General features: G+C 41.7%; 1 protein-coding gene across 4 annotated transcripts; it reads right to left on the minus strand.

Moving 5' to 3' along the window:
• Positions 1-24,760: 24,760 nt before the first annotated feature.
• On the minus strand, positions 24,761-34,993 carry FBL17 (RNI-like superfamily protein). Of its 4 annotated transcripts, none has more exons than XR_015691624.1 (12): positions 33,829-34,992; positions 33,185-33,457; positions 32,948-33,049; positions 32,712-32,856; positions 26,925-27,142; positions 26,710-26,814; positions 26,509-26,606; positions 26,205-26,422; positions 25,983-26,049; positions 25,661-25,746; positions 25,254-25,574; positions 24,762-25,130 (listed from the first exon to the last, which is right to left on the minus strand). XR_015691624.1 is itself a non-coding variant. In XM_087683058.1 (12 exons), exons 2-12 carry the CDS (start codon positions 34,491-34,493, stop codon positions 25,467-25,469), a joined length of 2,085 nt encoding a protein of 694 aa, XP_087539184.1. In that variant the 5' UTR covers positions 34,494-34,634; positions 34,719-34,992; the 3' UTR covers positions 24,762-25,466. The 4 variants fall into 4 exon arrangements, 2 of the variants coding, with proteins under 2 accessions (XP_087539185.1, XP_087539184.1); XR_015691625.1 differs by having other exon boundaries at positions 25,249-25,574; XM_087683058.1 differs by having other exon boundaries at positions 24,762-25,574; positions 33,829-34,634; positions 34,719-34,992.
• Between the last annotated feature and the right edge of the window lie 37,096 nt (positions 34,994-72,089).

The following is a 72,089-nucleotide window of genomic DNA, read 5'->3' on the forward strand; positions in this document are numbered from 1 at the left end:
GAGATAAGCATCAAACAAGTTGCCATGCCTCTACTTCTACTACCAGGCCAACATCCAATGTGCTCACTGTAAGACCATCCACAATGAGCACTTCTCATTGCATAAGATTTCTGATCCTCCAAGCTAAACGAGCCAGCTTGGAGGACAGACATTGCACCAAATATCATGGCCAACATTTGTCCACACCCAACTATTAGATCGAGAAGCTTTTGAGGACCAATGAGCATTGATTAAGGCAAAGGTCAACTAGTAGACAACCACACGTGCTGTTGCAACCCTAAAACATTTCTTCTTTGGCATAGCCGCTATCCTCCCTGCCTTTGAATAAACTTCATATTGACACTTTGCCTTTGAATAAACATTATTCACGAGGATGCTCACAAGATTGGAAGAGGAGGAATGATAACCCCCAAATTTGTGCAAATTTAGACACACAAGTATAAACTTCATTGGCAAATCTTATGTAGTTCGATAATTTAACATTGTAACTTCATTGCAAAATCTCAAGACAAGCATTGTAAAAGGCATGACTAACAATTATAAAGTCATGGCCTTGAAATGTGTGTGTATGTCACTTTCTCAATTTGAAAGGTTGAGAGGTTGTTTTATTTTCAATAATCAATCCTTCTTGTTCTAAGGTTTCAAGAAAAAAAAAACATGTAAGACAAATATTCCATAGAAATATAAAAAAGAAAGTGGGAATGAGGAGTCGTGTGATTTGGGGGAAAAGTGGTTGAGAGAGGTGGTTGCAACCTCCTTCTCTCTCTTCTTTATCTTCTACTTGCACGTATCTTCTCTTGTCTTTGGCATTGGCACAAATCTTGCTCCCTTGCCTCTCTTGTTCTTTTCTTGTTTCTTTCAACTATGGAAGAGGGAGAGAGTGAGGATGAAGATGAAGATGATATATTTTATGTGCCTCATTCTTGTTGAGTGGAAGGCTCATTTTCTAGTTGAAGAGAGCATTTCTTGCAGGTTTGGAGGCCATGCAAGTGTACTTACAACCTCTCTTGCATGAGATATGGCAGATTTTCTATGCTTGGAAGGGTTTTATCCACTTCTTCATGTTCACATTTGGATAATATGTAAAGTGACTTGTACACTGGTCTTGAATAAGGCTCCAAATCTATAGCCTGATCAATTGCTCTCTTAAAAGATGAGGCTATAAACACTTGGAATATATCTTTATACTCCTTTAAAAGAGCTTTTAATGCTAAATTATTTTATGATTCCTTGGATTGATCTATTACCTCTTTTTTTAGGTGCAAAATAAATATTTGAGAGCGCTTTTCAAAGTTCTTTTTGAGCTATTTAGTTGTAATGAGCTGAAAATCTAAATTGTCATGGATTCCCTACAAATGAATAAGTTGTCCCTGAGTGAGAAACTCCATATGGAGGTGGGAAAAATCAATAGTAATCCTTCCCAACTTCATTAGTTAATCACAACCCAATAGTAACTCTAAAGCAATTGAGTCCACTTGTATCTCATAATTTTCATCCAATTGTAGAAAGTTTTTAGGTCACATTTGGATGTTGACCTCCTCATCACTATTGGCTACGTGATCCTTTATGGCTACTATAATTTAACAAAAAAACACCTCAACTGGTCTATGATTGATTTATTTATGAAACTCTGATTACTACCGCTATCCACCAAAATGAAAATATTTTTTCCCATAGATGCTGCCCTAAATTCAAAGTGTATTGTTTAGGCTCCTCAAACATGTCCATGCATCCATTGAAATAGGACAAAATGAAGTAGTAGCATGTGACTCAACCCCATTCAGATCGAAAGTACACACCACCTACGTGATCCTTTATGGCTACTATAATTTAACGAAAAAACACCTCAACCGGTCTATGATTGATTTATTTATGAAACTCTGATTACTACCACTATCCACCAAAATGAAAATATTTTTTCCCATAGATGCTGCCCTAAATTCAAAGTGTACTGTTTAGGCTCCTCAAACATGTCCATGCATCCATTGAAATAGGACAAAATGAAGTAGTAGCATGTGACTCAACCCCATTCAGATCGAAAGTACACACCACCTAGGTCAAAAGGAAAGCCATTTCATGGATCATAAACATATTATTGATTGTAGTCCTCATCGTAATCCTCATTTTTAGCATGCATCATAACATTTAGATCCTCATTCTCATTCTCCAAATCTTCAAGAATAATCATATTGTAACTCTTAACATTGGCATTCTTGTGGACATTTTTAGAAGCACAATTAGTTGAATACTTTTCCTTACATTTAAAGCATAATTCTTTTTCAAATCCATGATGATAAATTTTTGTGCACCTTGGGATGAAGTACTCTTTGACTCGTTTTCAAACTTGCTTATTTTTAACTTTTGGGACGATTGCTATCTTAAAATTTCCTCGTTGTTAAGTTGCCACTCTAGGACTTCTATTTGACATGTTACTTCTACCATAAGTCCCTCCAAATTGTCCTTACTTCAAGAGAAAGATGGTTGAAGTGATGGCTCTCTTTGATACTCCTGGAATACCTCTCTTCTAGCTCAATAGTCTTGAATAAAGTTGTAGGGGATTGTGCCATTACATCAATGGATAAATTTAGATCTAACACATACATGTCTATGATAATGTTAAGAAATTGGTTAGTATACTCCCTTATAGTAAGTCCATGTTGTTCTAAGCTATATCACCTTTGAGCAAGCTTGTTTTTCAACTAGGGAGGTGAAGACTTGTGCCAAAAGTTCCTTGAACTCATCCCAACTGTCGAGGAAGAGTCTTTATGGACTTAAGTAGGAAACTAGGGAATAGTATTGCAAGTTTATGCCTTTACACATTCACAAGGTTATTCCCCGATTATATGGATCGATATCCTTAAATTCTGTATGGATCCGCAATGGGTAGTTTGATAAATGCCATGATAGCCACTAGACCTAACATAGCAATTATAGTGGGAGTTATGGCAACACCTAGTAGTTGACATTTGGATGCTATGAAGGGTATTGTGAGATAGCTTAAGAGCATTACACACTTGTGCCTTTGCTATGGTAGCCGAGACACTGGATTCATGGGCTACACAAACTTTGATTATGCAAGACATGCAAATACTAGAAAGTCCACCTCTTGCTATGTCTTCACCTTTGCTAGAGGTACTATTTCTTGGATGTCTAGAGAGTGCACAAATGCACTACCTTGTCTATCACCGATATTGAGTACATTGCAGTCCACTAAGGCTTACAAGGAGGCCCTATGTTTAGACCGCTTTGCAAACCTTAGTATCATAGATATAACTCCTACATTGCATTCGGACTTTGCATGCCATCCAATTGGTATATAATCCAAACTTTCATGCAAATACCATGCATATTGTTGGGGTTTAAAGCCAACATGTGCCTGGATGCTTATATTTACTTCTATATAGACCTACACATTTGTACATTGTAGGTGGTGGGCACCCATCAATGTTACTTTATTCTTTATTCTTTTAGTGTCAATAGAATAAGGGAAGGCAAATCACACTTTGTGACTTTCGAAGTTCCCACACACTAGTCTCTCTCTTCTTGCTTGAATCTCTATAACTCTTACTTTCTTCTTGCTTTCGCTCGTGCTTCCACCTTCTGCCCACCCTTTCAACTAGTATCAGAATAGATATTCAAGAAGCTTCACCACCATTCACTTTAGTCCTTAAAGAAAGCTTCATTCATAGCTTCCATGGTAGCCCCTCACATTGAGGTATGAATTAGTCGCATTGCTTTCCCAATCACTTCTATTATTTTTAGCATTGTTCAATGCCTTTCTCCAAAACTTTTAAGCTTTGCCAAGTGAGCATTGAGCTCAGTAGAGCAACAGACAATTGGCAACCATCAGCATGATTTGCATCTGATTTGTCACTTGCTATTCTTGACATATTTACCTCTTCTAGCTCTTGTTGTTCACTATGTGCAAGACAAACCAGTAATTTAGATGTGCTATTCAGTCTATGCAAGACATACCTACTATTTACTTTATGCAAGATAGACTTTTCATTCACTTCTATTTTAGGACAAACCTACTATATATATTAACACAAGTAGTTGACTGGTTAAATGCTCTATTGATGCTTATGGGTCATGTTTATTATGCTAAGATGATGTATTGATGCTCAAAAAAGGATTTTGGATCAATTAGAGCATGTTTAGCTCAATATTTGAAAGGTGTTTTGTTGTTGTACATTGTGGACAGTAAGCTCATAGATGGAAAGCTTATGTATTGCATGCCTACATGCACTTTGTGGATGCTATATGAATGTATTGTTGCTTATATTGAATAATATGCCTCGATATACTAATACTGAGCACTAAGCCTTGGCTTTGAGCTCCATTGGAAATATACTTGTAGTGGCTATTTTCTTTCTTGGTTTCCCATTTACAAGTTTGAAAGATTATTATGGGTATATGCTCTTGGGTATATTGATTCATGTCATTAGGTACTATGATGTTATGAGCATTGTGTATTAAGCTTTGCTTGTTCACATTACATTTTGGATTTGCTTCTATTGGGAGACATTTGTATTTACTTAGCAAAGCTTGGTTCTTTGAGACACTAAAACTCTCTTAATTTAGGTCTATACTCTCATGTATGATACTTGATACATATACTTCCACTTGTGGCCTAACTTTATTCCATATTCTTTGGACACCAGCACTTACCCTTGTTAGCAATTTGTTAGTGATATATATGTTTATGGGATGTATTGTCTACTAACACTTTGAGTTTGTTACAATCTTTGGTATTGATGGTCTATACCTATTCACTGCTAGTTGCATTCTTTATATTCATGTTGCTACCTTCTTTATTTTCCCATAGTTGGATTGATATACATTGTTGCATTGATAACATCAGTGTGGTAATTACTCTTTTGAGCGTTCTTTTGGATAGTTGATAGTTTGATTTGATACTCTTTTGATTATAATTGTGAATAGTTGTACCCTCAATTGTTCCCACCCTTTTGTCTACCTTTTTGGATCAATTTTGGAGCTATTTTGCTACAATTATGTCAATACGTACTCTTGTTCTTTATAGTCATTTCCATTCATTATGGCATGTACTTCTTATGCATCACTTGACAATGTTATTTTCAACATTAAAAAGGTTGATGTCAATGACTTCAAATACTAAAAGACACAAATGCATCAAGTCTTGGTGCAAAAGAAGCAAGTTAAGCCATTGAAGTTAGAGGGCATAAAGCTAGAGCTTTATGATGCAGAGGATTGGGAAGAACTTGATAATCTATGCAAGTCTACTAATATTTTGTTGTTATCAAAGCAAGTGTACTTCAATGTCATTGACACTAAGGGTGGCAATGATGCATTGTGGAAAAAGATTTGTGATTATTATGATAAGTAGAGCCTTGTATCTTAGTTGTATTATTTGAAGAAGCTTGTGGATCTTTGCATGAAGGACGGTGTGCCTGTGTCTACTCATTTGAATGAGTTCAACTCTATTTTCAACGAGCTTGTTTCACAGGACATCGAGTTTGAGGATAACATAAAGTCTTTGTTATTGCTTGTCACAATGCCTGAATCATGGGATATTTTTTGTACTGCTATGAGTGCTAATCCCCCTAAGGGTGGTTTTGAATGCAATGATGTAGAGAGTGCTCTACTAACAAAATAAGTAAACAAGAAGAATACCGATGTAGCCCCCACTTCTCATGCTTTGATTGTTAGAGGTAAAAACCATGGAAATGGTAATGAAAATCGTGGTAGAGACTCACAGCCCAATAGCAGTAAGTCTTAGTTTCATGGGCAATCTCATAAGTCCTAAGGATGTAACTCCTCTTTAGCATGTCATTATTGTGGGCAACGGGGTCATATTAGGCTATAGTGCTATAGAATGTGCAATGATAGATGCAATGAGAAAGGCAAGGGAAAAGTACAGAAAAATGCAATGTCCTCATAGATTGTACCTAAGTATAATATGAAGATTGAGGAGATGAATGCATTAGAGTAGAGTTTTGATGACTACATTCTTGTAGCTTCATCTCTTGGTGCTACTCATAGTCTGCTTACTCTTAGTATTGGCTTCTAGACTTGGGGGATCTATTCATGTTACCCCACATCGCCATTAGTGTCATAGCTACTGTAATATTACGAGTTTAGTTAGACTAGGAGATAACACTACATGGAATATCATTGGTATAGGTGATGTTCATGGTACTAGTGCTCTATTTGTATTTCATGATATATGTCATGTGTGATGAGAATGGGTACCATGTATCCTTTGGTGATTCTTTATCAAAGTTCACCCGTGGCAATCTTATTTTTGCTAAAGGTGCTAAGGTTGGCAACCTCTACCCTTTCCTTGTTTGTGGGCATGTTGACCATGAATTAGCTATGACCAATCTTCTGAATGTATCTTTATGGCATTCTTGCCTTAGTGATATGTCTTTGAAAGGAATAAAATTATTGACCCCTTTACACTAGCTCTTGCCCTTGGATTACTCTTGCTTTGAATCATGTGATCATTATCTTTATGATAGCAAACTCACAATTCACATAAGAAGTCTAGCTCTACACATGTGGGTGAGCCTTTGGCTCTTGTGCATTCTGATGTTTATCGCTCCATGCCATGTCAGTCCTTGGGTAGCACAAAGTATTTTTTCATGTTCATAGATGATTTTTGCATAAGGTTTGGGTCTATCTCATTAAGTAGAAATCGGATGTTTTGCCTAGTATGCTTCAATGCTCTCTTGCCATGGTTTGAGAACCAATATAGATATAGGTTGAAATGCCTATAGTTTGATAACGGGGCTGAATATGTCTCAATGGCTTTTGAGAAACTATGTGATAAGAAGGATAATAAGTGTTAGTCGATGACCCGATACACCCCACCCCCAAATGGTATTGTAGAGTGCGTGAACAAAACTATTCAAGAAATACCTCATAGTATTCTTAGTTAGGCATACTTACCACAATACTTCTAGGCTAAGGTAGTTACTATTATTATGCATCTCATTAATAGATTCCCATGCATTGCTCTTAGTGGTAGAGTTGTAGAGACTAGGAAACCCCTCACGTATGCGCACTTGTGAGTCTTTGAATGTGAGGCTTATTTCCATATTCCCAAAGACAAGCATAATAAGTTGGATTCAAAGTCTGTCAAATGCATATTTCTTGGATATGGGGATGCAAGTGTGATGGGCTATCATCTTTGGGATTTGTAGGTTGCTCGGAAGGTTATCCACATCCATAATATTATATTTTGTGAATATAAAATGAATATGAAACTAGAGCAAGTGATTGAGATCTGCAAGGTGATGATGTTGGGCAAAGAGGATAATCCATAAATGCCCCACCACCAATTTTAATACACTCTACTAGAGGTTTACATCCTCCTAATCATTATAAGCCCTCGATGGATTATGTCATGGTGACAGACTCTACTAATACACTTACATATGAGGAGAGGGCTATGCAATTTGAGGTTGATTTGTTATTGAAGAATCGTATATGGGACTTAGTTTCCTGATCCGATGGAAAGCATGCATTGCCATGTAAGTGGGTATACAAGTTGAAGAGTATCCTTGGTTACCCTAAGCTAGTATACAAGGTCAGATTGGTTTCTAAGGGTTTTAACCAAGAAAAGAGAGTTGATTTGATGAGATCTTCTCTCATGTGATCAAGATGACTACCCTACACTTAGTCTTGGCCTTGGTTCCTTAGTTGGATTTGGATCTTTATTAGATAGATATTAAGATGACTTTCTTACATAGGAGCCTATATCATGACAATTATATGTAGCAGCCTAAGGGCTTTGTACAAAAAGGCAAGAAACACCTAGTGTGAAAATTGAGGAAGAGTATTTATGGACTTAAGCAGGCACTTAAAGAGTGGTATCATAAGTTTGATGCTTTCATGCATTTACAAGGGTATTCCCACAATGATATGGATCCATGTCTATACAAAAGATGGCCCATGATGGTAGCCTTATTATCTTGGTGTTTTATGTTGATGGTATGCTTATAAACAGGAGTCCCTCACATATACTTGGTATGTGCATTACACGTAATCACTCTAAGTGACTTCTCTAGTTGTCCCAGAAGGGGTATATACATAGAGTACTTGAGCAATTCTATATTTAGGATGGTAAGCCTATTGGTTTTACATTCTCATATGAAGGTTAGTTAGGCTAATTGTCCACACTCAAATCATGAGAGAGCTAAGATGGCCAAGGTTTAGTATGTATCTACAATGGGAAGTTTGATGTATGCCATGATAGCCACTCATTCTAATATAGCATTTGTATTGGGAGTTGTGGTATATTATATGGCTACACTTGGCATCATGCGACATTGAGATGTCATCAGGGATATCATGAAATATCTCAAAGTCATTGGAGATACATAAATTTGGAGGATACATGAGTCATGGGTTACACTAACTTAAATTACATAGGACATGCAGATAGTAGGAAGTTCATCTCTAGGTATGTATTTACCTATGCTGGAGGTGCTATCTCTTGGATGTCTAGGATATAGAAAAACATGGCCTTGTCTACTACCAAGACTGAGTACATTGTAGCCACTAAGGGTTACAAGGAGGCCCTATGACTAGGCCATCGAGTTGTTATAGATGTTGATATGACTATTCCTACATTGCATTCAAATTTGATGAGTACCATTCACTTGGCCCATAATTTGGTCTTCCATGCAAAGACAAAGAATATTGAGATACACCATCACTTCATCAAAGGGGTGATAGAGGACAAGTCCATTAAGCTTTTCAAGATCTTCATGGGTATGGATCCTACAAATTTTCTTAGTGAAAGTCTCTTGGTAAAATGTTATGCCTTCCTTAAGAAGATGATGGGCATAGAATGAGACAACATCTCTCTCTCATCCTATTTTACACTATGTACATGTTATACTTTTCTATTTTTTATTTTACTTCTCACTCAAGCACATTTTTCTTTAGGTGGGAGGTTGTTAGGGGTTAAAGGCCACATTTGCATAGTAGCCACCTATATTTAATTGTATATAAATCCACACACTTGTACACTACAAGTGGCAAGTGCCCATCATTGCCACTTTATTCTTTATTCTTTTAATGGCAATAGAATAAGGAAAGGTAGGTCACACATTGTGGCTATTGGAGTTCTCACACACCGGTCTCTCTCTTCTTACTTGAACCTCCATAGCTCTTACTCTCTTCTTGCTTCTGTTCATGCTTCCACCTTTCACTCACCCTTTCAATGTTGAGGTTTGTTACCATTTTATCAGAGAGATGGTTGAGGACAAGCTGATAGAGCTTGTCAAGATCTCTATAGGTAAGTATCCTACAAATCTACTCACCCAAAAGTCTTCCAGTGGAACATTATACCTTTCTTAGGAAGGTGATTGGCATAGGATAAGCTGACATCTATTCCTCATCCTATTGCATTTATATGTACACATTATACATTGTCGCATTTTTTCTTGTTTTCTCCTCACTTAGGAACATTGACCTTTAAGTGGGCATAGGATGAGCTAATGTCTATTTCTCGTCCCATTGTATTTATATGTACACATTGTACTTTGTCACCTTTTTTCTTGTTTTCTCCTCACTCAAAAACATTCACCTTTAAGTGGGAGGTTGTTGAGGATTAAAGGCCTCTTGTGCCTAGCCACCCACATTTTTGCCATACTCAATGCCTACATACATGTACTTTGGGGTGGCTCTGTCACTTTGTTATTTGTTCTTACTATAACAATAGAACAAAAAAGGGATATCACACACATTGTGTCTATTAGAGTTCCCACATACAGTCTTGCTCTCTCTTCTTACTCCAACTTTTGTAGCTCTACTTGCTTCTTCCACTTATGCTCTCATTCTTGTTCAACCCTTCCACCTTTTAGGATATATTCTGAAAAGTGATCACTATACTTGCACATTTATCACTAGGGTAACTAAAAATATTTTATATATATACATATATACATACATACATACATACATACATACATACATACATATGGTGATTGTTATTTGGTTGCATAGTTTGTACCACATCTACCAACCGAGCTACCAATTGATTTTTCCTTTCAAGTGGGTGATCGATCCTTTCAAACTAGTAGTCCCTTTGCAATTTTAGTATCTAAAGCGCCTGAGGTCATTGCAATTGTAGCATTTTATTTTTGGGCATTCTACATTTAAGTGGCCCACTACATCACAAGTGTAGCATTGGTGATTCCCTTCAATTTCTACGACAATGTAAACATGACCATCTTGTGAGGTAGAACTTGGACCACAATAATTTGCATTCCCTCTTAGAATGCAAGTGTTCCCACTACGATCTTTATTAATCTCTTTGACTAATGGCTTAGCTTGCACTAGGGCATCTTCTAAAGTTATCGGCCTTGTTGATTTCAAGACATGATTTTAAGAGGAAAATTCAAGCCTTGGCAAAACCTTACAATTTGTTGGATCATGGATCTTTCTGAGGCATAAATTTGAAGGGCAACAATCTTTGAATAATAGTGCTCTAGGGTTAAATCAAGTTGTTGTAGGCCAAATAATTCATTCATCTTCAATGTTTCAAAAGAGGGCAAAAGATATGATCTGCTTACTATAGCTTTTATCTCATCCATAGTCCTTGATCCCTTGAACACTACATTATCAAGGATCCATTGTTTCCACCAAAAATTAGCTTCATCAATAAGGTGTAAATGTGCTACCATAGATCTATTTGCTTCATTATTGTGACAGTGAAAAAATAGTCATCCATACTATCAATCCAAACTTTTGTATCCATCTCGATTTTATTACCATTACCATTGACGTCTAACACTTTTATCTACTTGAGAAGAAATTTCTTCTCTTGGAGTTTAGCTATGGTTATGACTTGACACTCCTGAGGTTACAGAATATTTTATCCTAAACTTTAAAGACAATATGCTATTAAGTTGAATAATTGATTCAATCACCCATAAGCACTCTCAATTCTAGCACTTGGATTCACTTTGCCAACTCATTTTTAAGTAGTATGTCCCTTTTCTTCCCTGAATTTAGGAAATCCCTTTCTCATGAGAAGTCTCATCAATTTCACTATCTCAATCAAACCCTCTTGGAAATGACCTAGACTACATTTTCCTAAGCAATATGAATGGATATTTAATTACTTTAATAAGTAAATAATAAAATAATTACCTCTTATGTTCTCAAGATTTTATTTTTGTAAAACCCTACACTTTGATAAAGATTTTCTTTGATACCACATGTGATGTACTCACCTCTTACAAGTAGGCTAGAGAAGGTGACATTTAGTAGTCACTCAGATACCTCTCCATGAGTAGCATAGGATACATGGACTTAGTTGGATAGCCTTTGAGTCTATCTCACAATGAAATTGTTTACTGCAAAGCAAAGAAAGCAAAAAAAGTGGCATCAAGATGAAAAGCGCAAGGTGGAAAAAAGGAAAATGTGCCTCACAAGAGAACAGCCCGAAAAAAATATAAAAGCATGGGAACAATCGCCAAGAGTCCAAGGCACAACTATGGAAGCTGCAAAAAAGCCAAGAGCAAGAAGGCGTACCTTTAAATATAAAGGTGCAGCCAAAATCTTTGTAAAAGAGCACCAAGCTCCCTTCTATGCAATTTGTAACCATGGACAGGCGGTAGGACTAAGCTAGGAAGTTAGGGAAAAGGAAAAAAGGGCCTAAGCCACGGTCGGCCATGTAAAAAAGGAGATAAGGGGATGACCACCCAAAAGGGATTTAGGGTCTTGTATATAAAGTTGAAAAGTAAAGGGAAAGCTCATTCTTGGCGTGTAGCAAAAAGCTTCTTCTCTTCTCTTGTCTTCTTGCTCGTGCTTGAGTGAGAGTGTAAGGGAGTGTGAGAGAGTGAGGGAGTGAGTGTGTGAAAGTGAGAGATCAAAGGAGAAGAAGCTCCCCATCTCCTCTCTTCATCTTCTTCTCTTCTCTTCTCTTCTCTTCTCTTGTCTCGTGCGGCTATAGAGGATGGAGCTTTACGAAGAGGGATTGAGGTTGCTTGAGCTTGCTTCAAGGATCATGGAGCTATTGGTGTGCAAGAAAGAGGTGGTACTCGATCGAGCATCAAGGTAAGCTCACTACACCCCATAGGTAAGGATAGTGCATTGGCTATGTGAGAGGTAGCCATTGTTGCTCGGCTTAAAACGCTTGACCAATAAGCAGTCCGTAGGTCTCGGGAGTTGAGCTAGAGAGCTCCCTTCATTTTGGTTCCATTGCCGGGACTAATGGATTTGAGCCTTGAGCGCCGCGCGCTTTGAATTGAGCATGGACGTAGGGTTTCATCCCCGAACCGATGCTTGAGGTAGATAGGAGATTTAGGTAGTTTAATGTCACTAAATTGATTGCTTATTATGAATTCTCTATTTAATGAATTTATGTCAATAAATTAATGACTCACTTTTCTTTAAGTGTTGATGATGATCTAGCATGGCCATGAGACCATTTAGAGACCAATATTCCTAGTGCATCACTTAATGGGGTGATCAGAGCACTGTGATGGGGATATCTGGTACATGCAGTACAAGTTATGAAGGGGAAAAGAAGTGTCTACCAAGTGTAAGAGTGTACACAAGAACCAAGAAGTTACACATAAATGAAGATGGATTAAGTTCTAAGAAGAGGAAGTGCGTTAGCATTGTGTATATGTATTTATATGTGCATTTGGGGTCGCCTGGGAACATTTACTTGTGTGTAATGAGCATTGCATTCATTTGGGGTCATCCTCTCCCTTACAAGTCAAGGTTTAAGGTATTTTCTTTCATTAAGAAAGACAAGAGAGGTAATTCTCTCACTAAGAAAGACGAGAGACCTGATTATCTGGAAGTGAGGAGAGAAGTGATTTTCTCTTTCTAAGGTCTAAAAAGACACAAGCTTTTGTGTGGAAGTCAATCTTAAGGTTGAGTCCCAAGGCAATTTAATGAACTCTCCTTAAGGTGGTTGCATGGACCACAAGTTAAGAGTACAGTTTGAGAAGCTGTTATTTTCAAAAAAGACATGGTGAATCCATTTTTAAAATATCTTGTGATAGAAAGATGATCTCTAAAACCGGGTCATGTGGGTTATCGGAAACATTGAGATCTATAACTTTCATGTTGGATGTTTTTTCATCCAAACAACACATAGAGAGATATCTCGAAATTAGTGCTCCATAGTAGGTCCTGGAACAACCACATCTTGCATGAAGATCAACTCAAGACTCTCTCCAAAAAGACAAGCTTTTGAAAGCCTACAAAAGAGGAGGCTCTCCTTGGGTGTGAGAGAGGAAAAAGGAAGCATCACTTTGCATGCATCCAAGAGGAGAAGAGAAGGTGCAAGTGTTGCAGAAGCTCTGCTAAAATCAAGTTTCAAGAGGAGAAAAGAAGGTACAAGTGCTGCCAAAGCTCTACTAAAATCAAGCGCCAAGAGGAGAGTCCTACACATATTGTGTAGGAGAGAAGAAGACTCAAAAATTATCAAAAGGTGTCAACTTCCAAGTTGTGCAAGTGTTAGCCGGTTGTTTACCGTGCAAGGAACCATGGTCTTGTTTCCAAGATCTACAAGTAAGAACTAGCTTATGTGTAACGAAGGACCTTGCTCCTTGTCAATAATATAACTCCACAAGGGGGGAGACTGGCCCATCTTCCAATCCCTAGTGTGTTGCCAAATTCTCTACCTCTCTCTCTCTCTATAAGAACCACTTACTTGCTAAACCTAAAAATGAGCGGACTTCATGCACATTTTTGGGTATAGGTCATATATTAATAGCTTCAATTTTACATGGATCAACTTATATTCTTTTAGCATATACAATATGACCTAAATATTCAATTTCTATTTGAAAGAAATTACTCTTTTCTAGGTTAGCAAAAAGATGATTTTGTTTTAGTAAACTACAAACTAAAGATAAATTATTTTCATGTTCTCTTTCAGTTTTACTAAACACAATGATATCATCAAAAAGACAATAATATAATGTTAAAAACATAGAGAGATTCGATTCATCACTCTACTAAAAGTTAGTAAGGTCCGAATGGCATTACTAAAAAGTCATAATGTGGCCAAATTGGATCCTAAAAGCAATTTTATAAATTTCAATCGTAGCCATATGTACTTGATGATAACTAGACTTAAGATCAATCTTGCTAAACACAATAGCACCTTGCAATTTGTCTAAGAGATCATCCACACGAGAAATTGGATATCGATTTTTAACAGTAATTTTGTTTAGAGCTCTGTAGTCTATGCATATTCGATAGGTTTGATTCTTTTTCTTTATTAAAAGAACGGGAGCTCCAAAAGGTGAATTGTTAGGCCATATTAATTTTCTATTTAATATTTCTTCAACTTGTTTTTGGATATTTTTTTTGTTCTACTTGATTATAGCAATATGGAGCTTTATAGAGAGGTTGACTTCTAAGCAAAATGTCAATTTGATGATCCACGAGTCGTGATGGAGGAAGTTGAAGAGACAAATCAAAAGAATAACAATCAAAAATTTTATTAATAAAATTTTGATGTCTTATAATCAACTTAGCATTAGTAGCTTCAACTTCATTAATCAATACGAGAAAAGCTTTAAATTATTTTCGAATGGTACACTTTGCCTAAGTATGACTAATTAATGGGTATAGGTCAGTACCTATTAGTCCTTCAAGAAAAAGAGTTTTACCTTGATGTTGAATATGCATCGAATGTGTATCATAATCAATATTAGGATTAAATTGATATTACCAAAGCATACCTAAACTTACATCGACAAATTATAACGGTGCTACTATAAATTTTCGTTTTTCTCTAAGAGGTTTAATGCAAATTTCTAATCCATGTACTTCTTTAGTTCCATTATATCGTTGCCCTAGAAATGCTGCCTTAATTTTATAGGTGGACGAAATAGTTTTAAGTTGTAATTTTTTCACTGCCTTTTTTTAATATCATGTGTACTTCCGTCATCATACAAAACAATCATTTTATAATTATGGATTTTACATCTCATTTTTAATAAAGCATGAATAGAAATGTTACCAGTACGTTCATCAATGTCGTTAGAGTTTTCTCCTAAGCGCAACTTCATCAAAATCTAGCATTGCTTCAAGGTCTTCAATTGCTTCTTCAGCTCCAAGATAATTTAGATATACATTAGCTTTTTTCCAATCACGAGTATTGTCCATAGAGCAATGACCCACAATATGGCTAGAGCGATTACACTTATAACAAATTATATTAATTGGAATTTGTATTTGAGACACTTGGATTAATATTTTTAGGTTCAAATAATTTACGTAGAGTAGAAGAAGGTAGATGAGAAATCTTGGGATTATAATTTAAAGTAGGCTAGCTAACATTATTATAAAAGTTTCTCATCCAAGGTCAGCAATTAAGACTATTCTTTTCAAATTTGGAAGCACAAAAAGAATTAAACTAAGAATTGTTACTACCCATATTATTTCCCATGGAAGCTAGAAGTTGTCACCGATCTTTAGTTTGTTTCTTTTCGGTATCATGACAAAGAGATAGACTCGTCCAATGTGTTGGGTTTAAACATATTGACTTCAGCTTGGAAAAAGGGAATAATTCTAGATATGTACTTCCTTTTAAAAGTTGATTTGGCTAACAAGCTCGACCATTTGAAGTTGCAATAAAGTATTCCAAAATCTTTCAGTGTACTAAGGAATGGTCTCTTGCTCCCGTTAGTGCATAAAGATATCCCATTCTTGTTGCATAGTGAAGCTCGAATTGGGTAGGAAGAAAATTAGTGAGAACCTTGTTAGGAATGCTTCCCACGTAAGAGGACGATCAATGCTCCTACATGTGAGATCCCACCATAAATAAGCTTTGTTGATAAAATAGTGTGAAGCACACTCGATTTTATCATTTTTAGCATAACTTTAGTTATCAAATTAGCATAACTTTCGTTGTCAAAATATGATTCAAATTGACTTAACGAAGAGAAAAACTTACGACCATCTTTAATACCATCATAAGTATTAAATTAAAGGTGTGTTTGCTTATATTCACCTCTTTGCAATTGGATTGTGCTTTGAGGGTGGCATTGATAGTGTGGACCATAGCATCATTGTTGAGAAATAGACAAATGATGTATGCTCCAAGAAAAGTTGTCTTGAATCCCATATGCACAGTGAGGAAAGTGAAACAACTCAAAGTCTATAAAGCATTGTACTTGACTATGAAATGAATAGAATGTCATGATGCTTTGTACTTTCAGTTAAGTGTAGTGTCATTGTCGATCTTAAACAAGATTGTGTTTATGAGTCCAAGCTAATCTATCTTGGAACCTAATTCACTTATGTAACAGATTGTCTCTACTTGTTCATGTCATTATGAGTTTGGTCTCCATCTTTCAACCACCATAGCTCGTGTCATGCTCTAGATCCGCAACTTGTAACATGGTATCAGAGCCCAGTCGGGCATGAAGCTAATTCTCCAGCTTCATTTCACTCTTACCTAGCTCAAATCAACTCAGGACAAGTCTAGAACCCCAGTTCCTACTACTTCTCAATGCCCTACTTGGCAGCCATAGCCAAACTGCACCTACCTTCAGTTGAGCATTCAGATCTCACCATATAGGTTGTGTCATCTCTTGCTTCCTTCACCAAATTTACTCCTTAGCTTAAGGCGCTCCCTATTATCACATTGGACGGTGACATTACCATCTACAGAAGACGGCATTGCCTGATCTTCAAAAACGGCGCAATCTGCAACAATGTAATGATTCGTACAGCTATGCTCATGATACACAGTGCATTTCTCGCAGCCACCATAGGGCTTTTGTAGCCCATGAGATAAGCTTCATTTCCATGTAAAAAGTTTTAAGAATGATCATGTGTAGTCCACATAGAGCAAAAAACCAAGCTGCTGCAAAAACCCTAGAACTAGAAGCCATAGCCATTTTCATCAAGCTCATAAATCTCTTCTCTCTCAGGTCACTCAAGTGTTTGATAGTCTGATCTAAGTCTTCAACCAATTCCCAGCATTTTAAATCAGTAAGAAGGGGATAAATCAATCACAACAAACTACAAACAAAGTATCTCTTGATATTATTCTTCACTACCAATGCTTATGTTTGTTGACACATCAAATCAACTCAATTTGGCTAGTTCTAAAAGTCCTTTGTACTGATTTACTACTATAACTTTGGGGCAGACCTTGCTGAACGTCAAGGCAATACTCTTGAATTTTAGAATAGCATCTTGAAATTGCTTCCATTGCTTAGTGGTTCATCTACAAAAGCCTTGTTAATCAAATTTCCTGTAAACATCTTTACAAAAGGATAGACACTTCCCGAGTATTCTTGTGGTAAGACCTCCTTTAAAAAAATAGCTGAGCTTGAGCAAATAGCTAAATTCAATGGTGAAGGATTTCATGCCTGGAAGGAGAAGACCATGTATCACCTAATGCGAAAGGACTTGTGGGACCTGTTTGAAGATGATGCAGATAGCAAGGGGGAAGATGATGAAGACACGTTCGTTGAAGAAGACCTGCTCAAAACCAAAGAATGGAAGAAAATGAATAACAAGGCACTAGGCATCATTGCCTGGGGACTAAGTGATGATGTACTACATCATATATATGGCATTAGAAATGCTAGAACCGCTTGGGAGGAACTTGACAGAATGTTTACCCAAGCAAAGAACTCAAAGGTAAAACTACTCATGCAGTTTTATAAACTAGATATCAAAGATAGTGCTTCTATGACCACGCACATTAACAAGTTCAAGAGCCTAAAAACCTAGCTTACAACTCTTAAGAAGAATATTGATGAAGATGAAGCAATAACCGTACTGCTTGCAAGTGTAAACAAGGATCCATATGAGAACCTTATGTCCACTCTAAGTAATGTTTCGAGTCTCTCACTCAAAGATATTGAGCACTCACTGCTTGATGGAGAAAGCAAATTTAAAAGCAAAGATGTAAAATAGACCAGCTCAAGGGAAAACCTCTTATACACTAGAGGAGCTACTGGACCAAGGTAAGAGGTCAAGGATTCAACACCGACAACAGGCGTAGGATGACATGTCAGTATTGTGGTAAAACTGGCCATATTGTCAGTGAATGCTTCCACAAGAAAAGAGCACAACAGATGTAGAATGACCATCACCAAAGTCAATTTATGAATGAAAAAGAAGAAAAAGATACTTCCACTACCATCAATAAATCTGACAGGTTGCTCTAAGGAATTTGTTCCCATAGTGGATCTCTATGTTTCCCTTAGTGGATTTGATTTGTAAAACCCTTGCCAAAGATGTAAAGTTTCAAGCTTTAACTTGACTAGGCTGCCTATGAGCTAGTCTTCCAGGCCATGTTATCATGTAGGGGAGGCAAAAGCCAGCAAGTGTAGGGACTCATCATTTGAGGGGGGGTGTTGAGAAATAGACAAATGATGTATGCTCCAAGAAGAGTTGTCATGAATCCCACATGCACAATGAGGAGAGTGGAACAACTCAAAGTCTATAAAGCATTGTACTTGACTATGAAATGAATAGAATGTCGTGATGCTTTGTACTTTCAGTTAAGTGTAGTGTCATTGTCGATCTTACACAAGATTGTGTTTATGAGTCCAAGCTAATCTATCTTGGAACCTAATTTACGTATGTAACAATTTCTCTACTTGTTCATGTCATTATGAGTTTGGTCTCCATCTTTCAACCACCATAGCTTGTGTCATGCTCTAGATTCGCAGCTTTTAACAATCATTGACGGCAAAAGAAATTTGGAATGACATATGCTTGAGAGATTGCAAGTCTTTCTCCAATTAGGCTCGATTTTGACGCTCTTATTCTAATTGCATGGCCAATAAATCCATGTGTTGCTGCATAGTTGGTTCAAAAAGCAGCAATGTGGAATCAAAATTTGCAATGCTAGATGGTCCTTCACAAGATATGATGATTATGGGCAGCTTGATGAAAACAACTTATTAATCAAGATGCCTTGAAATTAAAACACGCTTTGCCCATGGTAATAAAATTTTAGTGTGTAAGAACCAAAATAAAGAGGGTCTTCTTGGTAAAATGATAAGACAAAATAGGCAAGAAAGATTGGAATTTTTTATGGTAGTTTGATGAAGTTTCGTAGTCCCCTTAGAGTGATCGTGCAGGAATCACCTCTTAAAAGCTAGAAGTCGATAATGATTTGGGCTGATTCAAGAAGTCAACAAATGGCTTGGAGTAAAAGAACCTAAATTTGAGTAAGTAAGCCAAGATTAAGCCAAGCTTATAGCCTTTGGTTAAAACTTGATTTTTAGGACAAGAATATGATGATCAATTGTTGCCGTCAACCAAAAAAATGTCCTCCCCCCATGAAATTCAAATTGATGCTATTAAGCTTCTTAAAGCTTAATCAAGCTTAATGATAAAGCCTAGTTAACTCGTATAAACCGTTGTGTCATCACAGACTCTCAAAATAATGATGCCATGAGAGAGGGGGTTGAATTTTTCAATCTTGGCCTGAACTGCAAAATTTATTGGCAATGATATAGACGTTTAGGGTTTTGAAGCCTTGGGAATCTAGCTGTGCAATCCATTTGAGCTAAGATAGACTGTAGAATCCGATTGCTCTAGAGAGTCCGCCTTCACACAAGATGATAGGCTATTGGAAGCCCCAAATGTAAGGTGAGTTCTAATACCATCGTTGCTCAAATTGGATGTAGACTTGCACCGCGTAGTAAACCAAAGAAGCTCTCCCTTACTCTCTTTTCTTATAAAAATTGAAAGCGCAACTCATAAAACTCAAAATATAATCAAAGAATATTAAAGTAAATTTGAGTAACACACTATTGGGGGTGCAATTTTCCCCCATGCATAGATTGGGCATCACCTCCATGCCGTATTTATAATATTAAAGTGAATCTTGCTTTGCCCAAAGATAAGCCCTTTACAATCACTCTTTTGGCAAAAGAGTTTTCAGTTAACTAAATCGATGGTTTGCACAACTCACAACTATTGAGAGCCATAAAGTATTTCTAAAATATCTTTAGTATATCTTCTAAAAATTTCTAGTATCAATAAATATTTACAAAGAGGATGTACACACACCTTACAATAAATAGTGATACATTTATTTAAATAATTTAATGAAGAAGTCCTTGGAATAAATTACACTTTTGTCACATATATCCAATTTAACTTGCTCTACGCATCAGCTATTAAAAATTCAAAAAATCATGTTAGAAAAATAATTAACTGAATAAATGTAAGCCATAATAAATCAACTAATCATTGGAATTTGATTAAATAATCAAATCATGTAGATATTAACACTTGAGATATGAATATTGTGGCATCACCCACGTACTGCTTCACTTATGTTCACACATGTAACTCTCATGCATGGAAAGGATAGGCATCCCCATCAACCTTCCACCCAAGATAAAAAATAATTCGCTCTTAGGAACATGCCCCGCATCAACGGAGAACCATTCAAGGCACTCATCCTATCAACATGCACACAAGGGAGAACCATTGAGAAGGCACTTATCCCCTTGTGTAGGTGCCACCTGGCAACAACAAGCGGGTGATTTGAATGTGGCCAATGCATGTTTGCCACATCAATAAAGATAGGGAAATAAGGAATAATGTGTGGTGTCATTCTCAATACATCATATTGCTGCTTGTAATGAGAATCATGTAATTATATGATGAGGAGCGATTAATACATACCACATCACCATAGAATGTGGTATCATCATCGCGTCTCGATTCTGATGATCATGAGGAATTCAAGATTGGGTGAAGAACTCACATAGAGATCTGTAGAATCAAGTGCGACAAGGTGAGCAAGGCACTTCAGAGTAAGTGAGAAGTGCAATAAAAAGAATTAGTGGTTGTGGCATGGAATATCCAAGGCAGACTGCTCCACCGCATTTTTTTTTTCTAAGAAGCTTTCCCATATGACTACAGAAGACTAGGACAGCTTGTTCGTGCTTGAAAAGTCGCTTCTTGGAGAGATGATCTACTTGGTGCTTTTGCATGGAGGATTGGAGGTAGGAACTCCGAATCCAATCCTCATTGAGCTAAGCCGGGTTTTCTATTTAGAATGGGAGGGATTCCTAAGGAAGAAAGCAATCTTCAACAACAATCCAAAGACTCCGGACTACAAATCCTAGATGTGTAATTGCCTAAAAGCCAAAGGTAAGCTTGTATGGAGTGAGGCATGTAGCCACTTTGAATGAAGTGTTGGGTGTAGGGGTGACTGGGACATTGGCCAAGCTATTGGCATACATCGCATCTTTGGAAAATTTGACAAACATCTCTATGCATATAGTAGACCACCATAGTCTTGCTTGTTGGATCTTTTGGATGGTAACATTGGTAGCAAAGTAACCTCCAACAATGCCCTAGTGAGCTTTTTCCATGAGTGCATCCTTTTCCATGCGAACCACACACTGTAGTATTTTGAATAGTATTGTGTGGTAGAGCTAGCCTAGAATGGATTCAAAAAACCGACTTCAAAGAGCTAGTCATTTGTATTGGTCCTTCGGAAGGTGATTTGGGACTTGTCCTGAGTTTAGGAAGACAAACAATTCTTCATACCATGTCTAGGGAGGATTGGGTGGAGATGCAAGTGGAGAAGGGGTATTCTAAGCACACTAAAGTCATCCAAGAAGACCTGCATGAAATTAGTTAGGTAGGGCTTAAATATTTTCTACATATCTCACTAAAAAGGAGGGGCATTCTTCAGCCCGAGCCACATTAATGTATAGACATACACACCTCGAGCTATAATGAAAGTAGTTTTATCTTGATCCTTTGGAGCAAGCCTTTAACATGGTTGTAACCACTCAATCCATCTAGAAATGAGTTCATCTCGTGACCCATAACCTCATCAAGAATGTTGTCAAGGTATGGAGTAGGGAACGAATCCGGGATTGTTCCAGTTATTCAGTTTCATGTAATCTACATAGTATCTTAGCTGTTTATTTCTCTTGAAAACAATGACAATGGGCAAGATCCACTCTATTCGATCCAAAGTAGGTGATGAAGCCAACTCAAAGAAGTCGGTCCAACTCTTCTTTCACTAGCTTTGCCATGTGGGGATCCATTCGATATTTTTGCATGCGAACTGGCACTACATTCGGTCTGAGAGAAAAATGATTTAGAAAGATTTGGATTTTATTATGACCTCAACATATAGTTAGCCACAATCACAATCCCAATTGTAACTAAATTGTGCTTGCTGTAACCAGGGCCATCTATGCAAGAGGTGGTAACCCTCACCTACATGCTCCATGTTGAGATGATGCCAAGTGGACCCACTCTTTGTTGGTTTTCCATTCGGGGCTGGCTCCCAGTTCATCAATCCAAAATCTCTGCAAGTGGTTTCTCTAATGATGTTGACTCTAGATCCACAATCCAACATGACATTGTTGATGATCTGGTTCTAGAATCGAAGAGAGATGACCGGAATGGTAGGGTCAGATAGTGTTCCTAAAGAGACAAGCTCATGTTGTACCTTGCAAACTTCTTCTTCCAATGCAAATGTAGTTAGTGTTGCTACTTCGACCTCTAGTAGAATGAGTCAATCTGGGTGGATTATCGTCATTAGTAAGTGGCCTTTAAACGCAAGGACCAAATTCAATCAATCTCCTAGGGGAATGGTATTGGACACTAAACCCCATGAAGTTTGGGTATCTAATTCGTTCAAAATTGCCTATGCTGAGGTTGAAGCCTTGGCTTGGTGAGCAAGCTAGTTCCCTTCCACCTTCGCAAGGTTGGTAGAGCTAGGAGTTGACTACAAACGCAACATTGTGACCAGTACTCCAATGGTTGTTTCTTGTCTTGGATATGATGTCAAACCCTGAACAAGTGGTAGTCTCTATTGCGGTGCCGATGTTCCTACAATCCCTTTTGCATTGAATGTGGAGGCCACCTCAATAAATCTCCTAAGGAAATGGTAATGAAAATTGCATCCCATGAAGTTTGGATATCTAATTCATTCGCTCGAAATCGCATATGTTGAGGTTGAAGCCTCAACTTGGTGAATGGTTCTCTTATGCACTCACGAGGTTGGTAAAGCCAAGAGTCAGCTACAAATGCGACATTGCAACTAGTATTCCATTGATTGCTTCCCTTCTTGGATGTGTAGGTGTCAACATCAATACCGTTGATAGTAGTCTCTATGCTATGGTAACAATGTTCCTACCATCCCTTCTGCACCTACAAGTTTGGAATTCGGTATGGTCATTGGCTTTTGTAGATCTCTAAGTGCTGCTACACTTTTGCCATCCACACCACTACTTGGTGATGGAACTTCTCTTGTTCAACCTAGGAGACTCTTGTGGACTTGTCATCTTTGCCTTTTGCCTTCTTACCTGATCGGGTAACCACATTGACCTTCAGCTCACGAAGCTCTTTGATTTTCTACATACATCGAGTGCAACATTTCGCCATTAGGTTGGGCATGCTAAGGACATTCGTCCTTTCAAGACTTTGGATTGAGTTGTTTAGCTCTGGAGTGTGGTAGTACTTTTTTTTAGCCTACACAATTGTTCTAGCTTGTGGGCAATGATTCAATCCGATCTAACTAGAACCACGAATGGAATGTTGTTTAGGCATCATTAAACATTGCCTGGTTGTTTTCTGTTACAAGCCAATCCACTGTCATTTTCCACACTAATGACTCAAATACGGCCACCTTGTGGCTGGGATCCACTTGGGCAACAAAGTTGACCATGTATGCCACTTTGAATTGCATAAGAAAGGCATCCAATTCCTCTTCTAGTGAGCTAGCAAACTTTGAAAACTGAACCCATGCATGAGCAACCATCCAAGTAATAACTAGGATACTACACGTTGCAATGGGTAAAACCACTACCAATTAGCTAACGCAAACAATTCCCTACGAGCTTTAACAGTGCAACACAGGCAAGTGTTGGACTGGGTTAGACATCTTGAGGTCTAGGAATGGAGCATGAGTGCTATTTGTTGGGCTACAGAGTGGATCGTTCCACTCAAAAATCGTCATCGCTAAGAAATGAAGTTTCCTTGGGAGACGGGATCCAACACCGCTGTTGACACCCAACCCAAATCTCCATGAGAACACAAACTAGACATCCTCTAACAAACCTTGCAATCGCATGCACATGTAGACTAATGCGCATGGGAAAGATCAGTGTAGTTGTCATGTGTAATCAGGTCCAAATTCTGACAGTGATCGCTAAGTGCAAAGTAGTTGCATCAAGTCTACAAGCTAGCAAAGCTTTATCATTGCTCATCCATGCTCATTTTATGAACAGTATTTTGTTTGATAAAAATCAGCCAATTTACAATATTATACTTATAGAAGGGGTTTTCTAATTAGCCTTTTTTTTTAAAGCCTATAATTTCCTTCAAAAGTAAGGTCATTTAATTATTGTAGAATAAGTGAGTAGGTCGTCTTTTAATATCCCTTTGACATGTGATAAATAGCGTTTCTTATCCATGCATCCCTCAAGCATGAGAAGTCCTTTAATGACTTAATCCGTGGTAGATTTGAGGTGCATTGTGTTGTCCTTAAGCTCTAAGACTATCTCTCCCATGTTACTAATCAAGACGATGTTTTTTAATCTATCCCCTACGAATGGTAGCATTTAAGTAAAAGGTCAATTTCACTTTTGGCTTCAAGCCTTTCCTAACAATGTTACATACCTTCTCACACTTTCAATCGTTACATTCGGCTATAGTATACTCGTTGCCAGAACCAGCATTGGAGCCTGGAGGCAGTTTCATCACATCTGGAAGACAGATGCATGGAAGGCATTACAAAATTCTTTTAGCTCAGCTACATCCACCATCCACAATTGACTCGAGAATAGTGTAATTTGCAACATTAGCACACGTAAACCACATTGTAGTGCTTCAAATTCTTTTCCAGCGACCTCAACATGGCAATCTGTATTCAATATAAGATAAGCGAAACTTTTTCGGCAATAAAAAACATGGTAGTCGACCCATCATCAAGTCCTAAGCGCTTGTACCCAAAGGCTGAATAACGGCGACAGTTCTGCTTCTTCAAGAACAGCAGCGACCCAAGCCTACATCACGCTGAAGTTGAACTATAAAGACTTATATTGCTGGTTTACCAGTTAGAGGATTTTATTCTGCTGTTTGTTTGACTCTAGTTCCTTTGTCCTGTAGGTTCTTTTTGGATGCCTCGCCTGGTTCATCTCGAGCTGGAAACGCCATGAACAAGGAAAGGTTGGACATAGGGAACTTTATTATTCGGAAGAATTGTGCAGGTATTTGCAATCTTTGAAAATTGTAATTCCAAGATCAGAGTTGTTTATTGACCTTACACTGGAAATAGTCCAGTAAGAGTAAGTATGTTCACTCGTCTTGGCTAACGTTCCAAGTCAAACAATGGATGATGAGATGCACACTAGCCCTCGAAAAAATGGGTTGGAAAAGACCGAAGGTTATTTTCAAGCCAGTGTAGTGTTGGATGGTGCGGAGCCTTCTCACACTTCTCGGGCTTTAAGAAATTTCCAAAGAGCACCCCTTTTGCCCATTCAAGAGACTTTACTATTAGTGATTCGAGGTGCATACACTCGCTTCGAGCCATCGCCTTGTCTCCATACAGATGATGGGAACTCATGGTCGAAAAGGGCCTGCTCCACCTGCAAATTTCAAGAAGCCAAATTTGGCATTTCAATGCCTCCATACTGCCTGACAAGGATTGCCTTCTGAGAACACCGCAAGTTACCTGGCATTGAACCTCCTGAAGCAAGATCTCTTCACATTTGCCCACGTACACGTCTTTAAGAGATGGGCAGATGAGTTGCAACCCTTCTGTAACAAAGACATTAGATTCAGGTTAACGGATAAGAACTGTCTTAAGTTGCCTAAGCGAGGCAACCCAACAGAAGAACAGCCCACCTTCCTCCCGTTACATTTCCAATATAAGAAGGCCAAAAACTCCGGACTTCCCACAGTAAAGCAAGCAGATCCATTAATGTGAATTGTGTATACATCACTACATAAAATCGCTGAGTTTGTTGAAATGAAGGTTGCTGAGAGGCACAAACCAGGCTTTAGATTTGAGCATCCCGTCAAATTGAGGTCCACGAGTTCTGGACATTCCAACTTCAGCACCTAAACGAATAGGGCATAGAATACACTCATTAAGTTGAAGCAAAGTGCTACTCCCAAATGATTGTGCATGCGTTTATTTAGTCACAACAGTGCACTAACCCCGCATAATGATGCCCATTCATTGGTAGCATGAGACAAATCAATCATTAACCAACCTGGAGGCCAGAACAACCCCAAAGGCTGAGCTTTTTAAGGTGCAAATGACGCAGACTCAACACGCCAATGCAACAGTGTTTTGTGTGACTTGGAGAGTCGGCTTGATCATTATCTCCACTCTTAAGACCTCTTTCGGAGGAATCACAGCCAACCATGACCCTCCCACAGTCCAGAAGCTGAAGCAAAGGAAGCTTGGCAACTGCCAGCTCAAGCCCGCCTGCAAACAAACACTCACGAACCAACGTCACATTGTGAATCTCAAGACTTCTTGTGTCATGTCAAATAAACCTGGTACCATCTCACCTTGAGAAACCTTTGGACAAAGAGCAACTAGAAGTTTGGAGAGACTCTGAGAGAATGATTTACAGATGAGTTCAAGTCCCATGTCAGTTATGTTTGATCTGCAAACCATGAGTTTTTTTGCCTCAGTTGAAGAAATCATAGAGTCTTTCATATTAGAAGAATCAGGAGTCTTATTAATGAAAGAGGCAAGTCTTTTGATACCCGCTCAAATCAAGGAGCTCAAGATTCTGGCAATGAGTGGTAATGGCGGCCACGGAATTGTCTGTTATGCCTGAGCCGAATGTGAAAGAAAGCATGCGTAGAGACCTATACAAGAATGTAAAATAGCACAAAATTCTGTAACATGGCACAAAAGTCTGTGAAAAGTCCAAAAAAGAGCTTGCTTGAGACGGAGATAGCATTGGAAGGTTGCCTACTTGAGCCCGGAACTCAAAACAGCAGACACAACACGATCCTGCAACCAAGGAGAAGCAATATGGAGCCGTTCCAGTCCCCGCGCAGTGTTTCCAAGGTTCCTCATGATGACAGCTAGATTGTCCGTGTGCTCATTGTCAGTTTTTACACCCACATCTGACATTCCTTGAGATGGCAAAAAATCCAGACAAAGCTCTGAGAGAGCTGGACAGTTCAAGAACTGACATGCATAAAAAACTAAGCATCAGTATGATGGCATAAGGAATGCTACCCTTTTGTAATTAAGAAACAAAGAAGGGAATGAAGCAGATAAAAGCAACGATTTTTCTTTACTTCTTGATCGGGTCCAAAACAAATTGATGTCCGTCCGAAGCCCTTAGATGCCGTTATAAGGTCGAGGTTCTTCTCAAAAGAGCAAAGGCTTTGTTCTCATTCCCCAAAACTTGACATTAAGCGGGACTTCTGAGTAATTGTCGTACTCTACTAAAACCCATTCTAGTCTTATCACGACGCAAAAATTCAGTTAAAATCTGCTATTTACTTTCCCAATCTACCTTATGCTGGTCCAATACATCATGTGACCCTTATTTAGCTTATACCTTGAACGACAGATTTAGCTATTCAGGGTGTAAGCCATTATGGCCTATTTCCAACCAAATCAGAAATTTCAATAGCTGAGCCTTTCAATCTTTTGCTTTTATTAGCAACTCCAAATAATTAAGTTCAATGTATCAAGGAATACCTGATTCTGCCAGGCTATTCCGAAAAGACCCGACATAATGGGTGCGACATTACCAACATTAACTATTTGTAGGAGCACCTGCAATCCATCTACATACGATACATGCCCCCTACGTTACCAACATATCGATAACATGCAAATGAGGTTGAGACAGCATGCTTTCTCCTTTGGTGTCTTAACCCTAGTTCACAACATATTTGGAACAGACATCTGCTCCCAAGAGATAGAATGCCAAACATCTTGGTTACTCTATCACTCCAAAAAGGCGCTAAACAATCGCCAAACATTTTCTGGAGCAGAGATGTCATCCCAAGAGGTAAAGAACCAAACGCCTTTGTTACGGCATAACTCCAAATAAACCTTAGATAACCTTTCGATTCAAACCCATTCATGACAATAAGAAGGAAAAAAGAAGCAACAAGCAGACGATGGCCTGTTTCAGGACTGGTTGTCAAACCCCGTCATATGCAAAGGGTAAGGAGACATTTTCCATATCTGTTGAGAACTGTATACAAGACAGTTATTTCCAACTGGATATAAAGATAGTTGATATCAGTTGACCTCATGCACCCTATGTTCTCAAACCCAAAACTATCTGAATAACGACCATCTCTCGAGAATAAATTCAGACACCTCACAAAACTGCTTTTGTCGGATATCATCAACACCGCATGACAATAATTGTGGACTCCTCACAGTTATTGCCAATTGGGAAACATAGTTGATGGCCTTGTGCGGAACTGTATTATTAAGCCCAAAGCAATAGGTGCGGACACTTAACTGCTTGTGAGGTCTCTGGACATATTAATGAACATGCTATAGTATAGAATCAAGTCCCATTTCAGTATGGTAGACCTTTAACTTTAAATATCTCTCCTACCAATTGCATATCGATTTGCCTGAGAGGTGCCTTTGTAACTTCTGCAAAAATAAGTAAAGCAGCCCTTATTTTATTGACCGTTTTAAGGCTGAAACTTGTATGAACAAGTCCATTAACCTAGTAAAAAGCTACAATCTTCATGTTAAAGAAGGAAACTACAATCTTCATGTTAAAGAAGCCCTGTCCAGACTTTACGAGCTCAGCCATAGAGCGTAATAGAGCATCCCATTCCGCCTAAGCTCCTACCGTAGAGAGAAGAAAACCCAGAGGAGATAATACAGAAATACTAGGCGAAGCAGGAGACCAGCCCTATTGTGAAATTTGATTTCAAGTAAATGAGGAGGGCAGATTTAGGAAGTCACTCCCGAGTCCCATTATGCACCGTACGGCTGATCATACGAACAGCTGAAAACATTATTACAAAGTAGTTGGACTTTTAAGATGTGGAACAGTGGAAGCTTATCAAAAGTCAACAAAGTTCAAGAAAGCAAGGGGAGACACTTGAAACTGGTCACGACTACCAAAATAGCATTACCCCATTTTGGAATGGAAGGCAACACGATAGCTTGAAAGCCTTCATTTATTACCAAAAGAAAGATGACCTCTACGACCTCATCCAAGAATTATCCAACTTGGATTTCTAACTGTAACTGAAAACACTTCCTCCAAGAGTTTATTTGACCTCAGCTAAACTTTCGAAGGCATAGCGCCGCCACCACCTGTGCCTCGAGTTCTCCTGAAAATTTGTAACTTACATTTCTTGATTTCATTTCGCAACCAAGGCATCAAATAAATCCACAATCCTGAGCAGGTTCACAAGAAACTCATTGAGAGCCGGAGTCAAGGCCTTTTCCTTGCACTCCGGACGATGTAATATTAGACATACCAATAGCTTTGGAACAGAGCTTATTCTTAATTGTCGGCACGCCCTGCCAGCTTTTGAAGGGAACAGCACCATCTGCAGAGTAATGCGTATGTAGCTATATCTATTACACATTTAAGCTACTAATTTAGAGAAGAAAAAGGCCAACCTTGTGCACTAGCCGATCTAATAGCCTTCTCTTTCTCGTAAATGTATGGCCTTAAGTTTTCTCACCGTTTAACCACCCCTGACTACATTATAATCAACATCAGTAGCCTATAGGTAATACCCCTTCCCTTACCTATGATCTTTAACCAGTACTATTTTTGAGCTCATCAAAACTTATCCTGCCAAATGAAATGAGCAAAATAGAAGTAGGAAGCCATCTAATGCTATTCTAATTCAATTTGTATGTCAGGAGGGAGGCACAAACTAGTGAATAGTTGGAAGTATGCTAGCCCCTGGGCGCATAGTGGATAGAGAAAGACAGGGAGTGAGAGAATATGGAAGGATCATCACTATAACATGTGATCACTCCAGGGCTGAACCCAAGAGAATGGCTAGGCCAATGTGAGCGACAATTTATAGAATTCCTATGCGGAGAGTCGTGATGGCTGCATCATGGAGACACATCTACTTCGCTAGGAGATTCATCCAATATGAGGAATCGCTAATCAGAGTGTTTAAGCACCCCGAGGAAATCTAACTTCGTGCATGGATTATCGAGGCATGGTGAACTCAAACGAGAGAGAGAGAGAGGCATCACTAACGTGTGTATAGTAAAAAGTGCAACGCAAATGCGGGACTGATAGAAAAGCAACTTAACAATGATCATACAAGAGTCAAAACAGGGAGGCACCGTGATGTCCTCTCACAACAGGAAGGCACTAAGAAAAGAGCCTAGCCAAGCTTAAGCAGCAACATATCGAAATACTGTTGGAGTGCTGCCTCAAATCAACTCAAATGGGGTACAACTGAAGTCCCAAATATAGAGGGTTGTATATAAGCTATTGCATGCGCAACTTTAGTGTACAATTGAGAAAAGGATATAGAAAATCACATTCAAAAAATCCAAGTATATATGAGCTATTGCATTCCCCACTTTAGTGTGCTAGCAAAATTGAGAAAAGAATCAAGAAAATCACAGTTTAGAAAGAACGGTAGCGTAGCATTCAAAATTCTTGGAACAACTACTTCAAGAACTCCTTTGGAGTAGCATTCAATCGGTAACGCTCCTGTCTAATGCTCAATAAATGCAAAGCAACAAAAATTACGATAATTATTCGAAAATCCAAACGCTTCCAATGTCGCTTCTTTTTAGTCTCTCCTACGAGAATTCTTGCTCGGTTGAAGAGAGCCTGCTAGACCCTCCAGCATCAAGCTTCTCATCGACAACTGAAACATACATTGATTGTTTCTATTTAATTCTCTAGAGAGTTTTTGCCTCTTGCCAAAAGAAATTCTTCTTCTTCTCTTCTTCTTCTGTTGCTTCTTTTTCTCATCGCCCTTGGTAGCACAATTACCTGTGCTTATTGCATGTTTCATAAAAAGCTCACTTAGTATAAAACTCATCGCCGATGTAGCTGCTGGCATGAGCCCTATTATCATGGTGATCGCAATCTTCAATCTCTATGGAAGAATGGTGATTAGAGTGAGCTATTGGACAAGCATTTGTTTGGCATGTAGACACTTCAACAAAGATTTTAAGTTTTGGGAAATCATTATACATGAAAATCTTTTTTTTCCATCATAGCTGGCTATCATTGCTTTAAGCGAAGTTCTTCTTTCATCAACTTAGCTCATTTTGGCAGTCGCTTGAGGGGCATAAGATTAAGGTGTGAGACTCTCGTTGGGAGCATAGCCATCATAGCCTTAATTCTCATTACAAAAATCATGTGCATATTAATCATAATCTCATCGTTTCTTTGATTGAATGAGTTGACTAACTCTTTACTAATTGTCCCTTTCTCCCTCCCACTGTTGATGAAGTGTCGCTTTCTCCCTCCCACTAGTGATGAAATTGCAATAAAATTTGTAAAACCCTCGAGCAGTATGTCAACATGCATACGAGTACGATTATGCAATGCAAAAAGAACCTGATGTTTCCCTGCACTATTCTATACAAGCTTGTCTGCGCTTTACGCGTAACGCTTACATGATTGCACAAAGAATTGTGTGCAATTGACCGAGTACAAGACAAAACGTAACATATGTCCGTGTGACAATGTTAACCTACATATACATAACTGCTAAGGTGTAAGGGCTTTTGTATACATTACAAGCTAACGAATTGTGTGCAACTAATGGATTTTCTAACAACATGACTAACCATAGCAGTTGCAGTCCCAGATATCAGCGCCACACCCTAACCTTCATACACGTACCTGCTTAGCTTTAATAGCTTGTGTCAATACTCGCCCTTGCCACCGAAGACCACCAACGATAAATTATCCAAGTTTTGATGGTTGCTTCTCTAGAAGCACATCTGAGAGCGCGATAGACCATTGAGGAATAAGTAGTCAATGTTCTCTTGTCAACGCAAGTAGCAATGACGACAAAATACTAGTTCTCTCGCATTAATTCTCTAGCACATCACTTCGACGACTTCAATAACACTAGTTAAGATTGTTTCTCACTTCGACAACCTTGCGTGCATGAATAAAGCCACGTAATATCAGTTCTCTAGCGCATTCAAGCTCGATCTCTGATTCAGTCACGATAGCTTGTGTGTCTTTTCTGCAAGCTTGCTTGGAAAAATAGAACTCACTTAACAACAGTAGCACATGTCGACCTTCCGATGACCACCTTGTCGATAACGAATTCGATCATTCCAGACTCTGGCAAAATACCCAACAATGATCCTCAATTGTTGCTAATTGAGTTCCTTCTCCGTCTCTTGAGAAGTTTAGACCAGTCTCGCAAAACATGGTGAAGACATCGGTTATCGTCTAGTTCCCAATCGATAACAGTGCCACAAGAGTTTGGAGACCTTTGATGGCAACGTCCAGCTTGGCTACCGACATCCCATTAGGCACTTGGGGCTTAACCAGAAATCTTCCCGAGTAAGAACAACTGTTTGAACAATCATGATTTCAAGCACTAGAGCAATCTACCGAACCATCCATTTCATTATCACGATGCTTAAGAATAGACTGCTGCTCCGTGGCTATTTTGTACGACATTAGAGCAAATGAAACTAGTGGGAGCTAATCATACAAACGTCCTAATTAGATCTTTGCTCATATTTAAGAGGAAACATTAATTCGCGCACAGCATACTCTTCACAGGAGGAGTTGAAATGCTACCATGTATTTAAGTTGATCACATCCTGTCAGCCAGAGAGTCTGAAGGCGCGTACTGCTCAGTTCCACTTCCAAGATCTTCCTACATCCCTCAATCTTCACGCTAGTCAGCAGGGAGCAATGCCTTAACAAGGCCTTTAATCCCTCCCTGTGGAAAATATAACGCTTTTAGAGCACTCTATCCGGATTACGCACAATGCAGGCGAGAAACGTATGAAAGTGATAGGTTCGAGATATACCCGGATACAGTAGTTGAGCCCCCTGTTTTCAGTGCAACTTCGAATGAGGATAGTTGAGGACTCAAAATGGCAATGAACTGTAGCATAGGATCGCTCAACTGGCTGCCATCAATTTCGTCCGTCAGAAGTTGAAATAGGACGGGAGTCTAATGCAGAAGCCTTGAAAGTTACAGAAAGGTTACAGTTTTGTTCCATTTCCCGGGATGCACAAAGAACGAACCAGTTAAAATGACGGACCTGAAGACGTTCAGTGTAAGCCGTTTGAGGTTGGGGCACTTTCTCAGAATTAAGGGAAGATAATCACTTTGAGATGGATGACCATAAGAGTCGGATACAGAGAGATTGGCTGCCCGTACTGCGGCCCAAACATACTCCGCACATTGGCTCCATCGCCGGCACACATTGCTTGCAGATACAAGATCTGGAGGAGAGAGCCGGGAAAAGATGTGTACCATGCAGGCGACCGGCATTCCCTGCTCCTGCCGTGCACCAATTTCAAGAGCGTAGCTGCTGTTTCGATAGAAACCGTAGATCGTTAGAGTGATGAGCATGACACTGAACGAGAAGAGTTTAGTACTGCACGAGAGCAAAAGTAGAGGTTTCTCATGGATTCGCGATATACTTATTGATGAAGTGAACCGCGAAAAGCCGATCCCCGAAACAAAGGTCCTTCCGTGTCTTAGACAGCAGGTCAAGTAACTCAAGCAAACTTAACGTTGCAGTATAGACTAACAGAATATGACATAGCACGCAGCCTAAGGTAGAACGAAGAAGCTTGGAGGCTGAAGACACGCACGATACACCTTTTGATAAGCTCTATAACCCTACCACAGACGGAATGAGGGTGGCAAGAGGAAGAGAGCGAATGCAATGGTCTTCACCTATCGGCAGAAGCGTAATCGGCATCTGCTGATGCCTCCACACTTGCTGAAACTACCATTAAGGCGCGCCTATACCGCTCGTTGGAGGAGCAAGAAGATGTAGGAGTGGAAGACAAAGGCTGCTGCTGAGCGCCGAGGCAGATACTTAAAGACTGTCGGTGGAAACGTGTCGGAGCGGAAGCACTGCTCTCCTTTCTTCTCTTGTGGCACCGATCCATCATTCCCTGCGGTGTGCAGGGAGCAAGGCTGCCGCTGGAGTGCGCAACCGGCGTCTTTTCTTCTTGTGCCAGGGAGACAGCATGCTGTTCTGCCGGACGGCGCTTGGGCTGGGCCTTCTCGGGCGTCGAAGCGGGGGTAGGTTCGTCGGGGCAGACGTGGCCTCGCTTCGGCTGGCCGCACCTGCCACAGTTGTATGATCCCCGCCTCCTGCCTTTGCTGGTGGCGGAAGGAGGAGGAAGCACAGCAGCCGGAGGACCAGGAGGCGCGGCGAAAAGACAGCGGCGGTGGCGAGGAGGCGGGTGAGCTCGAGCATCGTTGAGCGGCGCTGGAGATCCAGAAGACGACGAGTCGAGGAGGTGATCATGGGAAGAAGGAAGGAGAAATCGGTCGACGTCGAGGTCGAGGTCAAGTTCTGCGTCGATGGGAGGGGAGAGGGGAGAATCCATGAGTGAGGGAGAAGAAACACGTTTTGGTCGTTCTGGTTCTCAGAAGCTCTGAAGATATGCCACAGAAAAGACAGCTTCGCCGGACGGACACTGCAAACGTCAGCTGTAGGAGGGAGCTACGGCTTCGCCATAGCCACTGACCTGTCAAGAGCTTCGACGAGGCAGAAGATGAGTACTGCCTCTCCCGTTCACATAAGAAAAGAGGGAAAGCTGTGGACCACGGACCTGTCAAGAGCTTCGATGAGGCAGAAGATGAGTGCCTCGTCCGTTCACAGAAGAGAGGAGAGAGGAGGAGCGGACTTCGAAAAAAAAGCTCCCCCTCAGAAGGAGGCTATGGCGCTTGCAGGCGCTCCTACAGAGAGTCGAAGGTGACGAAGAAGATGGACCCCTAATTTTGGCGGGAGATTTGGCGGGAAACCGGAGCAGTCTTGAACTGCCCTCGCACTCAAACTCGCCACTATCTTTAGCGGCACCTCGGAACGCGTATCCACCCGTTTATTTGGCGGCACTTTTAGCGTCTCAAAGTGCAAAAAGCGCCCCTACATAATCTGACGTGGAAAACCACCAGCATGATGGGCACAGCACTTATATTGTTTTGCTCGATCTGAGTCAACGTGGCATAAGCTTATTTGCGCGAAAGTAGCTTGAGCCTCGCCCGCCAACGCACCATTCCAATTATTTCAAACTGAGACTTGCTTCCATGTAACGGTAAGTCATTGCAAATGGACTCTAGAGTGCGTTCATACACAATCACTCACGATTTTATTCCATTTCCTTGAAAGACCGCACACATGACCAACTATTGTCATGCCCTAGGTCACCATGGTACCTTGCTTGTGTGTTGTGGAATATTCTATAGCATCAGGTGTAATCAAACTCTCCGTGATTATTACTGTGGGGAGAGTATGTGTTGACCCCACTAACTATGGTAGGGTAGCAATGATTAGACAAGTGGCAAACTTGCATGTGTTGCTTTTTACAAAAGCAATTTCTACGGTGCCTACTCTCCAATAATCGTGCTCATCTAGTGGTTTGCCAAGTGCTTTTAGCCCACATCTACCCAAATTTTCACTCTCTTATGCATTTATTGAGCTATTGGGCAATGCCACGATCCTGAAGCATAGCAGGCATCAAGGCACCACCTTCATGAACTTGCTAACTCAATTCTTGGTGCTCTGCTTCTTGGTATGAACTAAAGAAGGGTGTTTAGTTTGTTGGAGCATGTACTTTCTCCAAACTCTTCTCACCATGCACCCTTGGGAATGCATTCTTCTACTCAACTTAATGAAATCCCCCTTATTCTTGTCAAAATCTTTCCCACATAACGATTTGCCTTTCATTTCTTCAATAGATCTACCCACCTAGTGATTCCTTTTTTCAATACGAACTTACATTAGCTTGTCTCAGACCATTTGATGGACTTTCATGTCTTCTTCCAACTTTGAAGTCTAAGTCTATTAGCAAGACATCCACCCATCCAAGATTTCCCCATTTCCCTTTGCTTGATTTGGCATTGACCATCCAGTTGTCATGTGTGTCAATTTGAATAGTCCCCCATTGGCAAAGGGCGAAAGTTAATAGTTCTAATATTTAATATCAAATATCCTTTGCATAAAAAAACCTTTAAAGCAACAAAACTTTTTTGTTAAAAAGAAGTTAATGTATTAATTTAAATGGTAGAAGAACTATACAATTGGCTTTTCATTTTGAAACTTAGCCAAGATCAAAAGGTTCTTAATGCAAAAACAAATAGTATGTAGTTGTAAAGATATGTAACTGAACTAAGAGAGTTGACTAGACATACCAAACCCTTCCTAATACTTAGCAAGGTGCTTGAAGGCAATCTTATACACATGAATTCAATTGCTCTTATGACTTCAAAGATTGCTCGTGCACTAAAAGCATTGGCACTTCCATGCCACTAGCCTTATGGTATTCCAAAGCTTGAGACTCTCCTCATCTAAGGCACCCCCTATCCCCAAAAACCCAATTCTCATATTAACTGTTAGGGCTTGGATTCTACCGTTTATTTAGTACTATTTCATACATTAGTATTAGTATGCATATAGTCTTTTGGGTCAGCATATGTAAAGCAATCTTTATACTTCATATGATGTGTCGCCTGAAAGTCAGGGCGCAGGTCCAAAACGTCAGGCAGTTGTATTCGAGTAATTTTTTTCTGATCATGAATGGAATATGACTGTGGGCAGCATTCAGGAATGACGGCTGATGTTTGATCCTATCATTTTCTTATCGTGTTTTGAATGTTAATGTTATTCTCTTTCATGTTATTCAATCAATGATGATTATGGTGAACGAAAACAGTGTTGTGTTCAACGATCAGTAATTTTATGTTGCTGAGCATGATGTTTGCTTTGCATTTGAATGTATTTCCTAAATATTATGTGGAGATGAAGGCTAGAAATCTATTCAAGGAGTTTCTTTTCAGTACTGTTGTGTATTCAGGCAGAATGATGTTTCGTGACTGTTATGGTGTGTTAGAAGGCCAAAACACTTTGGCGATCCCTTCCAGGTTCAAGAACATGATTTCTTGATTCAGATGCAGATCTGGAATTAGGTTTTAGGAGATTCAGGCGACAGGAATGCTGATGGCATTGGGATTGGGTAAGGTGCCTCTTATGGGCAGTCTTTATATCAAACACTTACCCTTATCTATCCCATCCTATTCTTACCAGAAGCAAGTCCTGGAAAATCAGGGAGGCTTTGGCAAGACAACAGCAACAGGTTGCAGGGGTGGAACAGAGGGTTTGTTCAAGCTGGATGAGGAGCAGTTTATTGATGTTGGGCAAACTTCTTTGGAAGGGGGTGCCTCTGCAGGTACCTCAACAGTTTATCATTCTCCTACCACTTCATCAAAATCTCCAACTTTGTCAGATGATGAGGGCATATTACCTCTTGACCAACAGGATACTCCTCCTAGACAAGCATTTGAGAGGTTACAGCATGCAGTGCTTGGAATAACATTTTTGTTAAGAAGTGCTAGAATTCCACCTCAGAAGGTTTTGAATTTTAACCCATTACCACCTCTAAGGAAGCCCAAGAAGAGACCGGAAATGAATCCAAATCAGTTGGTTAATCCAAAGGTTCGTGCATCCAAATTTTCAGGCAAGAAAAAAGAGGACCCTGATTGCCATGTGGCACAATTTGAGACCAAGTGGACAGCCAGTGGGTTCAATCAAATGTACATGGATCAGGTTAAAATGCAACAGTTTGCTGCCACCTTTCAAGGAAAAGCTATGGACTGGTTTGGCAGTTTTGGTATGACAAGCCTTTAATTCATATGATGCCTTAAAAATAGCATTTTTGGGCAGGTTCCGTAAAGATAAAACTCTGGGAGACATTCTTAGGAAGATTAAGAAAATCAAGCAAAAGGCTATATTGGTGGAGGATTATGCTCAAAAGTTTAGGAATCTGCTAAACAGGCTGCATGCTGCTGATACACCTTCAGTTGAAATGCAAATTACCTACTTTATGAAGGGTTTGAGAGGTAAGATTCGGAACCCCATTGCCAATGTTGAGATGGGCCAGAATGATACATTGGATACAATGATTAGGGCAGCTATGAGAGTGGAAAAAAGACTTGGTACCTCTAGGTCTAAGAACAGTAAAGATGAGGACTCTTCGGATTTGGATTCTGAGGCAGATTCGGGATCAGATTCTGATATAGAGAGTGAAGATGACGGCAGCGATTACAGCTCAGATTCTGATGATGATTCCAGTGACTTTGATGAAGATAATTTTAGTAGAAGTAAGAAGAAGAAGAAGAAGAAATCAGGATCAGCCAATACAAAAAAGAAGAAAGCAAAGGAAAAAGATAAGAAGAAGTCAGTGGACAGCAAGTTAGATAAAACGTTAAAACAGAAGCTAAAGGATTTGGGTATTTCTGAAAATAAGAAGAAGGAAAAGCATTGTGAGATATGCCAGAGAAAGGGCCATGAAACTAGGGCTTGCTGGTATAATCCTAATGTTAGGATGGCACAGCAGATGCCAGTGATGCAAGCAAGACCGAGACCTATTCAACCAGCTGCAGTGAATCAGATTATTCCTGACATTATACCACAAAGACCCTTCAGAGGACCTAGAAGAATGCAAGCTAGATAGCCTTGGGGAAATTTTCAGGCACAACAACAAACTACACAAACGGGAGCATGCCATTATTGTGGAGGTCAAGGACACTTTGTTGGACCAAACTGTGAGCTTTGGGCAAGGCATAGGACTGAGAGAGGAATGCCAGTAGCAAGGTCCCGCAATGACGGAAGACCTGCAGGAGCATCTCATCATCAGCATCCACCTACCCCAGTTGCAGCAGTCCTTATACAGTTACCTGATCAAGATGAGAATAGGCAAACTCCTGAAGGTATAGGAACTGCTCGCTGTCAAGAAATTTACCAGGAAAAGGTTCAAGAAGAGGCAAAAGAGGTCTTAGGTAACACTAATGCTGTAAGTATGCATGTTAATTGTGATTGTTCTAATTGTATTGAAGTAGAGGAATGTCAGGATGAACCAATGGTTTTAGCGGCACTAGAAGCCAAGCTGGCACGAAGCACAAGAAAAAAGGCAACCAAACAAGTTAGAAAGTTGCAAAAACTTGCTAAAGAAGTTGAATTTGATCAAGTTGGGGATGTAGGGACTTCAAGCATACAACTTCCTGAACTGCAGGACCAACTTCTTGAACAGCAGGATCATGTTCTTGATCATCAGGAACAGTTTCCTGATAGTAGAAATGTTAAAAAATTATAGCAAGGTGGTTCATAAGAGTTGTTTCAAGCTTTGGCTAAGCGTTCCCTGCAGTTGACTTTGGAGCAAGTTTTGGATTTGATACCAGGGTTTAAAGAGAAGTTACTCCTGAAGATCAAGCAGAAGCAGCAGGAAGTTCTTCAAGGTACAATGGATCAAGAATAAGCAATTCCTGATTGTAAGGCAGCCATACCAACTCAGCATGAGGTTGTGGATTACCAAGTACCTACTGTCCAAGTTGAATATGCAGGAAGAAAACATGATGATGTCCTGTTGGATGGAGGTTCAGGAGTTAATATACTTCCTGAACCTACATATTTGGCAACTGAGCAGGAGGAGCTTTTACAAGCCCCATTTCAGGTCCGAATGGCAGATCAAAGGAGGTTACAGCCTTTGGGTATCTTAATGAATCAACAAATTTTAGTGGCTAGTCTAAAGTTCAGGGTGAGCTTTGTTGTGCTGAGAATGTCAGAAATTGGAGACTCTTATGCAATGCTTTTGGGGAGACCGTGGTTTAGATTGGCTAAACTCAAGCAGGATTGGGGAAATGATTATGTTTGTATTCCAAGAGGACTTAAGGAAATCAGGTTATCTACAATTAATAAGGTTATCTTGAAAATTTCAGCTAGACCTATGGTGGGTCAGACTATTAACCTTGTAGATGAAGTAGAAGATGATGAGGAGGAATTATTTCTTCGGGCAAATCCTTATGTGGTTCCAGTTTTTGAGATAGATATTGATGGCATTATACAAGGGTATTAGGAGCAGCCTCATGTGGCTGGAAATGTTCTTTTGGAGCATCAACCTGTTGAAACTGCAGGTCAAAATCAGTCTGGACATCAAGCAGAAGGTCTTCCTGAAGGTCCGGAGCATCCTGAATTTCAGGATAGGTCAGGGGATGAGCAGGATAAATTAATTCAGGATCAAGGCATTGTTTATCCTAAAGTTTTGCAGCAAGAAGGACCTGAAAAATAGCAAGCTGGTATGGACAGTTTAGGTGTATTGGATGAAGAGGGGCAGAAAGCTATTGTGCAGGCTGAATTAAGGTATGAGCATACAATGAGAAGATCTACAAGAGTTGTTGAAGATGAGGTTCAGGAGCTTGACTTGAATATTGAAGGAGAGCCTAAACCTATCAAGGTTATTATTTTTGTTGAGGACAATTTCAAGCAGGATCTAATTCAGTTGTGCAGAGAGTTTCGAGATATCTTTGATTGGGATTACACAGATATGAAAGGATTTGACCCAGCTGTGTATCAGCACATGATCAAATTGAAGAAAGATACTAAGCCCATTGTTCAGAAGAGGTATAGAATGAATCCTAATTATGCCAAACAGGTCAAGGAAGAAATTGACAAGCTCCTGAGAGTTGGGTTCATCAAACCAGTCAATGAGGTTACTTGGTTATCTCCTATTGTTGTGGTGCCAAAGAAGAATGGGAAGATCAGAGTTTGTGTTGATTATAGGAAATTAAATGCATCTACTATTACTGATCCTTTTCCGCTTCCTTTTACTGATTCTCTCTTAGACGATGTGACATGTCATGAGATATATAATTTTCTGGATGGGTTTTCAAGATACAATCAAATTAGGATGCATCCGGAAGACATGGATAAGACAGCTTTCATCATAGAGTGGGGAGCTTATGTTAGCACAGTTATGAACTTTGGGTTGAAAAATGGACCGCCTGAGTTTCAGGGAGTTGCTCATAAGACATTTGAGCCTTATTTAACAACTTTTATGAGGGTCTTTATTGATGATTTTTGTGTATTTGGTAGCAGGAGAGAGCATCTTAAACACCTTAGGTTATGCTTTCAGAGATGCAGAATGTTTGGTGTGTCATTAAATCCTTTCAAGTCAGTCTTTGCAGCTAAAAGGGGTGTGTTGTTGGGTCATATCTTATCAGAAGAAGGCATGAGTATTGATCCCAGAAAGATTGCAGCTGTTCAAAAAGCTAAAGCTCCAAGTAATGTGTAGGAAGTCATGAGGTTTGTGGGCCAAGTTAAGTGGCACATCACGTATTTAAGGTACTTATCACATATTTGTTCTCCTCTTACAACTCTCACTAGGAAAGGGATGCAGTTTGTTTGGAGGGAGGATCAGGAGAGAGCCTTCAGTATTCTTAAGAAAATGTTGGTGGTGGCTCCAATCTTGCAACCTCCAGCATGGGATTTACCTTTCCATATTTTTGTTGATGCATCTGATTTGGTTGTGGGAGCTATTCTAATGCAGGATAAAGTATATGGTTGGTACATACCAATTTATTATGCAAGCAGGAGATTAAATACTGTTGAAAAGAACTATTTGGTATCTGAAAGAGAAGCACTTGGAATGGTTTTTTCAATGCAAAAATTCAAACATTATTTGCTGGGCAACCCAGTCATCTTTCATGTTGACCATCAAGCACTCTTGTTTTTGGTAAATAAGCCTCAATTGACAGGTAGATTAGCAAGATGGATGTTGCTGTTACAGGAGTTTGATTTCAAAATTGTTCATACTCTTGGGAAAGAGCATGCTACAACTGATTATTTAAGTCGATTGGAAAATGATGATTTTGAAGTTGGAGTTTCTGATCAGTTACCTAATGCTGAACTTTTTGAGGTTCAAGTTCTTGATCCTGATTCATATTATGATCAGATGTTGCATTTTCTGAAGTCAGGCATTATGCCTGCACACCTTTCAGCAGATCATAGGAGGAGGTTGGCACTAAAGAGCAGAATGTTTCAGGTTATTATGAATACATTGTATAGGAGGGGAGTTGATAATATCTTAAGAAGGTGTGTTCCTGAGTTTGAGCAACCAGCAGTGTTACATGAAGCTCATGCCAAACTATCAAGAGGTCATTTCTCTGGAGAGATTACAGGTAGGAAAATACTACAAGCAAGGTTATGGTGGCCTACTATGTTGAAAGATGCTCATCAGTATGCCAAAGAATGTTTGCAGTGTCTCAAGGAAGGTCAACCACTTGACAGGGATAGGATGCAAGATCATCTTGTGTTGCCACTTGAGCCATTTCAAAAGTGGGGGATTGACTTTGTTGGTCCCATTAAACCAGTTGCAAAAAGGACAGGTAATAGATACATTTTAGTTTGTACTGATTTGTCAAGATTGTGGGAGAGAAGGAAGGAGTCTCACTTGAAGCTTTCTTGCTTGCACAATGGGGGAAGACACACAAGGGTGGAGGCTGAAAACAGTTTTCCTCTTCTTAGTTGTGTAAGCCAAAAAGAACTCAAGTACAAAGAAATAGAAGAACCCTATATATGGGTCTCAAACCAAACTCAACTAACTAAGGTGGCATACTAACTGAGCCACGAACTAGAGTAGATAAGGATAGCTATCATGTAGCTATTATTCATGGGCGGTGTACCAACCGCGTCTGCAGCTGACAAGTCGGTGACATAAATACACAACGGTCACCCTGGCGTATCACGAGTGGAGCTCGATATCTCAACACTCCCCCTCGAGCTCAATCCCAATTCCTGCACACCAAGCAGGTCTCTGAACTTGCGCAGCTTCTCTGCACCCAATGCCTTCGTGAATATGTCAGCTACCTGATCCTCTGTGCTGACATAAACTAGATCAATAAGACCTAGTAAAACCCTCTCTCGCACATAGTGATAATGCACCTCAATGTGCTTTGTTCTAGCATGATAGACTGGGTTATTTGCCAAGTGTATACTACTCATGTTGTCACAATAAATGACAACTGGTCCATCTGTAGACTGATGCATATCATAAAGTAGCTTATGCAACCAAGCTACCTCACATGCAGCCATTGCTGCACCCCTGTACTCAGCCTCTGTGCTCGACAAGGCAACTGTAGGCTGTTTCTTGCTGCTCCAAGTGACTGCAGCACTCCCAAAAGAGAACACATATCCACTGGTAGATCGTCTATCAGAAATACTACCAGCCCAATCAGCATCAGTGTATCCATGCAATTGTATCTGAACCCCAGTCTCATAAAATAGTCCATACTGCAATGTGTACTTCACATACCTGACTATGCGTCTAGCCGCATCCAAATGTGGTTTCCTTGGAGCCTGCATAAACTGACTTACCAATCCAACAGCATAGCTCAAATCTGGCTTGGTAATAGTCATATAAATCAAACTTTCTACTATGCGTCTGTACATAGTAGGGTCTTCTAGAAGCTCACCTGCATCTGTGCTCAGCTTCACATTCTGCTCCAAAGGAACTGAAATAGGCTTACAGCATGTCATCCCATATTTGGACAGCATGTCCAATCCATACTGCCTCTGCAAGAGCTGTATCCCACTTGGTGATCTAATCACCTCAATGCCCAAGAAATAACGCAGCTCTCCCAAATCCTTCATCTCAAACTTCTGCTTCAATAGCATTTTCACATGAAGGATATCTTCATCACTGTCACCTGTCATAATCAAATCATCAACATAAATGACAAGTAGCATAATACCTTTCTCTATTTTTCTCACATAAAGTGAGAAATCTGCCTTGGAAATCTGAAAGCCAATAGTGACAAGGTATTGTCCTATCTTGTCAGACCATGCTCTAGGTGCTTGCTTCAAGCCATACAAGGCTTTCTTCAACCTGCAAACAAACTCAGGATGAACAACATGCACATAACCTGGTGGCTGCTCCATATAGACCTCTTCTTGCAAATCACCATGCAAGAAGGTATTCTTTACATCCATCTGATGTAAAGACCATCCCTTTGATGCAGCCATAGCAATGACTGCTCTTACGGTTGCCATCCTTGCAACCGGACTGAATGCTTCTTCATAGTCAATGCCATATGTTTGTGCATACCCCTTGACTACTAATCTTGCCTTGTATCTATTCACAGAACCATCTGCATTGTGCTTCACCTTATAAACCCACTTACAACCAATTGCATTTTTACCTTTAGGCAAAGGTACCAATTCCCATGTAGCATTTGCTTCCAAGGCATCCATTTCTTCATCCATGGCTTTCTCCCATTTTTCTTTTTCCATGGCTTCCTCAAAAGAAGTGGGTTCTGGTTCCTGTATCACTTTAACCATATATGCATAGTGAATGGCTGTAAATCCATCATATTTCAGCCTATCCACAGGATACCTAGCTCTCGTAGACTTGCGCAAAGTAGGTTCACTCCCAAGTGCTCTCAAAACATCCCTGGTCTTCCTTACTCCAGGTGTAACAATAGAAGGAATACCCAACTCATCATCAATGCTCTGTTCTGAGCCACTGGATTCACCATCCACATAAGAGTGACTTGCATTCACATCAAACATGGGCTGATCAACCTTCTCTTTTCCTTTTCGTGATACCTGCATACCACTATCTGCATTGCTTTGAGAAGATTCTCCTGATCTCAATCTGCCTGTCCATGGCGAAGAATGTAAACCACTACTAGAGGACGCTCCAGGTCCACTAATATTTTGTGACTGCTGCTGTGAATTTTGTGCAGCATTACCATTTTGTGCATCTACATCATCAATCACATTTACTGGTTTATACCAGCTACTCATCTCATCAAAAACAACATCTCTGCTCACTGTAAACTTACGAGTAGAAGGGTTATAGCATCTATACCCTTTTTGCTGCAGAGAGTAACCAATAAAGATGCACTTCTCAGCTTTTGGATCCAACTTGTATCTCAACTCATTTGGCACATGTACATAGGCAATGCAACAAAAAATTTTCAAATGAGAAATATCTGGTTTCCTACCAGTATACCTCTCCTCTGGCGTCATTCCATGTATTGCTGCAGTGGGAGTCCTGTTCATTATGTAGACTGCTGTAGCAACTGCTTCAGCCCAATAAAAATTTGGCAAGTCTTTTTCATTGAGCATGGCACGAGATACCTCTCCAATATGCCTGTTTTTCCTTTCTGCAATTCCATTTTGTTGTGGGGTATGACTGCATGAATATTGCTGCTTTATGCCATGCTCCTACAGGAACCTTGCAAACTCATTTGAGAGGTACTCTCCCCCTCCATCTGACCTTAGGCATTTTATCTGCAGGCCTGTTTCTTTTTCAACCATCGCTTTAAGAGTTTTGAAATGCCCAAAAACTTCACTTTTCTTTTTCATAAAATACACCCAAACTTTTCTGCTATAGTCATCAATAAAACTGACAAAATAATGACAGCCTCCAAGAGATGCAGCTTTAGTTTTCCACACATCAGAGTGGATTAATTCCAATGGCTTCTTACTCTCTTGAACATGTCTAGGAAATGGTTTCCTTGCCTGTTTTCCAAATTGACAGGCTTCACATACCTTATGCATTTCTGCAACCTTGAATTTCGGCAAACCTGCAACAATATTTTGGGCCTGCATTGATTTAAGTCGCTGTACATTAACATGACCAATGCATTTATGCCAGATATCAATATCTGCAACTACACCGGTCCCATGTGCAAACATTGCTGCACTCAATTCAGACATGTCTGCATCCAATGTAAACATTCTGCCCTTCTTCTTTCCTTTTGCTATCAAGCGACCTTTATTTTTCATATCCTCAACAAAGCATCCATGAGGATTAAATCTGACCTGCAAGCCCTGTTCAACCATTTGACCAACAGAAACCATATTCTTGGTGATATTCGGGACATGAAATACATCGGACAGGTATTTCTTTTTCCCATCCTGCATAGACAAGGGAAATTTTCCAATCTGCACAATAGGATGTGCAGTATCATCACCAGTCTCCACAAATCCTGGTTTTTCCATTTTCCTTGCATCCTCCATCCATTCTACATGACCTGTCATGTGGTTTGATGCACCTGAGTCAACATACCATACATCGTTGCTTTCTTCTGCACTTATCACAGAATTGTTCATGTGCTACACCATAAATAGATGCTCATTTCTGTCATCACCCTGTCTACTAGAGGATGCATAATTTCCTTGATGCAGTTTTCCATTCATGATGTCATTCTGCTTTTTATAGCAATCTTTAGCCATATGACCCATTTTACCACAATAGTAGCATTCAACATTATTGTTTGCATTTTGGCCTCTTTGCCATCCACCACGACCTCTTTGGCTCCCCCTGCCTCTAGAGTTACCACGTCCTCCTCCATAGGACTGGTTTTCTTGAGTTTGCTGCATATTCTGATTTCTACCACGGCCTCCATATCGGCCTCCTCTACCTCTGCCTCTACCTCTTCCAGCATTTGAGTAGAAGATAGCTTTTTGTGAAGTTCCTCCTGAAGAAGATGCACCACCATTTCTTTGCTCCTCAGAAATTAGAAGAGCAATCAGCTCCTCAAAATCAGGAAATCTTTCACGAACTGAAATGGATGTCCGAAACTGTGCATAATCCTTTCCTAGACCATTCAAGGTCACAGAAACTAAATCATCATCTTCCATTGGTGACCCAATGGAAGCAAGTGCATCTGCAATCTTCTTCACCTTCATGTGGTAGTCGTTAATGCTCATATTTTCTCTTTGCACATTGTGCAACTCTTGCTTGAGCTGCATTTTCCTGGCTTGCGTATTTGTGCTATACATTTTTGACAAAGTATCCCATGCCTCCTTTGGCGTACTTGCATCCTGAATATGCACAATCATAGAGTCTGAAATGTTGATAGACAGTCAATACATAACTTTCCTGGCTCTCTCATGCTATGCTTTAAATGCCTGCATTTGCTGTTGATTGGGAACATCAGGAAGAACTGGTTCTTCTTCATTTCCTGCAACAAATTCCCAATATCCTTTTCCCATAAGGAAATTCGTCATTCTAAACTTCCATGCTTGGAAGTTGTTCTTGTCAAGCTTTTCAGTGACAATCTGTGAAAGAGAATCAGATGCCATTACAAAAGACTGCAAAAAATTCTGTCACTGCAAAAACCACAGCTTCACCCTCACAAGGGAAAATCTGCAAAACTGGCGAAAGTGGTATTTGACCACACAGTCAGTTCCTAGTGACGATGTTGCATCAACAGGCAACAGGGATGATTCTGTAACTCCCAATGTCTTTGCGCACAAGCATACAATGCAATTTTTACAGTAACTATTCACCGACCTGTAGAACAGTGGCTGCACAGCATAAAACTGGGCCTTTTCCTGAGTGTGTGCAGAAAACTTCCGCCTCCAAAACAGGCCCCGAAATGGCCTCAAACTGCCCTTTTGCTTCACCGCGAAGGGCGTCTCAACCTGAGACAATGCACTCCTGCACTTTCCGGCTGTGCTACCTGCAGAGATCTGCTCCCGAAACAGAAAATGAAAGCAACACTGCTCCTCTTACCAGAACACCGCGAGCTTGGCTTGCTTTCTTGAGCTCCTTACCACGAACAAGGCTCTGATACCATGTCAAGATTGTGGGAGAGAAGGAAGGAGTCTCGCTTGAAGCTTTCTTGCTTGCACAATGGGGGAAGACACACAAGGGTGGAGGCTGAAAACAGTTTTCCTCTTCTTAGTTGTGTAAGCCAAAAAGAACTCAAGTACAAAGAAATAGAAGAACCCTATATATGGGTCTCAAACCAAACTCAACTAACTAAGGTGGCATACTAACTGAGCCACGAACTAGAGTAGATAAGGATAGCTATCATGTAGCTATTATTCATGGGCGGTGTACCAACCGCGTCTGCAACTGACAAGTCGGTGACATAAATACATAACGGTCACCCTGGCGTATCATGAGTGGAGCTCGATATCTCAACATGATTATGCTATTAAGTGGGTTGAAGCTCAGGCATTAAAGGATAATAAGGCAGCAAGTGTGGCAAAGTTTTTGTACTCTAATGTTATGACTAGATTTGGCTGTCCTATTGAGTTGATCAGTGATCGGGGGAAGCATTTCTTGAATCAAGTGATCAGAGAGTGAGTATCTGGCATATGATTCTCCACAAAAAGTCTACTCCTTATCATCCTCAGGCTAATGGTCAAGCTGAAAGTTCCAACAAGATTTTGCTTCGTATTTTGAAGAAAATTGTTGAAGACAATCGAGAAGATTGGGATATTAAACTTGATTCAGCATTGTGGGTTTTCAGGCCAGCATATAAAGTTGCAACCGGACTTACACCTTTCAGGCTGGTTTATGGCCTGGAAGCAGTTGTTCCTATGGAATTTGTAGTTCCAAGTCTGAGAGTTGCTGTTTTGAGCAAGATGGATCTTGAAGAATCAGTGCAGCATCGATTAGAGCAACTTCTGAAATTGGAAGAGGACCAGATATTAATAGCTTATATTACTGGAGTTACACAACAAAGGAGACAGGCATGGGTTAATAGACATGTTAAGAAGAAAAATTTTCAGGAGGGAGATTGGGTTGTAGTGTATAACTCTCGCCTTGGCAAGTTTCTTGGTAAGTTAAAGCTCAGGTATGCAGGTCCCTTTGTCATTTTCAGAGACATGGGTCAGGGTACCTTTTTGTTGCAGGACTTGCAAGGGAAGGTTTTACAACCTGCAGTGAATGGATTTAGGCTTAAGAGATTTGTACAACCTTATTATTCCAATGTTCATGTTATCATTCAAAATGGGACAAAAGAATCAGTTATTGGTAGTTACATGTGTGAATGGTTTAAATCTCATGATGTTGAAGTGACATTTAGCACAAAACAGGGTGGACTGAGAGAAGACTTGGACTTTGGCATGCAAATGGAAAAGGGCATGTTTTCTTTTGAGGGTTTCTCCCCTTCTCCACTCCCAACTCATTTTCGGCCTGCAACTCTCACCGCCATGATGCATACCCGTCGCTCTTCAGCTCAGAACCTGTCTCTGACCAAGCGCGGCCGTCAGGAGGATGACGATGATGAGCTTTATGTGCCCAGCGATGATGACAAACCGGTGCAGTAGAGAGACGAAGAGGTAATGCCGTCGAATGCTTCAGCTCTTTCCAGCCCTAGTGCTGTTGTTACTCCCTTCGTGGACTCCAACTTGTATTTGAATGTTGAGGTTGAGGTTCACCCATTATGGTTAAAAAAAATCGAGTTGTATGATTATGCCAGTTCGCCTTGGGATTGTTGGGCATCGAATGTGCATGCTTCAATCTAGATGGATATTTTGCGGCACTCAAATTGTAAAATTGCAAGTCGTCTTGAGTTAACTCTTACCATTGTCAATGCAGTGTTTGCTCTTTCTATGAATGATAATCCGATTGCATATCGGTGATCAGATGCAATATGTTTTTGGTGAACTAGCCGGACCTCAGAATGTTTATGTCCTGAAGCGCATTGATGGTGTCAAGAAATTGCAGTTGCGGTGGTTTATGGAGCATTTTATGATGTTTATCAAGACCGATAATATTGCTCGTGATACTTATGGCATTCTTTATTATGCAAAGCATTTGGGGATGCCGAATTGGGTAGGCCTTATGTTTGATAGGCTCAAGGCTGAAATCAAGATCTCCAAAACTAAGAAGATTTTTTAGAAATCTCGAATGGGTTGTTTTCTTGCAGGTTTGTATGAGCATGCACGGGTCTTGTATCCCGAGCTTATAGTTGAGTATTTGCTGAAAATGGATGTTGCTTCTTTGATGAAGATGCAGTGGAAGTTGATCATAAAGTTGATGTTTCTCAGGAGATTAAAAATATCAGTGATGCTCATGATATGTTTGATGGTGATGCTGCAAAACAGGCTATTTATAGTGATTTGAAGCAGGTTGGATATGATGAGGCATATGTTAAGCAGATTGCTTCTGAATTTGTTAAGGGGGATCATAAGGATGCAGGTGTTAAAGATGTACTTCATGTTGGTAAACAAAATGATGGGAATGATGCTTTTAAAGTAGATGGCAGTCTTTATGCAAAGAAAAATCAGAAAATTGGGAAGATATGGTTGAGGAGTCGGTCTACATCAGTGGAGAAGAAGCAAGATGCTAATTTTGATGCTCGGAATCCTCTTGGTGATGACTTTGGTATTTAGCAGCAGGGGGACTGAAGGTTCAACTGACATACCTTCGGTTTCAACTGGTTCTGGGATGCATGATGGTCACTTTGGCAGTCTTTTTGATGCTGTTGGAGTTATGCAGAAACTGATGGTATATTTCCAGGATTTTGATAAGTGCAATGCCCGAACTACTGTTCGGATTACTGATATGCAGGTTCAGTTGGCTGCCAGGCAGAAGGCAATTGAGGACTTGACTCAGCAAGTGCAGCACAAGCAATCCGAGTATGATGCATTGGAATTGGATCTTAATGGTAAAATTATGCATCTGTAACAGCTGTTGGATAAAAATAAAATGTCTACTACACTTTTTGAAAAATGGACTAGTGAACTTAAGGATCAATGCTTGGAGGAAATGTAGTCTTTTATAGGGAAACATGTTCAACTCCAGGTTGATTATCAAATGTTGTTGGAAAGATATCAGCCATTGAAAGAAGTTGAGAAGCAGATATTGAGTAATGTTGAGGTTGAACTGGATGCTTCAGTGATATTGAAATCTGATTTTGAGGATATTTGAAATGCATTGGTGAATGATGTTAAACTTGCATGGCAAATGGTTGCCGATAGGTTTGAAGGCATGATTTCTCGGCCTTATCATATGCTTCAGAATGCCTTTGTGTTTGCAGATTATGAGGATGTTATGCATGAGAGAGACACTTTGAAATTGAAAGTGCAGGAATTGGAGGCAAAATGCATGGATGTCAAGGATAATTTGACCAAATACTAGATTTTCTCAAGGAAATTAGGAACCCTAGGGCCAAAGCGTTATCGGCCTAGTATGGTCAGGGTTGGGTTAGGTCAAGTCGACTCCCAAACCCTACATCTTGACCAAGGAATAATCCCACAAGTTAGGCATGACACCTATGCAACAAGTTGCAATGTGGCATGGTTTTGTGTCTAAATCACAAAATAGGTATCGCTACTCCTTAGAACAAGTTTGGCAAGTTCTAAGTGCAAGTCTAATTTGTAAGAAAATGAGTAGTCATCCTGCTACATCACCCTTCCTTGAGGCTGATTTACGAAGTTAGGGTAATTATGAATTGCCTAGCAAGCAATTGACCAATCAAGTGAGGACAACGGGATTGTCCAGGACTTATTGACCGTAATATATGGAAACTTAAAGTAGCAACAATTTGGGTTAACAAGGGTATAAACCCTAACCCAAGGTTAAAGGGTAAACAAGTAACTCAGCTTACGAAACCCTTGGGATCTTGCCAAGACGCGATTGATCCCGGATCGAATGCTGGATGTATTCGGAGAGAAGGAATTATACCTTGGCAGTTGGCCATATAAACGACCATTGGAGTGTTTGTGTTTGTACACTTAGGAGCATTGTTTGTTCTTCTTTGCTCAAGGAACTAATGCTGAAAAATAACTGATGCTTTAGGTTGAAAGCTTGGAGGGAGAGGCAGCATCAGTTACCCCCGACTGTCTGCCTGACCCTATCCAAGGGTATTGTTAGCCGCGTCGGGTACGTGGACCTAACCTGCCACGAGAGGTCTCTCCATGGGTGCTACTTGGAGAGTAGGAGGACGCTTGGGTGCCAAGGGGGGCTCTAGCCGTAAATCCCTTGCCTCCGGACCTTGCACAAGAGGCTGACGTGACTCGAGATTGGATCTCAAGGCCCGCATACTAGTCAACGGGTAGAAACTTGGAATAGCAATCCTTGAGGATTGCTAGAATTGCCTTCGGGCGGATTATGGAATTGCCTTCAGGATGGAATAGCCTTCGGGCTGGATTATATGATGTATTGCAAAGAGTGATAAATAAAGATCAAATGTTGAAAAGGAACTTGTTTGACATTGTTTTTCTATGTCAGTGCCTAAGTTACGTGAAGGAACCAGTGATTAATTGGTTAATTAAAGCAGCTGTTTTTGTTTATCAAACTGAATGTGGTAGGTAATTAGATAACTAAAGCACCTTGAGGAAAGTGTGGTGGATGTGACCATGGGTCCGTCCTATAGAAGGGTGGTCCCGGTTGGCCAGGAACTTTTCTCAAGGGAATTGACAGCCAGGTAAACGATGATCTAGAATCTAGAGAGCTAGAGTCTCGATTTATAGTGTTTAAGGGAACTGAATGGGAATGTGTCTTATGGGCAGAGAGGTCGAGCTTCGCACCCCTCTCGTTTTCCATTCTCCTTGAACCAAGTGCGGTATAAATCCGCTTTGACCCTGATGTTTCTACGTAAAGTAGTTTTCCTGGGGCTCGATGCTAGCTACCATTCTAGGAATTTGACCACTAGAAAAACCCTAATTCAGGTCGGTCCTAAGTGGGAATGGTCGGAATGCTTCCGTTTCATGGTAGACTCGGGAAGACCTAGATCACAAACCCCGTGACATTCCATGGGAGTGCCGGGCGCTGCTTTCTGGACTCTCTTTCCGATGGGCTGCTAAGACGTATCCTGCAAGTGGTAAGGGGGACACGTTACATGACATTTATTGCCGTTGTGTAGTACCTGATGAGGTACCATTCATTCTTTGGGAGTGCCATGATTCAGCATGTGGGGGACATTTTGTTGGACGACTTACTACCCAAAAAGCTCTCTGTGCTAGATATTGGTGGCCATTGATTTTCCAAGATGCTTTTAGTTAAGTTAAGCGCTGTGATGTCTACCAAAGACATGATGCGAGGGAAAATTGTAAGCAGCCTCTAAACTCTATTTTGGTTAGACCCTCATGACCATGATGCAGAGATGCAAATATCGAGTTTGACACTGCACTCTATGCCTAAATCCTTACATGTCAATGCCTTTTGGGAAGGTTTCGAGATGCATGCAGTCTTATCGATTCTAGCCCTAGGCAATACAACGAGAAAGGGAATCGTGGACATGGGAGCTGGGGTTAGTGTGCTTAGCCACGAGGTGCTTTAGACTTGGGGAAACCCGCCTGTCAAAACTACTAGGTTTAATGTCACATTAGCAAATGGTATGAGAGTCAAGCCATTCGGGGTGCTTAAGAATTGACCAATGAAGATCTCAAGTGTCCAATTCTCTGTGGACTTTATAGTCATGAAGGGAGTGGACTATGATATCCTATTAGGCCGACCCTGGATGCGCAACGCTAGAGTCATTGAAGATTAGGGTAATGGCTTGATCTTCCTTGGCAATAGAACGGACGCCGTGAGAATAGAGATGGACACTTGGGAGACCTCACCAGTCGACTTAGATGCCATCTTTGCTATGCTTAAGGGTAGCACCTAGGTCAAGAAGTCCTATGGGCCCTTGACCAAGTATATCCCATGCCTAGAGGACAAGCATGAGTGGATGCATGTCCTTGCTACAATTAACCTGTCGTTCTCAGATCATGAGGCGTATGAGCAAGCCATTAAATCAATCGGCAAGTCTAACGACACACCCTCCGTACTAGTCCGCATGATGGTAGGAACCCTTCATGGGAAACCTAAGCCTGTCAACTTCCAAGTCCCAACCAACAAAAGGAAACTCCAGGAGATACTGGAATACTTAACAGACAAGCTAGCTGGCAATCCAGCTGCAAACTTCAAACCGCTCCAGGATCTCTTAGATGAATCTAAGTGGTAATGGACCAGAGTGCATGATTTAAACCTCATGTATAATTGGGCCCTGGTTCCTGACCAGCGATAAGAGATATACCAAGCCCTAGGAGACGACAAGCAGTCTGACAGAGAGGATTCTAACAACGAATACGAAGACTGCCAATCCTTCGACGAAAGTGAGGGTGAGGTGGATACCGTGGAATACGACACTGAAGGACAAGAAATAGAGCAAATACGAGCAGACTCCAAGCCGCAGAAAAAGAGTATATTCAGGATAGAGCAGGGAGTCATGCACATGGAATGTGATCGTGTCTAGTTGGAACACGTAGGAGCCATAGACCTTGAGCAAGTGGCCTAGCCCAGCCAGGAACGACATCAGTGCTTAGGACATAGTTGCTATCCGAACTGTGCCCACCAGGGGAGACCACCTCTTCTAGCGAGGAGACGGGGAGTTTGACTCTAAGTTGAAGGTTTGTTCGGATAGTGATCTAGAAATCCCTAGGCCGCCCAGACGCACCAAGGGGGACCTACCCATCCACCTGAGGCGCAAACGATTAAGGCAGAAAAGGGCAAAACAACCCAGGGATACACGAACGCAAGAACAATGAAAACCGCAGGACCTCCCTAAACGATTCACGAAATTCAAAAAAGGGATAGGATAGTAGTTTTGATAGGTGCCAACTGTCAAGGGCAAATGAGCAAACCGATCGAGGGACCATCCAAGGTCAAGGAGGTGAACCTAGCCTAGGAAGGGGAAACACCCCAACCAGTCTTCATTGCCCATGACTTGATTGAGGAAGAAGAAACGAGTCTTGTCGCTCTCTTGCGAGAGTACATAGACGTGCTCGCCTGGTCCTTAGAAGAGCTTAAGGGGGTAGATCCGAGTGTCGTGACTCACAACATACCCATGACGCTAGATGCCACGCCGGTCAAGTAGCGACCGTACCCTATGAATCCAAAACACGCTCATGCTGTCAAAGAGGAGATTAATAAGCTGATGAGAGCGGGATTCATTTACGAAATTGAACACACAGATTGGGTATCGCCCATAGTCATCGTGATGAAGAAGAATGGAAAAATCTGAGTGTGCATCAATTACAAGAAGGTGAACGTTGCTACTAAGAGGGACAACTATCCATTGCCATAAACAGAGCACATGCTTGAGAGAGTGGCGGGCAAGGAAGCCTACAGTTTTCTGGACGGCTTCTCAGGGTACAACCAGGTGCAAGTGCATCCTGCGGACATGCACAAGACTACCTTCGCCACTGAGTAGGGCATCTTTGCTTACATAGTCATGCCCTTCGGGTTGACGAATGCCCCTGCCACCTTCCAACGCCTCATGTGCACCATCTTTAAAGACATGCTTTGCAAGGAGTTGGAAGTCTTTGTCGACGACATCTGCGTTCACTCGACCTGGATTAAACACTTCAAACTCCGTGCAGTCTTTGAGCGGTGTCGCTTATATCGTCTCTCCTTGAACCCCTTAAAGTGCCAGTTTTGGGTAAAGCATGGATGTATCTTAGGGCACGTGGTGTCGCAAAATGGCATTGCCACATTGACTTTTTGAAAATCAGGGTTATCATTGACCTTCCACTCCCAATCAACTACAAGGGAGTTCAATGCTTCCTAGGCCATAATATGGGGTACTATCGGCGGTTTGTACTGAACTATGCTTTGATCTCCAGACCTTTGTACAAGCTGCTGATCGTCTTCGAATGGACCGAGGCATACCAACGACCATATGAAGAGTTGAAAAAGGCTCTAACCACAGCACTAATTCTACGAGCCCCAGATTGGACCATTACTTTCCACGTGCATATTGATGCTTCTAAGTTTGCCATGGGGGCAGTGTTGTGCCAACCCGGCGATCACAACTTAGACTATCCAACGAGATTTCCTAGCAGACAACTCATTGAGATGGAAATGAACTACTTGACGATAGAAAGAGAAGAATTAGCCATGGCGTTTGCTGTGAAGAAATTTTGGCACTATCTATTGGCCACACCTTTTACCTTTTTTGTGGACCATCAAGCCTTGCTCTATCTAGTAAACAAACCTTGCACTATAGGACGCATAGCTCAGTGGCTCCTTCTGCTCTTGGAATTCAACTTCTCCGTGGTTGTACGAAAAGGAAAACTGCACTACATGGCTGACCATATGTCGTGCATTCCCACGAGAGAAGCCGCTAGACAAGGCATTGTTGATGAATTACCTGACGCCCATCTCTTTAACCCGTCCAGTGAGAGAGATTTATTCAAGGCTGATCTAACGCCATATTGGGCGGATGACATAGTCCAAGTGCTTGAATACGGATTGCCTGATCGATCGATAGAAAAAGCCCGACTTAGGCAATTAATCCTTAAGATCCAGCCCTATCACAGCTGATCACATGCCAACTCTATAGGCTGGGGCAAGACAGATTGCTGCGCAGATACGTATGCGAACATGAGATGCACGGTGTGCTCTCAGAGGCGCACAATGGCATTGCTAGAGGGCACTTTAGCGGAGACACGACAACAAGAAAAGTGTTGCAATCTCAATTGTGGTGGCCCAAGCTTTTCCGCTTTGCAGTGCGATTCGTCAAGCATTGTGATGAGTGCCAACGAACAAAAGTCCCGATTTGCAAGGATTAGATGGAGTTGACCCCAGTTATCGCACAACCTCCCTTCGAAAAATGGAAAATTGACTTCATAGGACCCATCAGTCTTGCGGCCTAGTATTCACAAGCCAAGTACATCATTATGGCTTGGACTACCTCACAAAATGGGCAGAGGTAAGAGCGATACAAAAAAACGACACTAGGACGACTACCAAGTTCTTATGGGAGCAAGTGATCTCGCGATTCGGCTGCCCCATCGAACTGGTTAGTGACCAAGGCACGCACTTCATCAACGAAGTGATAGTGCATCTCCTGTCCACCTTTCTCATCATCCATCGCAAATCCTCGCCATACTACCCTCAGGCAAATGGTCAGGTAGAATCCACGAATAAGATCCTTATCAATGTCCTGATCAAGGTGGTCTCAGTCTCACGCAGCGACTGGGACAATAAGCTGATGGCAACTCTGTGGGCTTACCGCACAGCTTATAAAACGACCTTTAGGCTGACCTATGGAACTGAAGCGGTTCTACCATTAGAATTCTTCGTTCCTAGCCTGAGAATAGCACTTCAAGAATGATGGGAAGGGAAGGAGGCATGGACGCAATGCTTGGTCGAACTCGAGCATCTCTCAGAGACTCGCCTTCTAGCCACCCATGCACTTATATGTGAGACGGCCCGACGCAAGAGTTGGTTTGACAAGCATGTCAAGCAGCGCGAATTTGAACATGGCTTGGGCCTTTCAAAGTTTGTGAGATCAGCCGCACAGGAAATGTTGAGCTCGAGACCTTAGACGATGAGGGCATAGGCTTCTTCAATGGTAGTCATGGCAAGAAGTACTATCCTCCCACCTATCCTTTGCACGAGCCCTCGATGCTAGAACTGCATATCAAGATATGAGTGGCCACAATCACAGAGTTTGATGATGAGGATGAGGAAGCCGTAGAGCCCGCATACCTCCATATCACGGTCATTGCAAAACAAACATACGCTTTCAACGCTTTGATCGATGAGGGAGCAGACTTCAATGTCTTAACTCACGATCATTGGACTCAACTTGGCAGACCACCACTTCAACCCACTAATGCAAAATTAAGTCCATATGGGGCCCATTCCTACGCACTTCTCGACAAGTGCAAAGCCGCCGTTTCTATCGAGTCTGAGACTGTCCCAATGATTTTTTTACGTGTTGCCAAATGCTAAAAATGCAGGCAACGGAGTCGCTGCTGGGGCGAACTTTCAAAAAGCAGACTCACAACAATGTCGATTATGAGTCACAGCCCATCCACCTTGCAATAGGCAACGCTCGCATTATCACAGCCTTCAGCAAGGGCTGCGCGACCTCATCACTATCCGCAATGCCATCGGTAGAAATATCTGTAACCAACTCCAAGGAGGGGGTAGTGCGCGACCGCCACCTCCCAGATTTCATGAATCACAGCCCCCAACAACAAAACCTAAAGCCCAATAGCCTAGATTTCAATGGCAGCCTAAGTAGCCGCAACCGCCACCTAGGAATCGACGCTCCTATCCTCATAAAACCAAAAACCCTAAATCTAGGAGGCTAGGATGCAATCACAGCAAGTGCTGCATGATCAAGCAAAGATGGGTCTCTAAAACCCTCTTGCATGTGCAAGGCTACTATGTGGGCAACACCTGGCTGTGGATCCCTAAGGCCTACACGGCCAAAGGCACTACTCATACGCCGCCCTCAAGCTTGATCAGCCCAAGTCCCATAAACCCTCCAAACCATTCACCGCAGTGCTCTCCAAAACCACAGCCATTCGAATCATCCACGACTAAACCCAAGAAAGTCACACAAGCCTATCGGCCCAAACAACAGACTCTGTCACATGAGTCATCACCCGACCAAGTCAACCCAACTCCCCAAATCCACCCTGAATGCAGCAGTTTGTGCATCATTACTGCTCCTAATCCACCCATAATCCAAGCAGCCCAACTGCAACTCTTCATTGTCATCGGCTCTAGTTTTAGCAAACCTCGACCACCCGTCAACCTTATGCCCTCCTATGAACACAAATCCTTTTTAGCGCTGGCCCCACTGACCTCATTGAGGACATCGGGAATGATGTGGTGGAATGCATTAAACGACTAGACACCACCTTCATGTCTCTAGCACTAAGCTACGACCACTTGGACTTAGGACTATTGGAGGAACCCTTTGCAACTGAAGTTCAAGCCATGCCATGCTCTTAGGAGACCTTTGAATTCACATTCGCAAACGCTTATCGCTCCACTACTGAATTGCTCAACAACGAGATCTCCAAGGACCAAGCCATCAAACAGCGCCTCATCATGTCATACGATCAACGAACCACTTCTACTATCACCGATCAAGAAATCATAGTGTTATCAAAGCTCAATGATACTAACTCCCCGTTCTTGAGGCATTGGTACACTATTAGGCTGCAATGGAAAGTCGAAGGGTGCGGCATAATGACCAACACTGAGCAGCTCCATGCTATCAAAACAGTGGAATACGACCCCACATATGTTGCGCCAACCTCGTATAGAGTGTTAACCACTCTTCGGGGCCAACCCATGGAAGAACGCATCAAAGGACACCCCTACCTTGACCGCTTGTTGACTGAGGAAGAGTTACACATTGCTAGCCGTGTCAACTCTGGTGACTTCCTAACAGATGTTCTCACATACCTCATGCAAGTGGGGATTCAACCTTTTGATCTGGACTGTGAAGCTCACTTAGAATACAACCCCTAGTTCTATGATTGGCTCCTTCACAAGTAACTCCTACGCCACCATGCCAAATGCCCTTGCCCTTCTGACCCTAAATCCTAGGAAGGATTATTCTCAAGCTAGAAGGGGAGGGGGTGAGGTGAATCAAATCAGGCCAATCAAATCAAAATTAGTGAAACACATAAACATATATTATGAAAAACGGATGGGGTAGGAAAAAGGGCATGGAAACTTTGAAGTAAAGGGCAAAAAGTCCAAGGCTGAAAAGGAAAATCTACAGTGGTTCTTAATGAATTCATTCAAAAAGCATAGAGTTTCTCTTTTTCAACAATTAGTAAATTACTATGTGGAAAACACTAATGAAAATTTTGGTTTATGAAAGGAACAAAAAATGTCGCAACAAGACCGTGCCCACCAGCTTCCATTCACGGAAGAGGAGAGAGCGCAGTACAGCATCACCCTGGAGAGCCGCGCCTACAACCAACTGAAATTCCAAACTATTCATAATATAGAAGGACTACTGGCCAAGGAAGAGGTGGCCAGGAGAGTCGTTGAAAACTACAACTTCACCAAGTACCTAGAAAGATTCGCACAAGAACCTGACCACACAAGCTGTGTGGAATTTCTCAGGTCTTACGACCCCGACAACGAATGCGACATCGTCACAATAAGAAGGGGATAGAATGCCAAGCAAGTGTTGGTTCGCTTAACCCTCGCCTTGGTGGAAAAGGCATTGGGACTAGAACCAAAAATGGAAAAGAAGCAGAAGAGAGATGTGTACGCCATGTTGGGGATGAGAAAGGAGGACGTGCTGACAAACGACGGTATCAACATCCAAGATATCCTCGATGCAGAAACCAGATTGCAGGCAAAACTGATACACACGCTCTTTTCCAGCCAACGCTACAATGCATTGATGCACCGAATTAGTGTGCCGGTCATACCCTGCATGAAGTCGATTGGAACGGTTATGTGCGCAAAACCATCGACTAGGCGGCTAAAGCACTGACTTTAGGAAGCATGCCCATAGGAGGAGAGACTCTAGTGTCTAAGGCCACATAAAGAAAGAAGGCCTCCTCCAAGGCCTTGTTCATTGCCTATGGAAGCATCTTAATAGCGCTCATCCAGAAGGCCATGAAAGAGACGCAGGATGCAGAAGAGGGGGAAGGGAAAACGCCTGATAGGTCACCCCCTCATCAACACCAGGAGAGGTCCAATGACAGGATTGAGACCAAGGAAGAAGGGGAAGAACACAAAAGCAAAAAGCAGGTCAAGGAAACCAAGAAGAAGGCAGCGCATAAGAAAAAGAAACCAGATGAAGGCTGTAGGAAGGAGAATGAAGATTTGGAAAAAGCAAAAAGACAATCCCTCAGAGAGGCCAAGGAGAGAGAGAGGAAGAGGAAGCAGGAAGAAGAAGAAGCAACAGAGCAAGTCAAGTGGGCTAAAAAGGCATCAAAGCAAGAGGCTGAAAGGATAAGAAGAGAGGAGTAGGAAGAAAAAGAGAAACTAGAGGAAGAATACAAAAAAGCTGAAAAAGAAAGGCAAAGAAGAGCTGCGGAGGAAGAAGAGGAATTAAGAAGAAAAAAAGAGGAGGACTTGGCTGAGGCCACATGCCGGTCCATTGAGCAACAATGCATGGCGGATGATCCAGGAGCTTGGAACCAGTTGAGGGAAGAAGGGCCTAGCTCTAGTGCACATGCACGAGAAGCCACGCCGCCTGCAGTCCTGGAAGGCAAAGGCAAAGCACCCCTCCATCCTATCCCCACCCTCATGGCACCCTCCACTGAACCCACTATGCTCACCCCTAGCATCCCCATCAGCATGGAAGTTTCCAACTTTGTGGCCTGGATGCAATACTTCATCAGTAAAGAAATGGCCCAAGGGAAGAGCACAGAAACCATGACAATGGGGCCAAAAAGGCCAACCGCGGATGCAAAATTGAGGCAGGACCAGAAGCCTCCGCATGTGGAGGCCTCAACCACCCCCATCCACACAACAATGACACCACCAGTGAGTTACGACGAATACATCACCGAGCTGCTCTCCCAATTGGAGAGGGCGAAGGAGGAAAAGAGAATGGCGGTGGCTGAGTTGGTGGCAGAGAAAGAGTCAGTGGCCACCCTCCAATTGGAGAAAACCCGCATCATAGCCATGCAATAACGTCAAATATTTGACCTCAAGCAAGAATTGAAAGCAAAAGAAGACATGGAAGAAAGCTACAAACAACGGCTTGAGGACAAAAATCAAGAACTTGTGCAAATATAGCGGGAATACAAGCTCCTCCTGATGCAATATGGGGAACTGGAGGCAAAAACCACCACCATTGAGCAAATGATGGAGGAACTAAACGCCAAAGAAGAGAAGAGAAGATAAGAGAGGGAGCAACAACGAAAAAAGATCGAGTCCATGACCGATCAACTACACCTCGAAAGGAAAGAGCACGAGAATATGAGCAAAGAACTCAGAGCCCAGGAGTAGAAGCTCGTAACCCTAGCACAAAAGCAGGGGGAGAGCATGGAAGGAATGAACAAAAGGGCCGAGGAATGGGCCATACAGAATGAGAAACGGGTGAAGGTATTGGCGCGGCGCCTCGCTTTGGTGGAAAAAGAAAAAATCTTGGCAGAAAGCAAAGCGGATGCTGCCCAGATAGCCTTCACCACCCAGCAAACAGGCCTTTCTCAACACATTACTGGACACGACCTGGCCGGAGGGAAAGGAGTCATTGGAGGTGGTGCAGAAGAAACTGAGCATCGCATGCAGAGCACTGCATGTAGGGCTACAGATGCCACCCCAACTTGCAGAGGTTAGGCTGGGCTTAGAAGAACAACGAAAGTACCTGCTATTAGCCGGCCTAACCCCCCAGGAGGCGGATGCACTCGGCTTTGAGAAAGGAGCGTATCTAGATGACCGGCAGGGGGAAAACACTGACATTGAATTTGTCATAAGAAGAACCAGTGAAGAAATAATCCCACAACCCCCCTTGCCACACGATCAGGAATAACAACATCTCGACTCGCCCCCAGACAGACAAACCACGCTCAAGGAGCAACGGAGAAAATTAGTGGAAGAAACCAGAAGGCAGTTGCAAGCCAAACCAGTCGTGCGGCCACCTGCATCCCTCCCACCATGCCCCGATGACCTCCCAACGTAATTCCATGCGGAGCTGGTAATTTGCAAATAGCAAGAAAACGAAAAGGACCCTTTTACTTTCAGTGTCCTTATGCCTAACAGCCTGAGAAGGGTCCTGCCAATTAAGGTAATGGAGAAGGTGATCACGGCTGGCAGCCAGCTGGGCAAAAAATGGTTGGAAGACATGGCAAAGACCCCCACTCTGTGGGGCACAAAGGAATTAGAATTTTGGCAAGACAAGGTGTTCAAGGTACCACACATTGTAAAGGGCTACAACTGCCAATCTCTCTGGAGAAGGCGAGTATGCGATATTAACATGCTCGCTTGGATGGCATTTTGCAACACCCTCCCTTACGAGAGGAACGACCCCACATTCATGGCATATCCTCATAGGGTAGGCGTGGATTTTGTTGCTACCCTCCACGGGTGGCATGACTTTCCCATCATCTACAACTCCAACGCCACCTCCTTCGAGCATGCCCTCCTTTTTTATTTAGGAAGCCTAAGTGACTCCATGACACACTTTCTCGTAGACTTCTCCTCCTATCCAGATCCCGCCTTTATAACTACATGTAATTACCTTAGGCTTCTTAAGCTATTACTCAAGCAAGATCCAACACCACAAGAGAATGGCTTGCCCCCCCTCTTTTTTGACCCCAAGGCTATTGATAGCTACACTATGGCACGCCTAATGATGAGAGCTAGCCTACTCCCCTCCTTTTGCCTAGCCCTCCTAGAAGACATGAATGACAGAGAGTTTATTAGGTGCAATCACCCTTTCCTCTCCACCACCTCTCTCCACGTATGCATGAATCTGAAAGGATACATGCAAAGCTACCAATTTTTTAGCAAATCCACCCGACCCCCTTCCCCTCCTCATTTAGATGACGAAAATTAGGCCCTGGTTGTCATTCCACTACTGTAACTTCAAAAAAAAAAAGAAAAAGAAAAAGAAAAAAAGAGACCAACATGAAAGGAAAAGCACAAAAAACACTCTCCATGAACTGGACAACATAGCCCACTTGCAGCAGCACTTACCACTGCATAAAGCACGATCGCTGCACCTAGGGGTTCTCAAGTTAGGCGTGCCCGGTGGCTTCGGTCAGCCGGCTCCACTTCCAATCCCCTAGCCCTTTTGCTCCCCCACTTCACGCTTAGGGCACATCAAGGGCAGGACATACCTAGGGAGGTAACACTCGCCTAAGGTTAGACCTGTCACCCTAAGCCACTTGCACTACACCTCCCTTGGCACAAATGGGGTCCTCAAGTTCCAGGCTAGACCCACCTCCCCATTCCACTAGCACGAGCACAATGCACTAACACGATGAGGTAAGCACTCCCCTTAGGAACAGCACCGCACCTTCTCCTTTCAAATATCACAAAAAGTAACAAACCACAACTTCAGAGGCCCCGTCAACCACGCAATACCCATTTGGCTTCTCCGACAAAAAATTTCACGGCTTCCACAAGCACCTAAGTCTCCAAGTGTCCCTCACCATTGCACCACTTCACCAATTTCCTGCCAACCTACAACAACACAGAAGTGCCATGGGACTGGCACCCGTCTAGGAGGGGGGTAATGTTAACCCCAAGTCGAGATGGTGGAAAAAGAAAGGAAAAAGCATTAAAAACATGGAAAAAGAGCAAAGATACGCAGACAATCTCCAAAGCTAAGCCAGGGCAAAAAGTGCAATTTTAAATAAAGGGCGCCTCAAAAAACTTGGAAAACTCTTGTAAAAGAGCGCCAGGTTCCCTCCTGTGCCAATTGTAAAATACTAGACAGGTGTAGGCTAGAGGCATAAGGCTAGAAGAGGAAAATGGAAAAAAGACCTTGCCACAAGGGCTGGTCATGTAAAAAAGGGATGGGTGCCCATGGGATTTTAGGATTTGTATATATAAAGTTCAAAAAGTGAATGAGAGCTCGTTCTTTGGTATGTGGCTAACTAGAGCTCTCTTCTTCTTCTCTTCTCCTCATCTTCTTGCTTGTGTGTGCTCTTGAGAGAGGGAGTGTGAGGGAGTGAGTGTGTGAGAGTGAGGGATCAAGAGGGTGAAGCTCTCCATCTTCTCCTCTCTCCTTCTCTTCTCGTGCGCGTGGCTATGGAGGATGGAGCTTGGAGGTGGAGGAGGCTTGAGGATGCTTGAGGTCGCATCTAGGATCGTGGAGCTACCGGGGTGTGCGAGAGAGGAGGCAAATCATATCAGCATCAAGGTAAGCTCATACACTCATAGGATCGACGACGCGTTGGCTAAGTGAGAGATAGCCATTAGAGCTTGCTTAAAACACTTGAAGTAATAAGTGGTCTGTGGGTCTTGGCGGTTGAGCGAAAGCTCCCACATATGGTGATGTATTGACACTTGGAGCTCGACATAGAGCTTGGTTTTGATTTAGGATCATTGGTTGAGCTTGAGCTCTCTTTGCAAAGCATTTGGATGCTCCATCTTGGATGTACTTATGGCATGTATATTGCTTATGTCTGATCGGCCTTGACATGCTTAGCCTATGCCATTACTACATGCTAGTTACATTGTTTGGAGCCTATTGCTATCGGAGCTCGGTCTTGGCTTGACCTTGGATTCTCGGAGCTTACTTGAGATATTTATTGGCTTGCCAGAGTTGTATCTTGGGATGTACTTGATGTCTTATATGCTTATGGATGCCACATACGGATGCTCTACCGCCTACATATTCGGGATGTACTATTGATGTATTGTCTTGGACTTATGTCATTGGCACTGTGTTGCCTTGGCTTGAGCTCTTGAGTTTGTACATACGACTTTTGTGCCAGTGGGAGCATTCTTGAATGCTTATCAGACATTGACCAGGTGGTACTTTTATGCATTGAGCCGTTACATGCTATTGAGTTACAGACACTTGAGACTTTGGGACTTCTTACCTTTTGGGATGATACATCATATGTCTTGGTTCACTGTATGCTTATGAGCTAAGTCTCAGTTTTGGATCCGTATCTTTGTGAACTGACACCTATTTGTGTCAAGTTTTTGTAGTGGCAGGAACACTTTGCCCCATTGCCTAGGGGGTGTGCCTACTCATTGGCAGATATTTGTATGACATACTTGGGTGTTGGATTCATGCTTATCGACCGTCATATGCTTATGCTATGCCCGCATGATGCCGGCTTTGGTCTTGGTAGTATCTGATTGACTTGGGATCTGATTTTGGCACTGTTAGCTCTCTTTTACTAAAATCAGAAATTTATTATAGCAAGCATATATGTATGGATTGACATGGATTTTTCATGCTGAAACACTCTGAAATGATGTACTTTCACTAGTACTTGGTGGGCAGCAGCTTTGATTCCACTTTCTTTGCCATTTTCTCTCGATTTTGGTGATTTTTTGGTCATTTTCTACAGTAAACAGCAAGCAATTTTGAACTGTCTACAATCTTCCAGCCTGCATTATGGCAAGTTCGTCCACTGATCATGCTATTTTCAAGATCACTAAGCTTGATGGTACGAATTAATCTTATTGGAAGAGCCAGATTTGGCAGGTGTTAGTGTAGAAATCGCAGATTAAACCTTTGAGGTTAAGCGGGCATCCACCTGCAACTATGCCAGATGAGGAATGGCTTGATCTTGATGAGTTATGCAAGTCCACTATTCTATTGTCTCTCACACAACAGGTTCACTATAATGTATTTGAGGAAGAACAGAGTGCATGGCAGTTGTGGGAAAAGATAAAAAATCTCTATGACAAGAAAAGTCCAGTGAGTCAGATGTATTGGTTGAAGTAGCTTATGGATCTGCGCATGAAGGAGAATGTGACTACGTCTGCTCACTTGAGCCAGTTCTATGCTATACTCAAGAATTTGACTTCTCATGACATCACTTTTGCAGAGGATGTCACTCCTCTTTTCTTGCTTGGTACTCTTAATGTGTCATGGGATGTATTCCGCACTGCATTATGTGCCTCTACTGCTACCTTGAAATTATCTGATGTTGAGAGTGCTCTTCTGCAGGAAGAGGTTAACCGTAAGAATTTGGATGCCTCTCGTGTGTCTCATGCTATGACAGTTAGAGGTAGGAATGATGGATATGGAAAGCATGGCAGTGGTAGTGGCCATGGACGAGATTCTCAAAAATCTCGGTCCAAGTCTCATGGGAAGTCATGTAGCAAATCTCGTGGTAGGAATGCAAATGTTACTTGTCACCATTGTGGGAAAAAGGGCCATATTAGGCCACAATGCCATGAATTGCACAATGAAAGGCGCAAAGATAAGGGGAAAGACAAAGTGCATGATAAGTCTTTTGATCGCAGCATAGTACCTGCAAAGTCCAGTGTTAAAATTGAAGAGATCAATGTTATGCAACCTGAGAATGTTGATGATGATGATTATATCCTAGCAGCTTCTTCTAGTGCTTTGCAAATAATAGAGATACACTCTATGTATGCACAGTGTTGGCTCTTGGACTCAGGTGCGTCCTTTCATGTGACACCTTACCGAGAGTGGTTTCATTCATACCGTATTGTTTCGGGTTCTGTGCGCTTGGGTGATGACAGCTCTCTTGATATTATGGGCATTGGTGATGTTAGGCTGCAGTTTCCTTCTGGCAGCAGTTTTGTTATGTAGGATGTACGTAATGTACTTGCTTTGACACGCAGTCTCATGTCAATTGGACAGCTTGATGACGTAGGTTATCATGTATCTTTTGGAGACTCTACATGGAAGATCACTCGTGGGGCTGACTTGTGATTGCGAGAGGTGCCAAGGCTGGCAGTCTCTACCCCTTGATTGTATCAGCTTCTTCCCTTGATCATGTTTTGTCTGTGGGTTCTATCCCACATGTATCTCTTTGACATGCCCGTTTGGGCCATATGTCTTTGAAGGGAATGAAATTTCTTTTTGGTTTGCAGTACTTACCGCCCCTTGATTATGCATGTTTTGATTCATGTGAGCATTGTCTTTATGGTAGGTAGACTAGGTCTATGCATAAGAAGTCTGGTAGGCCATGCATGAGTGAGCCCTTGGCATTGGTACATTCGGATGTCTGTGGGCCCATGCCTTGTCAGTCTATGGGTGGTGCAAAGTATTTTGTTACGTTCATAGATGATTTTTCATAGAAAGTTTGGTCTTATCCCATTAAGCTGAAATTCGATGTCTTGGCTATGTTTCAGAGATGGCTTGCATTGGTTGAGAACCAGTCTGGGTATAGGCTAAAATGCCTAAGGACAAATAATGGGGGTGAGTATGTCTCACTTGCTTTTGAGCATTTATGTGATGAGAGGGGTATTAAGCATCAATTGACTGGCCCCTACACCTCCCCCAGAATGGTTTGGCTCAGCGGATGAATAGAACCATTGAGGAGCGTGTACGTAGTATGCTTAGTCATGCAGGCCTACCACAGAGCTTTTGGGCTGAGGCAGTTAGTACAACTGTGTATGTCATAAAAAGATCACCTTCTAGTGGTTTGGATTTCTAGGTTGCAGAGGAGGTATGGACAAGAAAAACCCCCCTCTTATGTGCATCTCTGTGTCTTTGGATGTGAGGCATTTTGCCATGTGCCCAGGGACAAGAAAAGTAAGCTGGATCCCAAGAGTGTCAAATGCATTTTCCTTGGTTATGGGGATGCAGGTGAGATGAATTACCGTCTCTGGGATCCACAGGCGCAGAAAGTCATCCGTAGTCATGATGTAGTCTTCCATGAAGACAAGATGCATAGGTAGCCTGAGAGAGTTGTTGAGATCCACAGGGTCATATTTTAGGAGCCAAGAGCTCCCGCACAGCTAGTTGAACAACCTACATCTGCAGTAGATGCTCATGGTGAAGGCATTGGACAGGCAGCTGGGCAAGCAACCTAACTACTAGAGATAGACGTCCACTAGATAGTTTTCATCCCTCGATGCATTATGTCTTGGTTACAGATGCAGGAGAGCCTTTCACTTATGATGAGGCTATGTGCAAGGGTGACAGTCACTCCTGGGAGAGGGCTATGCAGTCTGAGATAGACTCCGTGCATAAGAATGACACTTGGGATTTGGCTTCCTTGCCTACGAGCAAGAAGGCTTTGCCATGAAAGTGGGTGTACAAGCTGAAAAGTACCCCTAGACATCCCAAGCTGGCATACAAGGCTAGATTGGTAGCAAAGGGTTTTAAGCAGGAGCATGGTGTGGACTTTGAGGAGGTCTTTTCTCCAGTGGTTAAGATGACCACCCTGCACTTAGTCTTGGCTTTGGTTTCTTAGCTTGACTTGGATTTATACTAGATGGATGTCAAGAGGGCTTTCTTACATGGGGACTTTGATGAGATTTATATGGAGCAGCCTAAGGGCTTTGCAGAACCTGGCAGGGAGCACCTAGTGTGCAAAGTGAAGAAAAGTCTTTATGGCTTGAAACAGGCACCTAGGGAGTGGTATCATAAGTTTGATGCCTTTATGCAGTCACAGGGCTACAGCCGGAGTGCTATGGATCCGTGTCTTTACACGAAGAAATCTTGTGATGGTTCTTTATTGATTTTGGTACTCTATGTGGATGATATGCTAATAGTAGGGAAAGCTCATGATGAGCTAGATGCTCTTAAGGCTCAGCTCAAGAAGAGCTTTGAGATGAAATATTTGGGACATGCCACTCACATACTTGGTATGCGCATTAGACACGATAGGCATCAGGGACTCCTCTATTGTGTCACAGAGGGAGTACATTCATAAAGTCCTTGAGTGCTTCCGCATGCAGAATGTAAAGCCTATTGGGGCTGTCCATTGCCTTCTTATGTGAAGGTATCACAGGCTGATTGTCCGCAGACAGATGAGCAGAGGGCCGAGATGGCCAAGATTCCCTATGCATCCGCAGTGGGCAGTCTTATGTATGCCATGATAGCCACTCGTCCAGATATTTCCTTTGCAGTTGGTGTTGTGGCACGCTATATGGCTACACCTGGCAAGAAGAATTGGGATGCCATGAAGGGTATCATGAGGTACCTGAAGGGCACTGTAGATATGTGCATATGCTATGGCAGCCAGGATACAGGAGTCGTGGGGTACACTGACTCTGATTATGTAGGACATGCAGATAGTAGAAAGTCCACTTTTGGCTATGTATTCATCTATGTTGGAGGTGCTGTTTCTTGGATGTCCGAGGTACAGAAATGCACGGCCCTTTCTAATACAGAGGCCGAGTATGTTGCAGCCACCACTGAGGCTTGCAAGGAGGCCATTTGGTTGGGTTGTTTAGTTGCTGACCTTGGTATTGATGCTATCCCTACACTGCATTCGGATTCTATGAGTGCTATTCAGTTAGCCAAGAATCCGGTCTTCCATGCGAAGACGAAACACATTGAGGTGAGGTATCACTTCATACGTGGGGTTGTTGAGGACAAGTCTGTTGATCTTGTCAAGATCTCGACTAACCAGAATCCTGCAGATCTTCCCACAAAAAGCCTCTCTACAAAGCACTTTGCCTTCCTCAGGAGGTTGATGGGCGTGGGATGAGATGACGTCTTTCCTCATCCTGTTGTACATGTGTACATGTTGTACTATCTTTTTTCTTTTTCTTTTCACTCCTCACTGGGGAAGATTCGCCTTTAAGTGGGAGGTTGTTGGAGGTAAAGGCGCCTCTGCCTAGCCGCATGTGTATTACTACACTGACAGTCACCACCGTTGCACATTGCAGGTGGCGGGCGCTCGTCACCGTCACTTTATTCTTTATTCTTTTAGTGTCAGTTTAAATAAAGGAAGGCCTGGTCACACATTGTGACTGTTGGAGTTCCCACTTCTAGTCTCTCCATTTCTTGCTCTTACTCTCCTGCCATAGCTCTCGAGTCCAACCTTCGATCCGTCGCTCCCTTTCAAGGTGCATTTAATGGTTTTATGTTTTAGTGATTGCATCTTAGACACGTTGGATGAAGTTCTTGGAGGGAGCCTTTGTTGCTATGCGGGAGCTTCTTGTAGCCATTCTAGGTGGTGTCGTCACCTTTTTGAGTTTTTTCCTTAAGCTACTGATGTTATATGTGTATGTGAGGGTTATTTTCTTTTCGGTTGTGGGGACTGGCAATCAAGGCATGAAATCCTAAGGTTTGGTTAGGTATATTTGGGGGATATTTGAGTAGTTGTTTACCTCCTATGAAGACATTGTCAACCATTAAAGATCTATTTTTGAAGGAAGTCTTGGTGACCATGCCCTTCTTCCTTGCTAGGCAGCTACTCTAGGAGCCCCTACTAGTGTGAGGTAGTTAGAGAAGCCTTCCAAAGTAGAAAAGAAGAGCAATTTCTAAATATATCTAAAGATAAACAATAGAAGGTCAAAATGTTTCGGCCTTCATCTGGATCTATGAAGAAAAGATGTTGTTTCATGGGGTACTATAATATGCATGGAGTATGTATTTTTCCCATTTGGCCATGCATGCATTGCATGATCAGATTAATGAGCTACATAGAAGTGATTTGATTGGGAAGCTTTTAAGAAATCTTTGAGAGAAGAGTTTTTCTTGGAAGATGTAGGATTGGTAACTAAAGAGACCTTTACAAATTGGATTGAAAAGCCCAATAAAGGGTTGTTTGCTACAGCTTTGATCTGTGTAATGTGTCCACTTGTATCTTCAGGACACGTCTTAGCAGTCCATCGAAAAGGATGTCTAGAAAGCTCCACCCGACACTCCCATGAAATGTTACGGGGTTTGCGATCTAGGGGTTTCCGCGTCTGCCACGTAGCGGAAGTATTCCGGCCATTTCCACTTAGGATCGACCTGAATTAGGGTTTTCCTTATTGGTCATTTCCTAACGGCAACTAGCATCAGACCCAAGCAAACTACTTTATGCAGAAATGCCAGGTCCGAAGCGGATTCATGCTGCACTTGGTTCAAGGAGAATGGGAAATGAGAGGGATGCAAAGCTCAACCTCTCTGCCATAAGGCATAGTCCCATTCCGTTCCCCTAAAACAACGTAAATCAGGTTCAATCATAACTCTAGGTCAATGCTTTTGTTGTTCGTGTTCTTTGACGATCATCCTGTTGTTCCTCATGTTTTGAGACAAGTTCTCAGCCAACCGGGACCACCCATCCGTAGGACAGACCTATGGCCCATCCTCCGCACTTTCCTCGGGTTGCTTTAGTTATTTAATTACCTAACACATTAGTTGGACATGTAATAATCAGCTTCTTTAATTAACCCGTTAGGCACCGATTCTTTCACGTAATCTTATCACTTGACATAGAAAAACAATATCAAAAAAGTTTCTTATTAACAGGTTATGATATTTATCTTTGAAATACAAAGAGTCCAGCCTGTAGGCTTATCCACAATCCACCCGAAGGCTATCCAGTAATCCACAGGGATCATTAATCCAAGTTTCCACCCATAGACTAGTATGCTGGCCTCGAGATCCAATCCGGAGTCACGTTAGCCTCTTGTGTAGGGCCCGGAAGGCGAGGGATTTACGGCCAGAGCCCCCTCTGGCACCCAAGCGTCCTCTTGCTCCAAGTAGCGCTCAACGAAGAGACCTCTCACGGCGGGTTTAGTCCACTTGCCCGGCGCGGTTAACAACCCCCTTGGTTAGGGTCAGGCAGGCAGTCGGGGGTAACTGAAGCTGCCTCTCCCTTCAAGCCTTTAACTTGAAGTATAGATATCTATTTATCTCTTAATTCATTGATCAAATAAAGCCAAACAGTGCTCTAAAATCTGTAGCAAGCACAAACATTTTCATTGATAATTTTTGTTGGCAAACTGCTAAGGAATGAATCCTTCCTTTCAAATGCATCCAGCACTCAATCCGGGATGACTTGCAACTTGGCAAGATCCCCTATATCCTGGGTTAGGGCGTACCTTATTAACCCGACTTGGTCAAACCTTAAGTTCATCAGTTATTTCAGTTTATCAACAGTTCTTTAGTTTCCAATCAATCTTCTTTACTCAAGAAAGATACTAAATTAGGATGATTATTCATCCTCTTGTAAGATAACTTGTGTAAGGACCTGCCAACATCATTGTGAGAATTTGGCAATTCCCCTTGTGATCCAATCACAAGATCATATGACTCCACACTTGCTGCGCAAGTGTCGCATCGAACTATGAGACTTATTC

Source organism: Lygodium microphyllum, chromosome 8 (assembly GCF_053477565.2).
Source record: "Lygodium microphyllum isolate KBCC chromosome 8, Lygodium_microphyllum_v1.1.10, whole genome shotgun sequence".
Lineage (NCBI taxonomy): Eukaryota > Viridiplantae > Streptophyta > Polypodiopsida > Schizaeales > Lygodiaceae > Lygodium > Lygodium microphyllum.

What these genes read in the sequence shown, in the direction of transcription:
- FBL17 (XM_087683058.1), bottom strand. Translation starts at nt 34,493, where the DNA reads ATGGATTCTCCCCTCTCCCCTCCCATCGACGCAGAACTTGACCTCGAC. An exon ending in GGCTCAACTACTGTATCCGG is followed by an intron (nt 32,857 to 32,947) that starts GTATATCTCGAA and finishes TATTTTCCACAG; the next exon opens with GGAGGGATTAAAGGCCTTGT. An exon ending in GTGATCAACTTAAATACATG is followed by an intron (nt 27,143 to 32,711) that starts GTAGCATTTCAA and finishes TATGCATGTCAG; the next exon opens with TTCTTGAACTGTCCAGCTCT.